The 72,089-nt window shown below is 40.3% G+C and overlaps 2 protein-coding genes and 1 long non-coding RNA gene across 3 annotated transcripts; 1 reads left to right on the forward strand and 2 right to left on the reverse strand.

Annotated features, from left to right (window-relative positions):
* Positions 1–6,276: 6,276 nt before the first annotated feature.
* On the reverse strand, positions 6,277–8,552 carry LOC137277171 (lysM and putative peptidoglycan-binding domain-containing protein 3-like). The gene is made up of 2 exons (XM_067808844.1): positions 8,091–8,552; positions 6,277–7,088 (listed from the first exon to the last, which is right to left on the reverse strand). Exons 1-2 carry the CDS (start codon positions 8,394–8,396, stop codon positions 6,522–6,524), a joined length of 873 nt encoding a protein of 290 aa, XP_067664945.1. The 5' UTR covers positions 8,397–8,552; the 3' UTR covers positions 6,277–6,521.
* Positions 8,553–19,746: 11,194 nt separating this feature from the next.
* Positions 19,747–22,110, forward strand: LOC137278675 (uncharacterized). Its single transcript, XR_010956669.1, has 3 exons — positions 19,747–19,967; positions 20,690–20,810; positions 21,980–22,110. It is a non-coding gene; the product is annotated as an uncharacterized lncRNA (long non-coding RNA).
* LOC137278671 (serine/threonine-protein kinase RIO2-like) lies at positions 21,759–39,383 on the reverse strand. The gene is made up of 10 exons (XM_067811178.1): positions 39,069–39,383; positions 33,813–33,957; positions 32,738–32,851; positions 32,329–32,383; positions 31,938–32,058; positions 30,442–30,530; positions 30,002–30,193; positions 29,609–29,701; positions 29,188–29,260; positions 21,759–23,674 (listed from the first exon to the last, which is right to left on the reverse strand). Exons 1-10 carry the CDS (start codon positions 39,132–39,134, stop codon positions 23,015–23,017), a joined length of 1,608 nt encoding a protein of 535 aa, XP_067667279.1. The 5' UTR covers positions 39,135–39,383; the 3' UTR covers positions 21,759–23,014.
* Between the last annotated feature and the right edge of the window lie 32,706 nt (positions 39,384–72,089).

A 72,089-nucleotide genomic window follows, 5' to 3' on the forward strand; every position in this document is an offset into this window, starting at 1 on the left:
GGGATACCTGGCCCTGCTGAGTTGCTAAACACAACACTGACATCACTGTACAGATTGGGATACCTGGTCCTGTTGAGTTGCTCAACACAACATTGACATCACTGTACAGATCAGGATCCCTGACCCTGGTGAGTTGCTCAACACAACACTGACATCACTGTACAGATCGGGATACCTGGCCCTGCTGAGTTGCTCAACACAACACTGACATCACTGTACAGATCAGAATCCCTGACCCTGCTGAGTTGCTCACCAAAACACTGACATCACTGTACAGATCGGGATACCTGGTCCTGTTGAGTTGCTAAACCCAACACTGACATCACTGTACAGATCGGGATACCTGGTCCTGTTGAGTTGCTCAACACAACATTGACATCACTGTACAGATCAGGATCCCTGACCCTGCTGAGTTGCTCACAACACTGACATCACTGTACAGATCGGGATACCTGGTCCTGTTGAGTTGCTCAACACAACATTGACATCACTGTACAGATCAGGATCCCTGACCCTGGTGAGTTGCTCACCACAACATTGACATCACTGTACAGATCGGGATACCTGGTCCTGTTGAGTTGCTCAACACAACATTGACATCACTGTACAGATCAGGATCCCTGACCCTGGTGAGTTGCTCACCACAACATTGACATCACTGTACAGATCGGGATACCTGGTCCTGTTGAGTTGCTCAACACAACATTGACATCACTGTACAGATCGGGATACCTGGCCCTGCTGAGTTGCTCAACACAACACTGACATCACTGTACAGATCGGGATACCTGGCCCTGTTCAGTTGCTCAACACAACACTGACTTCACTGTACAGATTGGGATACCTGGCCCTGCTGAGTTGCTAAACACAACATTGACATCACTGTACAGATTGGGATACCTGACCCTGGTGAGTTGCTCAACACAACATTGACATCACTGTACAGATCAGGATCCCTGACCCTGGTGAGTTGCTCAACACAACATTGACATCACTGTACAGATTGGGATACCTGGTCCTGTTGAGTTGCTCACCACAACATTGACATCACTGTACAGATCGGGATACCTGGTCCTGTTGAGTTGCTCAACACAACATTGACATCACTGTACACATCGGGATACCTGGCCCTGCTGAGTTGCTCAACACAACACTGACATCACTGTACAGATCGGGATACCTGACCCTGGTGAGTTGCTCAACACAACACTGACATCACTGTACAGATCAGGATCCCTGACCCTGGTGAGTTGCTCAACACAACACTGACATCACTGTACAGATCGGGATACCTGGCCCTGCTGAGTTGCTCAACACAACACTGACATCACTGTACAGATCGGGATCCCTGACCCTGGTGAGTTGCTCAACACAACACTGACATCACTGTACAGATCGGGATACCTGACCCTGGTGAGTTGCTCAACACAACACTGACATCACTGTACAGATCAGGATCCCTGACCCTGGTGAGTTGCTCAACACAACACTGACATCACTGTACAGATCGGGATACCTGGCCCTGCTGAGTTGCTCAACACAACACTGACATCACTGTACAGATCAGGATCCCTGACCCTGGTGAGTTGCTCAACACAACACTGACATCACTGTACAGATCGGGATACCTGACCCTGGTGAGTTGCTCAACACAACACTGACATCACTGTACAGATCAGGATCCCTGACCCAGGTGAGTTGCTCAACACAACACTGACATCACTGTACAGATCAGGATCCCTGACCCTGGTGAGTTGCTCAACACAACACTGACATCACTGTACAGATCGGGATACCTGACCCTGGTGAGTTGCTCAACACAACACTGACATCACTGTACAGATCAGGATGCCTGACCCTGGTGAGTTGCTCAACACAACACTGACATCACTGTACAGATCAGGATCCCTGACCCTGGTGAGTTGCTCAACACAACACTGACATCACTGTACAGATCAGGATCCCTGACCCTGGTGAGTTGCTCAACACAACACTGACATCACTGTACAGATCAGGATCCCTGACCCTGGTGAGTTGCTCAACACAACACTGACATCACTGTACAGATCGGGATACCTGACCGTGCTGAGTTGCTCAACACAACACTGACATCACTGTACAGATCAGGATCCCTGACCCTGGTGAGTTGCTCAACACAACACTGACATCACTGTACAGATCAGGATCCCTGACCCTGGTGAGTTGCTCAACACAACACTGACATCACTGTACAGATCAGGATCCCTGACCGTGGTGAGTTGCTCAACACAACACTGACATCACTGTACAGATCAGGATCCCTGACCCTGGTGAGTTGCTCAACACAACACTGACATCACTGTACAGATCGGGATCCCTGACCCTGGTGAGTTGCTCAACACAACACTGACATCACTGTACAGATCAGGATCCCTGACCCTGGTGAGTTGCTCAACACAACACTGACATCACTGTACAGATCGGGATACCTGACCCTGGTGAGTTGCTCAACACAACACTGACATCACTGTACAGATCAGGATGCCTGACCCTGGTGAGTTGCTCAACACAACACTGACATCACTGTACAGATCAGGATCCCTGACCGTGGTGAGTTGCTCAACACAACACTGACATCACTGTACAGATCAGGATCCCTGACCGTGGTGAGTTGCTCAACACAACACTGACATCACTGTACAGATCAGGATCCCTGACCCTGGTGAGTTGCTCAACACAACACTGACATCACTGTACAGATCAGGATCCCTGACCCTGGTGAGTTGCTCAACACAACACTGACATCACTGTACAGATCAGGATCCCTGACCGTGGTGAGTTGCTCAACACAACACTGACATCACTGTACAGATCAGGATCCCTGACCGTGGTGAGTTGCTCAACACAACACTGACATCACTGTACAGATCGGGATCCCTGACCGTGGTGAGTTGCTCAACACAACACTGACATCACTGTACAGATCGGGATCCCTGACCGTGGTGAGTTGCTCAACACAACACTGACATCACTGTACAGATCGGGATCCCTGACCCTGGTGAGTTGCTCAACACAACACTGACATCACTGTACAGATCAGGATCCCTGACCCTGGTGAGTTGCTCAACACAACACTGACATCACTGTACAGATCGGGATCCCTGACCGTGGTGAGTTGCTCACCACAACACTGACATCACTGTACAGATCAGAATCCCTGACCCTGCTGAGTTGCTCAACACAACACTGACATCACTGTACAGATCGGGATCCCTGACCGTGGTGAGTTGCTCACCACAACATTGACATCACTGTACAGATCAGGGGCAACATGCATTATTTGTTGTTTAACTGTGTAAAGCCGGAAACATTTTCAATTAAAGCACTTTCTTGATGAAATGTTATGAAAAGACAGATGCACCTTTCCTGGGATGTCAATGTGAGGTAAACATGATGTATGTTATACAGCTTACAATGCAGAAATAGTAAAACCTGTAAAATAGCACTGTCATTGTGATCATTAAACTCATCTTTCTGCATTTTTGTAAATCACTGAAATGGCAATACCAAAAACAGCCTCCCCTACAAAACGCATTCACAGTAATGCAGACATCAGATCATCATCTAACAGTTTCTAATGGACAAAAGGTAAACTAAAATGGACTAAAATGCTCCTAGTATAGATTAGTTTGAAACCAATGCATGGTTAAGCATGAAAATGCTATTAGTAAAGATTCATTTACAGGAATAACATGGTGGAACACGAAATGAGCAAGCCCTTGGTGTTAGTACATGAAGTTAACACAGTTAACAACACTGAAAGAAACCAGGTGCAGAATTCGGAATGGCGGCTACAGTCACAGACTGGTCAAACATATTCAGCACAGCTGTCATTGCCATTTACTTTATCTGCCCTTGACATTTCCCAGTAAGTATTCTTGACAAGATGGCTCTCCCCTGAGAAGCAGTGAGTGTGGGAAGCTGAGCATGGACAGACAGGGACTATATACAGGAGATGATGAAGACGCGGAATGTGCTACAGCCATGGTGTGGATGTATCAGCTAGGTTTACCAGGTTCAACCCAACTTGCTTGCCACCCAAATATTTACACAATTCTTCACCAACTATGAAATATTCCAAACAAGTCATGCTAAACAATTCTAGTCTACTTGTTACCAGTCTCAAAAATAACTTTCAGCATCATTTTAGAATGACTTTGATCTGAAATATGCCTACTTCACGAATGAAAGAATTGGTTTTAATGTTGTTTTGAAGAGTATTTACGTCGTCATATCACAGCAAACCTGCCTTACAAGGCAGGCAAACACAATGTAATGCAGGTCCCAGACATTTCACATAAAGTTGTGAATCTCACAAGTGCTAGTTTCGTGCTGACAGATCAGTAATGGAGACCGTGTGATCTGAATCTGTGATCAGAGGTGGACTTGTACCTCTAAGGTATGCAACTCTTCATGGCAAACTGTCACACCTCAGATGGCTGGTCTGTCTGTGTCCACAGGAAACAGATTGGGTCTGATCACCAATGCTGAAAGATGTCTACTCCAGGATGGGGCGAGTGATTCAAGGCACTGACTGCTTTACAGAGCTATCAAGCATTTCAATGATGTATACATTATCAAGAAACAAGAATTATAAAAAACACCTATATACGGACTTCTGAAGAGGAGGGCCTTACTTTTGATGGCATCAATGCCATGTTCAGTCTTCTGATAACATGCACATAACAAACTGATAATCCTTCAGTTAAAATATGAGGGCAATTGTGGGTCTGTAATCTAGATTATGTGGTAATGTACTGAATGTAAGGATCCCTTTATGCTTTAATTGTACAATAATGACAAGGACACCAAGACGCTCATTCATAATCACTGTCACTTCATCAGTATCGCTATTAGTGACATTCCCATCACGTTAAAATACTCCCGCACAAACTGAAATGAACCACATACACAGGCCTGTTTTCTTCAGTAATAGATATGAAACTCTCACCATCTTATTTGACAACAATATATAGGGCACACATGTACATGATATACAGCAGAGGTTTCAGAACCACTAACTTTGTGAAAACCTAGCATGAATTAACGACCAAGTCATCAATAATTCATTACATTTTTTACCTTTGTCTCAGAAGACTGTAAAGTACTAGGCAACTTGTGATTAGATCCTATAGACATATGTATAAAAACAGACAGCTAGAAGTAAAGAGTTGCTTCAAGTAAAAGTCTCAGAAGCAAGGTCAGACAACAATAGATGCAGATGATGACATGTGGATGTGGATGTGGAGGAACAGGAACAGGATGCACCAACTGGGGGGCCACCACTGGCACCAACAAGCATGTCAAATTACAGCAGTTTCTTGGGAGATGATGACTTCTTTGAGAGGCATTTAAAAGTTGGTGCAGTAAGGAAGGATGACAATATATGGATGAGAGCAACCTCTTGGTGTAGGTTCTAATCACTTGCTTGATAACAGTGTTGGAACCAACACCGAAACATCACTCTCATACCAATAAAGAAGTTGTTCATCCATATATTGTCATCCTTCCTTGGGAGAAGATGCTCCCACAACTAACAGGTCTTGATGTAAACTCATTCTACTTCTGTCAAGGAATAATGAATCTTGGACATTTGTTGGTTTCACATTAATCTAAGACTTGCTGTGCGCATGCGCTGAGCCTGTAATAAATATCTCCTGGCTAACTTATGCTTTGGTCGTACATTTACAGCTAGTGTTAAGACACTGTAAAGAAAACGAACAACCAAACCAAATATATAGTTTTATGTCTATTACAACTTATTTTCGTACTTGTATGCACCAAGGACAGGGAGTAGTGAAATATATAGCTTAATTTATGTCATTAAGTTCTTGTTTAACCACATCTCACCACCACCGTTCTTCCCCCACATCCCCTTGTCACAACTAACATAACACACATTTCTGATGCAGCTACAACCAAAATAGGACATCAATAAATCATATGCAAATCTATGTATTTAGTCAGCTATGAACAGTTGTCACTCGTAAATAATCGTTATTTTATCATTTTGTTTTGAGTGTATTTACACTATCGGTAAACGTACGACCAAAGCGGAACTTAGTCAGTAGATATTTTCACACGCTCTGTGCATGCACACAGCGAGTCTGAAATTAATGTGAAACCATCGAATAGAAAGGATAAAATCAGGAATAATTTACTTTCTGCAGCTAACAAAGACTGTAACTTATAAATTCACAAAAGCCCAGCAAGGTACGCATTATCAGAAATGGATGCTACAATATTCAGCATTTATCATTCACACAGTTTTGGTAGCATCATGTAACACAAGCAAATATTCATTGAGGGAAGACTCTCAAAACATTCTCAACAAAAATGTCCTGTTGAAATATGATTGTTTGTCATTATTTTTTCACAAAAGCTGACATGTTTTGAATACTCCTACCTTTGCCTGGGAATGTTCAACATTGCTCAACAAACTGCTAAGAACCACTCATCCATTCCCTGACAACCCAGCATTTTCACCAATGAAAACCTACAAAATGATACACAGTTCCCAGTACGATAGGAATCACAATACAGAGAACAATCACAGTTGTTATGATAGCGCGGAATGACATTCCACAGTCTGTTCCATCGTACATCTGTGATTTCTTTCTTTCAAGAGGGTAGAACGTTTTGTTTGTTAGCACTGATATGACTTCATCAAGAGAGTTGCGATCGCCTCGTGACTGTTTCATTTTAGACAAGTCTTTATCCATGTTTTTTAGAAAATTCTCAGCTTCTCTGCTTTGAGAGTTTATATTATCTCGTATACTCAAAGTCCGGATGATTTTCATCTGTGTGTCGGGGTCACTGAGGTCGTGGGAGGACTCGGGGTCTTCATAGTTGTCCACCAGGGGGCCAGTTTCCTCTGTGAAACTTGTACTGTTGAGTTCAGCAGAAATCTTTCCTCTAGAGCTTTTCTTCTTCTCTTCTTCAATAACTTCTGACAACAGTCCAAATCTCTTGATAGGCACTTTTATTTTCCTCAGAGCATAGAAGTCTTGATCCCGAATCAGATTATTGATTCTCTTCAACTCCGACACCTGGCAACACGAAAATATGATACATGATGCATATGGATGACAGTACAATTTGATAGATGAAACATTAACAGCTTGTGCCTAAGCTGCTGCCTTACTAGTGAGTGCCGCAATCCTCACCTTTTCCCAATCCAACCATCTACTTAATCTAATAAATTGTTGTCAGTTATTTGTGTGTAGTTTGTGCATGCAATTCTGCATCATCTTATTGATGAACCAAGCAAAATATTTTTGCAGATATTCTATAAAATGAAAAAAACAACATCGAGACTTGAGAGGCATTTAGAAGTTGGTATTCTAATATATGACAACATGTTATGGATGTCAACTTCTTTATTGTTTTCACGACGTTTCTGGGGTATTCCTTGCCCCTTTGTCAGGTGGATGCTAGTTAACAATTTAGCAGGATATGTATACTAGTAATGTACATGATGCCAGAGTGATGATTTGAAGCATGTATATACAATTAAAACATAGCATGGGAGATGCCTTGATAAGTCATCGGTGGACGACCTTATTTTTAATCAAGCTCAAGAGTGGTAGTACACCTGATGGATGAAGAAGTTGATAGATGCGTATGTTTGAGAGTCTCTTCATTTAAAAACAACAAGCATTCATACAAAAAGAACTGTTTGTATTATTTTTTCAGCCGGTATCTGTAAGTTCCGCAAGAATAGGAAACACCAGTATATAAGTGATAGACTGACAGAGCATTTGTTTCATGGTGGAGCAGCTTATTGAGGGAAGTGATGCAGGTCTCTGACATTTACAAAGGTCATGAATCAAATGAATGGTGCTGACAAATCAACAAATACAAAACTTGTGAACTTCAATTCACACCACTATAGATTTCAGGCTTGCCCAAGTGACACTAGTCACTATTCAGACACTAGTTGCCTCTTGGACAACTGTGCCACCTTGTCCTCTCTTCAAATAAACTGCACCACTTGACACGAAAGGTACGAATTAATCTCCTGTTTGAAAACAGACCATACTGACACTCACTGGACAAGAATACTGGAGGGCAATTTTCTGCAGCGTGTCGCCTTCAGCGAGCTCCTTGTCGAAGAATGAAGGTTCGCTTTCCGTAACCATTTCACGAGAAGGTTGTGACATTCCACGCCTCGATCTGATTTCGGACATTTCCAATTCATACTCCTCCTCCTCATCGTCCTGAAAGACTGCGTCGTTCCCAAACACATAAACTCTTGAAGACTTGACATTTTGAATCTGGCCGGATGAGAACTGGATGTCAGTTTTCTTTGACAGCAGTGAATCCCGGCTGGCCCCCCTCGTGTACCCTTTACTCATAACAATGATTTTTTTCTTCCACAACAAACATCCAAGGACCAGACATGCTCCCCATGTATTCACTGACAGGTAATTTAACCTATAACCTTAGTCATTGCAATCAGTCAACAACTTGACAGAAGTATCGTCTCCACGTAGAGGAACTGCATGGCAAACAGGAAATAGGTCTGCGCATGTAAAAGGGTTAAAGAACGACAACTCTGACTAAACCATATGATCTGAAAGATCTTGTGAAAACAAAGTTAAATGTCTGGTGAAATCAATATTAAATCATTATTTTCATTATATCTAAAGCATGTGGTACTTGAATTCAGTCATTCGTTTTATTGCATTATTGTTTTACACGATAATTGTCAAGTTTATCGACTGGAATTCATTTACCAAAATTACGAATCGGCGTCTTGATTTACAGGTAAAGTGAAGTTCACACCTCACTTCCGGTTTACAGTACCAAAGTAAGCGACAGCAACTGGAATTTTCAGTTAGAAATTGCTAAACCGAGATGGTGTGCGTTCCCTGTATCGTGATTCCATTTGTACTGTGGGTTTTCCACAAATATATTCGACCAGTTCTTATCAAAATATGGAATCCCTTCGGTATACTGGGTAAAGAAGACACACAAACTGACAAATCGGCACAAGGTGAAAAACAAAAGGTAAGTTTTTCCCTCTGTGGTTGTAACAGCTCGAAGCATAATCTACCCTTGATTACACGATGCCATTTAGAAAGTGGTAAAATGGGAAATCTATAGCTGAACGGGCTAGGCGGCTGACTTTGTGTGCTGGCGATTAGGTGCCTGAGGTGCGGGTTCGAATCCCGGAAGGGACTCAACCAAATAAGTACTAGAATTTGTACTTCACTAAGAAAGTGAAATCCCAAATATGACATGTTGCATAATCTACACCTGTAAATTTAGGGCGCAGGACAATTCCCACCCGGACAATTCCCACCCGGACAAATGCCACCTGGACAATTCCAACCCTGTTATTTTCACCATAATCCCCCCCATACCACATGAAGTGTTTACTTTGTGCAATACTCACTTTGATATAATATAAACTTGATGAAATTTTAACATCAAATGTTTATAAAACCAGTTTATCTGAGCTTGGGTGCTACTTTAGTACAATATAGATATTCTGAGATGGTGCCAAAAGAAGACCTATGTATCAAAATAACATTGAGAAATGTGTATTGTGAGCAAGTGCGTGGCAGATCAAGTGTTTATAAAACCAGTGTATTTGAAACAGTATCGTGACTGCCATCAGCGCCTGCAGTCAAGTGCCACAGACTACCTCCACAGACGGTGTCTAGACTTCTTACGAAGTGTTGCCCACAATATTAGAATGTAGAGAACTTGAGGTCACGCTACATGCAAACATGGCAATATCATGCAAACATAATACCAGTATGTCAAGAAGAAGGCAATATTTCATGTTTGTTTTATATGGAGTATTGTTATATGGTACATATGTTGAAATAAATAAATGTTGAAACTGAACTATGTTCTTCATGCTACTTCTATTTTGGGGTGGGAATTGTCTGGGTGGGAATTGTCCTAGGTGGGAATTGTCCGGGTGGCATTTGTCCGAGTGGCAATTGGCCGGGTGGGAATTGTTCGGGTGGGAATTGTCCAAGAACCATAAATTTCCTTTGGGAAATAACATTCTGCATTTATAGACGATAATCAGCCTCTCGCCAGTGATCAAGTGCTTTGAAATGAAAGAAAATATGGAAGATTTAGGGACTATGGTCTATTCTGGGACAGACTATAGTTGTACCATCCCGTCGCATATATACTGATGACTCGAAGATTCACTACATCCTAATAGTACTGTTGAAATTCAATTGAGCTTTGTTTGTAGAGGTGAAAACTCAACCCTCTTAGAGATTCACAAAAGAGAGACCAATCATATCAACTATGTACACTGTGATGAGCTTGATGCATGCTATTTATAGCCCTCCTGTTCATGGTCACTTGACCTTCATAGAGAGCCTCACTCTGGGATAGAAATATGGCGCTTTCATAAAGCTGCTTGTACGTGACCTTGCAAGACTGTTGACTTAAGAAAGAAAACATTACATGGTGTCAGAGGTAGAGATGAACGCACAAACATGAATTTCAGTGGAGTATCTGCACCTCGTGTGAACTGGGAGTCGGGAAACATCTATGAAAACTGGCAACGTTTTCAACAGCACGTTGACCTCATGTTCACCGGACCTCTCAGCAGCAGGGACGAAACAGCAAAGAGAAGTTTCTTGCTAATTTGGGTGAATCTTAAGGGCAGAGACATTTTTAACATACTAAATATCAGTGATAAAGACAAGGAACAGTTGGAGAAAGTATATGAAGCGTATGACAAGTATGCCAACATCAAACATGATTTATGCTCGATTCCTATTTCTGTTAAGAAATCAACAGCCCAGCAAAACACTGTATGACTTCATTGTGAATTGTGAATACGGAAACCAAACTGATGATCAAGTAAGACTAAGAGATAGAATTGTGTTAGGAACGAACTCACATCGGGTTAGAGAAAAACTGATCACTGAAGGTAATAAACTAACACATCAGTGATCGAAATAGCAAAGACACACAAACTGGCACAGGTCTAAATTAAATCATCGAGGGCGAGAATAAGTCCACCAACAGTATTGGGATGGGCATGATGAATGAAAGAAAGAAATCCATTGCACAGCAATGACAGAGGTCATTTCGGAAGAATCAAGGTCAAGCTGAGATGAATAAAACGCCTAACAGCGAGTACACCCAACCTTATACATGCGGAAGTTATAGCAATAGGTCACATGCTTCCTCAAGTCAGTGCCCAGCAAACATGCATCAGTGTAAGAAATGTTGCAAATGGGGACATTTTGAAAAGGTCTGTTATGCAAAAGCATTACATATACTCGATCATGATGATCATGATCATGAAAGTGAAGACCAATACACTTACATTGCACAGAATCGGAACCTTGCTGCAGCCTTCTGTGATGAGCTGTACATAGATTCCATGGATGCTACAGATAAAGAAGTCAAATATGACGGTCAAGCATTTGTGAAGCTAAAAACTCAGCCAACAAGATGCCACAAGTGATGTAACCTTCAAAATTGATACAGGGGCAGTGATGAATATCATTCCAGAAAAGCTTCACCGAAGTAAGGAAATAAACAAGACCACAGCCTTAGAACCAGTACACACCAATCTTCTTGCATATGGTGGAATCAGAATACAAGGCCAGCGTGGGAAAGTAACACTGGATTGCACACACAAGAACATGACATCAACTGAAGAGTTCAACATACTGGACACTGAGGGCCCTCCAATAATAGGTCTACTGACATGTTTGAGACTACACATACTCCAACTTCTCTGCACTGTTGACAAACAAGTTGAAGTAATGGATGAATATGCAGATGTATTTGAAGAATGGAGAACATTGGTGTCCTTATCAAAGTTGATGAGCCAACCCCCAGGGTAAATGCGATGATAGTGGTTGAGAAGCCGAAATCGAACAAGGTCCGAATATAGTCTTGATCCCAAAGAACTTAATAACGCAGTACTCAGGGAACACCACAGAATTCCAAACCTTGATGATGTCATATCCAAACATGCGGGCAGCAAATATTTCAGTAAGCTGGATGCCCGCAGTGGATACTGGCAGATAAAACTAACAGAACAAAGCTCAATGTTGACTACCTTTAACACACCCTATGGCAGATACAGGTTCACCAGAATGACCTTCGGACTACATTCAGCACAAGATACCAAAAACAAATTGATGAAACATATGAAGGCCTTGATGGTGTTGACGCCAATGCAGACGACATCCTCATCTATGGGCGGAGAACATAATACTTGCCTCACAGCAGCATTACAACAATCATGTGAGAGGGGAGTGAAATTAAATAAAGATAAGTGTGTCATTGGAGTGAATGAGGTCACTTATTTCGGACACAAATTCACAAGTCAAGGCCTTATGCCAGATCCAGTGAAAGTCAGTGCCAATGTCAAAATGGATCCCCTGTCCAACAAAGAGGAACTGCTTACTATCCTCGGAATGGCAAACTACCTAGCCAAATTTGTACCCAACTTGTTCGACATCACAGTACCACTAAGGATGTTAACGGATGGAGACGCATTGTGGCATTGGGATGTAACACAGGACCAAGCCTTCAGTCATCTCAAGAACATGTTATCATGTGAACCAGGACCAGTACCACTTCAACCCAGAAAAACAAGCCACTCTACAAGTGGATGCCTCAAAATATGGCCTAGGCTGTGTCATGCTTCAGGAAGATAGACCTGTTGCATACACCTCGAGAACACTAATGGTGACTGAACAAAATTATGCTCCAAACGAAAGCTGTTAGCAATATACTTTGGAGTGGAAAGAAACCACCAATTTCTCTATGGCAGGCAATTTACTCAATCAACTCAATCAATCATGAAGAAACCACTGGCCATGACTCTACCATGACTTCAACGAATATTAAATGGTAAAATTCAAGCAAGGCAAACAAATGCACAAGTGCTGATGCACTGTCACGTCACCTACTGAAAGAGACTGCATCAGACATGGAAGATCTGGACATACAAATACACAACATCCTGAGCCTGACAACAGGCTTACAGAACTCAAGAAGCAAACAAGTGAAGACAGACAAATGATGGCACTCACACAGATCATCAAGACTGGATGGCCAAACGACAAGCCCAGCTGCCCCCAAATTGTCGCCGATTTCTGGCCAGTACATGATGAGCTGTCGTATGGAGAAAGCATAATCCTTCACGGGGACAAGATTGTGATACCCAGCACAATGAGGAAAGAAATGCTCTTCAAAGTACACACCTGACACATGGGCATGGAGAAAACTGAACGTTGTGCACGAGATGTATTATATTGACCTGTGATGTGCTCCCAGGTAGACAACCTAGTCTCATCCTGTGGAATCTGTCAAAAAAACCAAATGTCACACCCTAAAGAACCACCCAATCCTCATGAAATACCATCACGGCCATGGTGGATGATAGGCACAGATCTATTCCAACTAGAAGGCTGCGACTACATCACAGCAGTGGATTACTACAGCAGATTGTTTGAAGTCACAAGTCTCCAGGACACAAAATCTTATACAGTGATCCAAAAGCTGAAGAGTTTCTTTGCTCATCATGGCATCCCAGAGATAGTCAAATAAGACAACGGCCCCCAGTACAGCTCTGACGAAATCAAGAATTTCTCTAAAGCCTGGAACTTACACCTTGTCACCAGCAGCCCAGGTTACCCAACATCCAATGGCCTGGTAGAGAAGACTGCTAAAAGACTATTTTCCAAGTCTAAACAAGATAAACAGGGCCCATACCTAGCACTGCTGGAATATAGGAACATTACAATTGACAACACAGCATCACCAGCACAAATGAGCATGAGTCGCCGCCTCAGGTCTATACTACCAACGACCCACATGCAGCTACAGTCCCAGACCATCAATTGCTTGGATGCTCAAGAGAAACTACTCAACATACAGCGGAAACAAAAACTCTTTTATGATCAGAAGGCACAAGCTCTTGCACCTCTTAAAGGACATGATGTTGTCTGCATGCAAACCCCATCAGGCACGTGGCAACCAGCCAGAATACTTCAAGAGATGGACACCCCAAGATCATATCTGGCCCAAACACAAGATGACAAGTTCTACTGCCGAAACCTCTCAGACACCTCTCTAATCCCATCAAGAGATGGATGTTCACAGAAGAGGGTGAGGCCAATCACCCGATACAGCCAGATCAACAACAGCTGCAACAACACAACAACGCTTGTACTAACACAGCTGACTCAGCTCATGCTTCCCATAATGAAAGGCAACCCAGCACATTTACTGCAGACCTGTTTTCAAGACATTAAGATACAATGACTGAGAGACTCTAAAAGCTCAATCAAAATGTGAATCCATGAACTGTAAAAATGTTAATCTCATAACTGCACAGTGTAAGTGCAGCATTATTAAGTTGTATACTCTGTTCAAGTTACAAACATGACAAAAGCGGACTATGACATGAAATCAGTTGAACTGTAATGATAACAAGATGCGTTTTATTACTCGTCAAAAGAAGAGAGATGTAATGAGCTTAATGCATGCTATTTATAGCCCTCCTCTACATGGTCACATGACCTTCATAGAGAGTCTCGCTCTGGGATAGAAATAAGGTGCTTTCGTAATGTGACATGTACGTGACCTTGCAAGACTGTACACAGAGGAAATAAAACATTATATACACCAAATAATGTTAATTTCTCTGAAACGTGCGCTATATTATTAATGCATTCCTGATTATTTGTCTGTGATAAGTGTTAAAGAGAACTGACTTTGAATTTGATTAGGGTGACCCTGGCACCTAAAGGGGCCCACTAAAAGGTGGCAGGCACGATTAGAATTCTTTTCCGCTTCATTACACTTAGGTCACATAGTATGAAGTGTCGCTTTCACCTCTTTCACATTTACATAACTGATCATCAACTTTACTTATTGTTAACATGAATTTGTTTTATATTTCAACTATAACTTCTTAAGTGGGATTTCTAGTCTTCCATCAAGAAATACTTGTAACACCAATTGTTTTAAGTGAAACATGTGGTATGTTCTTGTTTCAGTCACAAACAGAGCAAAATGGAGTTTTTAAACCGCATGAAAATGGTATACCGAATGGCATTTCAAATGGAGGGGTGACAGTTGGTGGTTCCAGTAAGAAGGACGACTGAAAGAGTTCCCAAGATGACCTATATATACTGAGACAATTACTAAAAGAATGAGCAAGAGGAAATAGAGAGAAGACATGATGGTTTCCTAACAAAAGTCTCATTGTTAAACAGACTTTTTAACATGCAAAGGTCAGACTAGTCCAAACTCCAAGAAACTAATCTCTCTTGCTCCAATGTGATCATACTTTCATTGTTAATATTGACACAATTAGTTGTGCTGCTTGTTCATTGACAGCATCTTTTATTTTAGGAATCCACTGTTTATTTTAAGTTTGACACTTTACTTGTGTTCAGAATCACATGTATCTTAATATCCAAGATGGTAATTGTAACCATTGCATTTCCATCTTTCACTTGTGTATGTATTTGGATGTGGTTAACATGGAAAGTGGGTTGTATTTCAAAAATGGTTACCTGTATACATAGTACACTGCTGGTATGACCTGTTTTTTTAGGTACAAGAACGTGAAATATGAAACAATTTTATGCCACTCCCATGTTTTGATGTGATATTTTGATTATCTATTATGACATTGTAGGTGTACTTCTGAAAGGGTAACCATGGTAATTGTTGTCAGTTTTATTGCTTTAAGTTTTAACCATTTTATCATAATTATCCCAGTTACATATGTGAACCATATTGTTCTTATAGTCCAATAAATGTTGCTGGTGTGTGAAGACTGGGTTCTAATTCCCATGTCTCTTGCATTGTCTATTGCAGAGCCAGTAGAAGCTTCAGACTTGGTTTGCCTATGACCAAAATGATGGCTGTGATACAGAAAATGTCTGAACCGAGTTTCAATATTACTTTTTTTTTGCGATATTCATAATCATGTCAATAAAGATTGTAAAATAGAACTGTGTGAAGAATACTTGTCTTTCTTTGTAACAAAACAAGCCACACATTTGTTGGTATGGGGCAGAAATCCATAAATATTTTTTTTTGCCATGATGGACAGAGGATTGTGTTGTTTGTTTAATGCAGTTCTTGGCAATACATTAGCTGTATGGGGGAGATCTATGAAGAATCATGTCTGGACCAGTTAGTACAGTGATTCATAATATGATCGATAATCCATGTCGTGACATGCTGTCAATCAGGTCAGTGAGAATGACCACCCGTGCACCAGAAGTTGCCTGAAGAAGAATTGTAAAGGCCCCTTTGGATGTCATAGAAAGTATTGAAGAACAAAACTGTAATTGTATTATTTTGCTTTTATTAAAGGAATATGATTGAGTATGATACAGGGAAAGTATTTGGTCCTCTTCCATCTGTACACGTTTTCACTAGCTCTTGGAAATCTCTTCTTTCTCATGTTTTCTGATCATTACTGTGATCATGTTGGACTGTAATAAAATCCAGGTAGTTTCGCTTGTACATGTAATATCTGAGGGACAATAGAGATCTTTAATTACTAGAAACATCCTGAGAAAGGTTTGTAGCAGTGTGTATTCTCTCTGTATCAACAATTGTTGCTATCTGACGCATGTCTGCCCGAGATCCATCATCACCATTAAGATCCTGACTTTCACTGAGCAACCGGTCAATAGATACATGGTCAAGTCTTCCTCTTGTGAAGCACTACATGCTGTTATCTCCAGTTCTTACCCTTGTCTTGCCTAAACAGTCCACCTGTGGGATAAGCCTTTCAGTAACGAGGCCAGACAAACAACATCCATGCCATATGGATACCAAAGATGCAATGTTATGATCAACCAAACTGATGGGCTCATCCATATGTTCCACTCTGTAACCTTTCATAACAAGAACGGGGTGGTGATGTATCTAACTGAATTCCGAGAACATGACATTCTTGAAACAATTGACCTGTCTTCCCAAGCCTTTTCACACAACACCAGCAACAACCTACTCGTCATCTGGACAGCATATTCCATATGGAAAACCGACTCGTAACTTTTTCCTTCCCTCGCTGACAGGATTCCCCTTCCTAACACTTAATAACATTACTCCCTGTTATGCCTCAAGAATGGGAAATGCCTCGATAAGTCATCGGCAAATGACCTTATTTTTAATCAAGCTCAAGAGTGGTAGTACACCTGATGGATCAAGAAGTTGATAGATGCATATGTTTGAGTCTCTTCATTTAAAAACAACAAGCATTCATACAAAAGGAACTGTTTGTATTATTTTTTCAGCCGGTATCTGTAAGTTCCGCAAGAATAGGAAAAGCCAGTATATATAGTCTGGTTCATAATTATTGAGAATTTTTCTTCTTACTTTGAGCTATCCTAACACCTCAACTGATTCACTGATACTTAAAACTAAGTAATGGTATAAGGGAGGTAACTCATCTTGGCCTACTGAGTATAGTACAATTAGAGTTACCTCCCCTGAATTTGTAGCAGACGTCATTTTCCTCAGCACTGTCAACAATGTCTGCTGAAGATAAAAGAAGGTTGATTTTTTAGTTGTGTAATCAAGGAATTGATGATGTAAATACACTGGCAGAGAGAACAGGAACTCCTCTTTCTACTGTGTATAGGATTAGGAGGAATTTCAAAGAGGGAAAGGATTTTGGGCATCAGAAAGGAGCAGGGAGACCCAGAAAATTGGACTTCTCAGATCGCGTCCGGCTGGGAATTTTAGCGTCTAAAAAGCAAAGGGCAAGCATCTCCAACATCAGGTATGAAATGATAGAAAGGGGATCCACAGTTGAATCAAAATCTACAGTTAGAAGAAATTTGATTGATCTTGGATGGGAGAAAAAGACTGGAATTCTTTCTCCTCTCATGAAACAAGAACATAAAGACAGGCGTGTTGAGTGGTGTTTGGCACATGAAAACTTTGACTGGGAAAATGTCATTTTTACTGATGAAAGCTCAATATGGGCATATCCCAATAATGTGAAAATATTGACAAAGTCTGCGTCAGCACCGTTGTATCGACGACCTAAATACAGCCCAAAGTTTCATGTATGGGGAGGGATATCCTTATTAGGAACGACCCCGCTGTGTGTGTTTGAGGGAAATCTGACAAGTCAACGCTACACTAACATATTAGATAATTTTCTGCTTCCAAGAGCACATGTGTTTTATGGAAATGAATGGATTTTGCAGCAAGATAATGATCCTAAACACACCGCAAAACATGCCAAGCAGTGGTTTCAGGAGAAAAATGTGACTGCATTACCATTTCCTGCATATAGTCCTGACTTAAATCCCATTGAGAACATTTGGGGGATGATGAAGGAATGTGTGAATCAAAAGGGGTTGACAAAAATTGAAGACATGAAGAGAGAAGTGGTCCGATACTGGGACAGCATAACTCACGAGACACTAACCTCTCTGATAGGAAGTATGCCTACCCGTCTTAGACTGTGCCGTGAAGCTCAAGGAGACTTGATAAAATATTAAATTGTTACCTACACAACATGAAAAGGTCAGTTCACTTTCACAATACATTCAATTTTATCTGATTTGTTCTAGTTTAATAATATGAAATGCTTTAGCTATTCTCAATAATTTTGAACCATACTGTATGTGATAGACTGACAGAGCATTTGTTTCATAGTGGGTCAGCTTATTGAGGGAAGTGATGCAGGTCTCTGACATTTACAAAGGTCATGAGTCCAATGAATGGTGCTGACAAACCAACAAATACAAAACTTGTGAACTTCAATTCACACCACTACAGATTTCAGGCTTGCCCAAGTGACACTAGTCACTATTCAGCAACTAGTTGTCTCTTGGACAACTGTGCCACCTTGTCCTCTCTTCGAATAAACTGCACCACTTGACACGGAAGGTACGAACTAATCTCCTGTTTGAAAACAGACCATACTGACACTCACTGGACATGAATACTGGAGGGCAATTTTCTTCAGCGAGCTCCTTGTCCAAGAATGGAGGTTCGCTTTCTGTAACTATTTCCAGTTCAATACGGGAGTAGTGGAGTAGTGCACTTTACCGGGCGCATTTTTTCCGGTTTTTTGTGGGATGGATATATTCGCACCAAAGGTAAGTCAACCCTAACCTTTCCTCAATGAGCTTACGGATCGGGTGGGGTGGGGTGGGGTGACGGGGTGGGGTGATCCCCAAGGTCTAGGGATACAGCAGCGCGCTCAGCTAAGCTGCACTACAGCCTTGAAATAAATCTGGCCGGATGAGAACTGGATGTCAGTTTTCTTTGACAGCAGTGAATCCCGGCTGGCCCCACTCGTGTACCCTCTGCTCATAACAACGATTTTTTTCTACCACAATAAACTTCCAAGGACCAGACATGTATTCAGTAAAACCTAGAACCTTAGCCATTGCAATCAGTCAACAACTTGACAGGAGTTTCGTCTCCGCGTGAAGAACTGCATGGCAAACAGGAAATAAGGCTACAAGGTTAAAGAACGACAACTCGGACTAAACCCTATTATCGGAAAGATCTTATGTGAAAAGAAAGAGAAATGTCTGGCGAAATCAATATTAAATTACTACTTTCATTATATTTAAGGCATGTGGTACTTGAATCCAGTCATTCGTTTTATTGCATTATCGTTTTACACGATAATTGTCAAGTTTATCGATTGGAATTCATTTACCAAATTTACGAATCGGTGTCTTGGTTTACAGGAAGTGCACACTTCACTTCCTGATTACAGTTCCGAAGAAGCGACAGCTGCTGGGAGAAAGTCAGCCGAGATGGTGTGTTGCGGTGGTCTCTGTATCGTGATTCCATTTGTACTGTGGGTTTTTCAAAAATATATTCGACCAGTTCTTATCAAAATATGGAATCCATTCGGTATACTGGGTATAGAAGACACACGAACTGACAGATCGGCACAAGATGAAAAACAAAAGGTAAGTTTTTCCTTCTTTGGTTGTACCAGCTCGAAGCATACTCTACCCTTGTAAATTTCATTTGGGAAATAACATTCTGCATTTATATACGATAATCAACCTTTTGCCAATGGTTAACATCAAGTGCTTTGAAATAAATGAAAGTATGGAAGATTTAGGGACTGCAGTCTATACCTGGACAGGCTATAGTACCATCCCAACAAAATCCGTCCCATATACTGATGATTCGATGATTCAATACATCCTGATAATACTGTTGAAATTCAATTAAAATTCTTTTGCATTTCATTACACTTAGGTCACTTAGTATGAAGTGTCGACAGAGGAAATAAAACATTATATACACCAAATAATGTTAATTTCTCTGAAACGTGCGTTATAGTAGGAATGCATTCCTGATTATTGGTCTGTGATAAGTGTTATAGAGAACTGGCTATGAATTTAATTAGGGTGACCCTGGCACCTAACAGGGCCCACTAAAAGGTGGCAGGCACGATTAGAATTCTTTTGCACTTCATTACACTTAGGTCACATAGTATGAAGTGTCACTTTCACCTCTTTCACATTTTCATAACTGATCATCAACTTTACTTAATGTTAACATGAATTTGTTTTATATTTCAACTATTACTTCTTAAGTGGGATTTGTAGTCTTCCGTCAAGAAATCCTTGTAACACCAATTATTTTATGTGAAACATGTGGTATGTTCTAGTTGTTTCAGTCACAAACAGAGCAAAATGGAGTTTTTAAACTGCATGAAAATGGTATACCGAATGGCATTTCAAATGGAGGGGTGACAGTTGGTGGTTCCAGTAAGAAGGACGACTGAAAGAGTTCCCAAGGTGACCTATATATACTGAGACAATTACTAAAAGAATGAGCAAGAGGAAATAGAGAGAAGACATGATGGTTTCCTAACAAAAGTCTCATTGTTAAACAGACTTTTTAACATGCAAAGGTCAGACTAGTCCAAACTCCAAGAAACTAATCTCTCTTGCTCCAATGTGATCATACTTTCATTCTTAATATTGACACAATTAGTTGTGCTGCTTGTTCATTGACAGTATCTTCTATTTAGGGATTCCACTGTTTATTGTATGTTTGATACTTTACTTGTGTTCAGAACCACATGTATCTTAATATCCAAGATGGTAATTGTAACCATTGCATTTCCATCCTTCACTTGTATTTGGATGTATTTGGATGTGGTTAACATGGAAAGTGTGTTGTATTTCAAAAATGGTTACACAGTATACAGGTAAGACCTGTGTTTTTGGGTATAAGAACATGAAATATGAAACAATTTCATGCCACTCCCATGTTTCGCTGTTTTGATGTGATATTTTGATTATCTATTATGGCATTTTAGGTGTACTTTCGGAAGGGAAACCATGGTACTGTTGTCAGTTTTATTGCTTCAAGTTTTAACCATTTTATCATAATTATCCCAGTTACATATGTGCACCATAGAGTTGTGACGATTAATCGATACGCAAGTTATCGCGATTCAAGAGCTGCACGATACGATACACCGATACTACGAAAACACCGTCTCCCCTTCTATTTAGATTTTCGTGGAAAATATTACCATGGACATGCTCCGACTGAGATAATTTTCACAAATTTAAAAAAGTCAGATGTGCCAATGTTGATCCCTGCTGTTACATTTTTTTGGGAAAACGCTACTTCACTGACACATGCTAAACATTTTTAATAAAATGTCTTTCATGATGACGTGTTTTATTTCTCTTGGGAGAGTACCTTCCCTGAAATGATAACATAACAGCACATTATTTCCAGTACTTTTATTTTTCTGTATACAAGGACAAAATATCGTGATACGTATCGTAATGTATGTATCAGACTATCAGTATCGTGATACGTATCGCATCATGGCATGGGTGTATCGTCACTACTCTAGTGAACCATATTGTTCTTATAGTCCAATAAATGTTGCTGGTGTGTGAAGACTGGGTTCTAATTCCAATGTCTCTTGCATTGTCTGTTGCAGAGCCAGTAGGAGCTTCAGACTTGGTTTGCCTATGACCAACATGATGGCTGTGATACAGAAAATGTCTTAACTGAGTTTCAATATTACTTTTGTTTTGCCATATTCATGTCAGTAAAGATTGTAAAATAGAACTGTGTGAAGAATATTTGTCTTTCTTTGTAATAAAACAAGCCACACATTGATTGATATGGGGCAAAAATCCATGAATATTTTTCTTTGCCATGATGGACAGAGGATTGTGTTGTTTGTTTAATGCAGTTTTTGGCAATACATTAGCTGTATGGGGGAGATCTATGAAGAATCATGTCTGGACCAGTTAGTACAGTGATTCATAATATGATCGATAATCCATGTCGTGACAAGCTGTCAATCAGGTCAGTGAGAATGACCACCCGTGCATCAGAAGTTGCCTGAAGAAGAATTGTACAGGGCACCTTTGGATGTCATAGAAAATACTGAAGAATAAAAACTGTAATTGTATTATTTTGCTTTTATTAAAGGAATATGATTGAGTATGATACAGGGAAAGTATTTGGTCCTCTACCATCTGTACAAATGTTTTCACTAGCACTTGGAAATCTCTTCTTTCTCATGTTTTCTGATCATTACTGTGATCATGTTGGACTGTAATAAAATCCAATCCAATCGGCTTGCCTAAACAGTCCACCTGTGGGATAAGCGTCTTTCAGTAACCAGGCCAGACAAACAACATCCATGCCATATGGATACAAAAGACGCAATGTTATAATCAACCAAATTGATGGGCTCATCCAAATGCTCCACTCTGTAACCTTTCATAACAAGCACAGGGGGTGGTGATGAATCTAAATGGACTTCGAGAACATGACATTCTTGAAACAATTGACCAGTCTTCCCAAGCCTTTACACACAACACTGGCAACTAAAAACTTCTTGTCATCTGGTCAGATTGTCCACATGGTCATCATAACTATAGTCCACAGTATCAACTCAAGCACTCATCATCATCATCATCATCATCATCATCGGTACATCTCATGTATGCTCCAATACTGTTCAGTACCACTCAGCTGATAAGCTCTGTTTTACATCATCCTGGTTTTCACGCCTCAGCTTGGTGACGATGGAAGACTCGCCACTCTTCCTTATCCGTCGGGCATTCTGTTTCATCTTTTTCCTCACCATCTGACTTTTAACCTTCCTCTTGATGAGGTCAGGATGTATCGTGGAACTGGCCACACTGACATTATCTCGATCTGACTGCCTCAGGTGGAGGTTTGTGTGTGCCATGCTGTCTTCAGTTCTGAACGGCCGAAATGACCTATTGACCCCTCTCAAATCCTCAAAATCCTCCTCTTCGTCACAGCCACTGTCTGCACTTTCCTGCTGACACAAGGCTGTAGGTTCTGTCCTTGGTTGATCTGTTCCTTCAGACTGGTCACCACTTAACTTTGTTTCTAACATACTGCTGACAATTTCTGCACAGTCCTTTGAAACTGTTGCCTCAGTATTAGCATCATCTGCACACTCATCCTGGTAACACCCTGCCAACCATGCTGAAACTTGGGGATTGGTTTCCATGGCAACAGCACCTTCTTCCTTGACTGGATCTTGAACTTCTGCTTCATCATTCACCTCTTCTGAGTCCTCGTCCACATCAACATCTCGAGCTCTTCCACAATCCGGTCCCCCAAGAATACCCAGGTCATCTGCAGCCTGCAAAAGAAATACCAAACATTAACATAATACTCGTACTTTAACATGACTTTTGCACTAACTGTCCAAACTTCAAAGAAATTCAACATTTCCACCCTTTCTTAGTTTCAAAAATTTATTAAAATCTACATATTTTAGATATTTATATACTTACTTTACCATAGGTCTTATGCACACTACCTCAAGCTTCGCTAAGAGAGATTAAACAGTCGTTGACTCGCCATTCCCTTGAATGGCTGCCTCATGTATCAACGAATTTATAGGCATGGAAGTGACATCTCTGTACCCTTACAAGCACGTGCCATCCAAAAATCACTTTTACTGAATACTTGGTCCTTAGAGCCCCGAGTGGGGAGGAGCGTCCAGCATTGGGAGGGAACTACCGCCCCATGGTAAGGTAAGTATTTAAATATCTGAAATATTAAGATTTTAATAAATTTTTAACTTACCTTACCATAGGTCTTATGCATATGGATTCGACAGAAGGATGGTGGTGTCAGGCTACAAAAGGACCATTCCAAGAAACAAAGTCTACATGCCATATGGGATCCAGAAGCAAGCTACAAGCAGTCACAATCTCATCCTGAAACATGAGACAGCAAGCAACTCAAGGAACCCAAAGGAAAACCAAAACACCTAATACTTGATAGTTATCCATAAGACCAAATGGTAAGTATAAGTAATTACCTAATGGGCGGTTGGCTGAGTGAGTTGCTGGGCAACTACTAACAGGCCAAAAGACCCTCCACATCTTCAACAGCCAAGTCACTCGGATAATGACTGGCAAAGACTGTAGTCAACTTCCAAAAGCAGCCTTCCATTATGGCTGGGACAGTGCAATTCCTGTGTAAAGCCATGGTGGAGTCTAGCGCTCTAATCTCATGCGGATTATTAGCTGAAGGGTGTGGGAGATTATCAGCATCGTAGGCGGACAAAATGGTCTGACGTATCAAAACTGCCACAGTGTTCTTGTTTACTTCCCCTTTAGCAGAAGAAGAAAAAGGGATGAATAACCGTTTTTTAGAGCGCCTCCTGGAAGCCGATCTTATATACAATATAAGATATACAACTTCAGCGCTCTGACTGGACAAAGAACTTCTTCCTCCACGTCATGAGGCCCCAAGATAGAAGAAAGAGGAGGAATAGAGAACGTCCTGTCTGGCTGACCAGGCAGTTGATTCTTAGCAATAAAGTCCCACAATAATCCTAGATGCACACAGCCATGTCGAGATTGCTCGAACTGAATACGTGTGAGATCCAGAGCATGAAGTTTGCTTACTCTTGCCGCCGTGGCCAAAGCTAAGAGAAAAACTGTCTTTCTGGAAAGGTCCTCAAAGGAGGCCTTGTCCAAAGGCTTATAGGGGGAACCTCTAAGATGCCGTAGAACAATATTTGTCACAAGCTGGAGGGCGGAACTTCACTTTCAGCTTGAAAACCTTCAGCATAGCAATGAGTTTTGGCATCTTGGAAACTTGCAGGTCACATTTCACTGCCAGAACTGAATTCAAGGCCGATAGGTATGTCATAATAGTTCTGCTTTTAAGGCGTCTGGACTTCTGAAGATAGAGAAGAAACTCAGCTATCATCTGAAGAGAAACTTTTATTGGACCTATTGACTTCAGACGACAGAACTTCTCAAAAGAAAACCATTTGTCGTCATACAAGGATCTAGTCGATATACGGTAAGCCAAAGCTATGACTTTAGCTACACGCGTAGAATAGCCCTTTGCCTTCAAAGCTGTCTGGAGATGAACCAGCTGTGAAGATGAAACCGATGAGGGTCGGGGTGCAACTGATGGCTGTGAGGATAGCATAGAAGTTGTGGCCAATCCGGTAAGGGCAGCAGATTTTCTCTGGTGAGACTTTGCAGATCTGGGTCACTTGGTTGACCACCAGGGAGCGACCAAAAGCAGACGTATCCTACTTGTCCGTTTGAGTTTGGATACGACTGCTGGAAGAAGAATTGAAGGCGTGAAGGCATAGGCGTCCAGCCCATGAGAGAGATGTTGCATTGACTGCTCAAGTTTCCAGCTATGGGATGGGAGACACGAATAGAGGCAACTGCCGATTGAGACTGGTTGTGAATAGGTCCATGGGGGGGCGACCGTGAAAGAGGCATAACAACTGAAAGGTTTCCGAATGGAGCATCCATTCCATCGGGGATGGCTTGCCAGGTCTTGCCATAGTGTCTGTGAGGACATTCCTCGCTGAGCCCTTGCTGTGATGTTGTTGTCGTCCAGATGTCTGGTGAACTGAAACATCTGGTCCAATAGCTGCTGTGACCTAGTTGTGCCCTGATTGCGAATCATCCACACCATGGTGGATCTTTCTGATGAAACCAACAGAGTGGAATTCCTCAGAAGGGACGTCCAATGATGTACCACTAGGATCACTTCTTGAAATTCTAGGTTGTCTCTTTCTTCGCCTGACCACAGCCCTGAGCCTTGAAGAGATGCGTTGACAAACAACTTGTGGTTGTGAGGGCGGTTGGCTAAAGAGACTCCAATGCAGACATTCGACTCGACTGTCCACCAGCGGAGAAAAAAATGGAGATGTAACGGCAGAAGAATTCTGACCTGCAGATCGTCCTCTTGAATGTGAGGAACCAGAAACTGTTGAAGCGTCCCCTGAGTGTCACGTGATGGGCTGACATGAGAGAACCTAACAGGGACTGCCACTCTGGAAGGGTCAAGGGATGAGCAAGGCCTCAACTTGCAAACTTGAGAAACTTCGACCACCAATCCTGAGGGATTCTGACAAGATTAGAGTGTGTCAGAAACAACCCCCCCCCTCCCCGCCATAAATGTCAACTCCTGTGATGGGACTAGATGCGACTTCTCCACATTGAACATCCACCCCAGTTGCTTTAGAAGACAATCAGTAATGTCCAGCTGTTTGTGTAGCAACTGAGGGTCCAGGTTCAGGAGGGAGTTGTCTATGTACAGGTCGAAGTCTATACCCCTCAGATGTAGAAATTGGGAAATCCGGGAAGTAATCCGAGTAAAAAGCCAGGGGCCGTGAAAATTCCAAATGGGAGGACCCTCCATTGATAATTAGAACTGCCGAACACAAACCTCAAAAACTTCCTGTGACGATGGTATATTAGTATGTGGGGGTATGCTTCCTGGAGGTCCAGACTGGCTAGCCACCTTCCGGGCTACTTTGGCCCAAATCTGCTCCAGCGATATCATTCGGAAATGAAGTTTTGGAAGATAAAGTTAGTTGAATGCAGCCATGTTGTGGATCATGCTCATCTTGTCCGAGTCTTTCTTGGGTACTAAAAGGATGGGTGAGTACAACCCGGGGGACTGATGGGGATCTTGCACTGTCTCTATCTTGAATGTTTTACGGTGATTGGTAGCTTGTATCTGGTCCTCAGGATGTTGGTAACAAAGGGGTCCTCTAGGATTTTCCAACTGGGCCAGAAGATCCCTAGTCTCCTGCCTACAGTCCCAGTCATGGGAGTCCGAACCTTCAACGGCCAGAGTAAGGGCAGGTGTCACGAGAGGCTCACAGGCATGCTCCTGTTGTCGTCTGTGACAATCAGCATCACTTTTCCCCCATCCACGGCCTCTAGTAAAGGAAATCCGTATGGCCTCTCTCCTTGGGACATAACGGCATTGCCTCTAGTCACTCGCTTTCCACGTAAAGCAAAACCAAGAACTTCAAACGTGGAAAGAGACACTTCAGTGTTGGTGAGCTCTGCGTGCTGCTGATACACTTCTGGGATTCTGTTGTCAAATAATAATCTAGATGTAAAGGGAGCCCTTAACAGTTGGCGATGAATTCCTCCTGCCAGGAACAAGGTTCTGGGAATCCGGAACGGCGTAAAGTCAAAGTCATGGCCAACGCCGCTTGCAGGTGGATGAGTAAATCGTGAAGCCTGCCATTGAAAAAGCGTTGAAAAATGTTGAATCCTGGAAACATTTTCTTCAGTCAGATCCCATGCCCTCGCTGACGTGGCTGAAGCAAGTACGGATATAGGCTTCAACATCCGCTTTAACTCTGTGTCAATGGCCACCAACCAGGAATCTTGATTCGAGTACGATGACTAAGGTGAACCTGATCAATGCTTCAATGACACGTAGGATTGAGCAACAACTTGGAGGAGTCGACGTCTTCCCCCTGAGTAAGCGATCTTGAACGTAATCCCTCCGATGGGTGCCGGTACTCCTCCCTAGAGATAGTGTGAGAGACACGAGGTATTCTGTAGGATGAACTCAATGTGGGCATCAGCTCAGGCGCCAGTGTAGGTATTGGCGCTGGTGTGCAGGACGGTGTCGGCATCAGTGTCAGGGTTGGTAACAGAGTCGGCGCTGGAATGGTAGGGGGCACTGGCAAAGTGGAGTCTGAGACCAATGTAGGCATTGGCGTTGGATCAACGCTCGGTATTAGCAAGGAACGTAGCAGTTTCTGCACCTCCAGATGAGAGGGCGCATCAGGCCTTGACAAGTCTACGAGGGCATCGCCTAGCTGATGGTCCGGCGACTGCAGCACTGGCGCTGCTGACTCCTGCGAGATCTCTAAGGCTGACATTGAAGGAGGGCGTTGATCTGGTGTATCAACCACTGATGATCGCAATTCCAAAAGTGATGCTGGAGAGGACATCTTACTACGATGCTGTGTGAAGCGTTTCCTCTTGACAGCTAAGGTCTTGAAATCTGACAAGAGCACACAGTGATGGCAACGCTGGTCCAAGGTGCAAGCAACCGTTGCACAATCGGGAAACCAGGGGTGCGGATCCTTGGCCGATTTCAGGACTTTACAAATGGTGCAAAACTGGCGAGTCATGCACAATCACTGTAACATGCAAAAAGGGAAGAACGTAAATATATTACATTGACAAAAACACCTGACACAAAAAGTGTAGCAAACACCCCTGCAAGTACAATAGGCACACCCTAATATGCTAAACAGTTGAGCCAGACAAACAAGATGGCTGCCCCCACAATGCGAGCGAAACGTGACACAAAGACAACAAAATATACCAGCCATAATGAAAAAAAACATGGCTGAAATATGGAGTACAAAGGAGAAGAAAGACAACAAAAAAACAAACTCCCCAAATACAACCAAGAAAACGGCATGTGAAACACCCACAATCGCAATGAAAAACACAAGGTAGCCAGGTAAGTGAAGAAACTTGATCTTTACACATAAAAACAGGGAATAAAAAACATACCTACCGATGAAAAAGTGACAAATTTTAATCACAAATGATATGTGGTCTGAAAATATGCAAACCAACAACACGTCCAAACTCGAGAACGGTTGAAGTAAAAGTGATTTTTGGATGGCCCGCACTCGCATGGGTACAGATCACGTCACTTCCATGCCTATGTAATTGTTGATACATGAGGTAGCCATTCAAGGGAATGGCGAATCAACGACTGTTTGATCTCTTTTAATGAAGCTTGAGGTAATATGCATAAGACCTATGGTAAGGTGAGTTAAAAATTTATTTCCTATTTTTGTTAAGCTGTTTTGAGCTGATCCTTCTCCTCCTTCAGTACCTCGTCAAATGAAGCTGCCATTTCTTTTGTGAAGCCACTAGCTGATACTTCTACATCTAAATTGTCTTCCCGCCTGAAACAAAGGACATAATTGTACCATAGAGTGACATAACTCAAGAATCATCAGAGATGCAGGTCTGATACTTCTGGTTGCCAGGCAACACTTACTGAGCATGAGACAAAGTTAAAGGTAAGCTGTTGTTTGAGCAAACAAACAAATTACAACAGTATATCATAAAATCTTCACACACAAAAATTTGAAGATGCCAGAACACACTGAACTTGTGCATTCTTCAAAGTCAAGTTATTTGATACTCAATGACTACTTGTAATAAATGGCTACCATGTCTCAGATGACGGAGTCATTTCACCCTTAACATGACAGACGATACACGAGTAACTTCCATGTAATGGTACTTACTTGACATCTTTAAACGTTGGGTAAAGTTCGCTTTCATAACTGAATCTTTTGAAGAAGAAGTCTCGGATGCACTGAACATCGCGATTAAAATACCTGAAAGTGGAACACAGAAGACATACAGCATTGGACCCCTCCAAGAAGGCATGTCTACATGTCACACGTACCAGACTTGCCATAATATGTCCCTGGTGTTCAGAGTTCCGCAACATTTCAGCTATATGGCAGCCTATGGTGTTCAGAAAATAGGGTTAGATTTCTTTTCAAACTAGATCAATTGTTGGAAAACAAACTTAGTTTAAACATTGAATCAACTCAACACTTTTGATAAGAGGTACATGCAAATTACAAACTTTCTGGACCAGTGTTTCCTGATAGATACTTCAATAATCTCACCATTCAGCATTTGGATGGTTGATGGATACCATCTGTGGGAAGTCGATCATAGTGACTCGGTCCTCACTGTCTACCATCAAGTTAAACTCATTGAAGTCCCCATGTATGACACCACAGTTGCCGAGTCTAACAATAAGTTCCATACAGTCACTGTAGACTGTGGCGGGGTCTCGGAGCTGGTGGACCTGACACCTGGAGGAAAGGGCAGTGCAGCAGGGGACCAATCACTTTGATGACTTAATCACATGTACTACCACACAAGATGCATTTCGGCATACTTTTTTGCACATGTCACTTCGGAAAAAATAAACTACGACAAACTAAGTACATCTTGTATTTTCAAAAATACTTGTGATTTTTACTTGAATAAACAAGCTCTAAAATCATGACATTTAAGCCTCACAGGGCTTAATAGACATACATATCAATAATAATCTTACATGGGGTGAGCGGCCAACAGCTCCATCACAACTGCATGGCGGTTGAAGTCCACAGGCTTCGGTACAGGAAATCCCCTATCAAACAGAGCCTGAGGAATAGAGGAATTGTGTGAGTAGAAGGTTCACCATCTCCGCAGCTTTCTATTCGACACATGTAGTCTACGGAGAGACTACAGAGAGAGAGAGAGAGAGAGAGAGAGATAAGTTATATGCCGCACTCAGCAATATTCCGGCTATATGGTTGCAACCCTGTAAATAATTTAGTGATCAACAGCATGAACATAAATCTATGCAACTGGGATATGATCACATGTCAACCAAGTCTTCGAGCCTGACCATCACATCCTGTAAGTTGTTTCTAATGACAAGCATGCCTTACTGAAGACCAATTCTAACAGTAATCTTCACAGGTATTGCCAACCAATCAAATACAACTGTGAAGTTGTAAGAGCCCAAGTCCATGTATGATGTTTGTGTGTCAACACTACAACTGTCTCACACTGAAGAAACCTATGGAGCACGCAACACAATGTCATGGCAGATTTCGAACAACAGATGGTCTGTCCAGAATCATTACTGTTTTATGGCCCATTAAGCATGTAAAGCATGCAATGGTGTGACTAACTAACTTGAACCAGGCCATCGCTACAACTGCACATCCCATACACATTGTGTGCACATACAGAATCACACACTGTTTAAATTTACTACGAGAAGTTTGATTTTAACATAAACTTGTCCAAAGGCTATGGAAAACCTTTTTCTCTCATCGTCTGTGGTTGCTTGAATGACACAAAAATGTGCACTATTTACATCTAAAAATGGCATTGTGTAATCATATATCTATATCTTCTGTCAATTGTATTCACTTCTAGCACAACTGAAGCACAGAGGACTATATCTGATTACAGCCCCTAATTCTTCGAGTCAAGTCGTGGATGGATGCACGACTGTGATGTACTCCTTACCTTCATGTAGGCCAACTCCTTCATGGCTGCCAGTCTGGACAGACACAACAGTGATGTACTCCTTACCTTCATGTAGGCCAACTCCTTCATGGCTGCCAGTCTGGACAGATACAGCTGTGATGTACTCCTTACCTTCATGTAGGCCAACTCCTGCATGGCTGCCAGTCTGGACAGATACAACTGTGATGTACTCCTTACCTTCATGTAGGCCAACTCCTTCATGGCTGCCAGTCTGAACAGACACAACTGTGATGTACTCCTTACCTTCATGTAGGCCAACTCCTTCATGGCTGCCAGTCTGGACAGACACAACTGTGATGTACTCCCTACCTTCATGTAGGCCAACTCCTTCATGGCTGCCAGTCTGGACAGATACAACTGTGATGTACTCCTTACCTTCATGTAGGCCAACTCCTTCATGGCTGCCAGTCTGGACAGACACAACTGTGATGTACTCCCTACCTTCATTTAGGCCAACTCCTTCATGGCTGCCAGTCTGGACAGATACAACTGTGAAGTACTCTTTACCTTCATGTAGGCAAACTCCTTCATGGCTGCCAGTCTGGACAGATACAACCACGATGTGAACTTTCGATGTTTGTGATAATCGCGTTTATTTTTCAGTTGTCGGAAAGATGTTCTCCCAAGTCTGTAAGAAACCAATTCTTCTTAGAGTCCATTCTGTCATTGATAAAGGAATTAAGTGGATTTTGTCAACATTCCAAAATGAAAGCCATGCTCATAAGATCTCCGCAAAGCAATTTACCACAGGGCTGAGAATTAACTAACTACTATTAAACTGGATGTTTGTATTTGTTTGACAGTTTTATACTTGAGATCTATTTCTGGAAATGGAAGATCTTTACTCTTGGTACCTTAATGATACTGATACATAACAATGTGAGTATTGAGCTCTCACCTGTGAAACTTCAAAGCCATCTGTCCTTCTTCATGATCAGCCACAATGTAGACATCTGACAATATAACAGTTCCCACTGAACATCTTGTGTATTGTGTATCGAAGTACTGATCATTGATTTACATCAGGTATCAAGAAAAAGCTTAACACTGCACTCCCCTGATAGTGGAGCGGACAAAGCTCAGAAATACTGCGATAAGGCATAAAAGAAGCTCACCCATAAAAACATGTAACATATTCATGTTCTAACTTTTAAGTGCCTTTCAAAGACAACACTTGGCATCAAAAATGCCTTTGTTTTATATGCAAGCTACCTGTGAATATGGTTTCTTGACTTGGCTTATTAACAAACAATCAATGAGTTATTGATAAATAAAGCAAAGTTAGAGTTTCAACAGCTTGGTGCTACCTGATTCTTTTCCAACACCGATTTGATTGCCAAGAGAAAAGACTATGTTCCGACTTGCAAGAGCTTTTAGAGCTAGGTAGTCATAGCCCGAGTTGGTCAGTCTGTAGCCTTCAACTGAAATGTAACAACTTGATTAATATCTAAAAGTACCACAGATCCAGATGAGGCATGCCCTTGTGTATTTTACTCACAAACATCACATTTACTCAATTAATCACAATTATGGGAGTACAAAAAACACATAAGAATCACTCCAAACCCAATAGGTCTATAATACCTTGCATACTTTACTCAATTAACCAAACGGGCTTGTGTATGATAGCTTGTTGTGGTGCACAAACTCTACACCAGTGTTAGCAAATGTTAAGCGATGCCTATACATACATGTATATTATTATAGCTGTAGTCACTGTCCAGAGTTTACTGTAGTAGTCACATGACTGCCAACTATTTGTCAATACAAGAATTACTAACAACTTAGGCCTATTGAGAAGCATTTATATCTATACATTAAAAAGTGTTAATTACCCCATAAGAAACTCAAGTACTCAATTCTTCAAACTTGTGTGAGTACATGTACACAAAAATTACAATTACTCATACATAAACAGACATGGGAGTAAATACCAAATTCCTTGAAAACGTATCTGGAGCTATGAGTACCCGATGAATCATTGGCCTCTTTGAGGAACTCATGAACCGAAGTATAGCAATACCACTGAACATAACAAAACATCTGTCTCCAGCATTTTCAGGTGATCATATACTTTGAGCTGGAAGTAAAGACACTTGAGTTGCTTGTCCAGTCTGAACAACATCTCATGGAGCTTCTTCTGTCATTGTTGTGTCGATCCAGTCATCACAGTCCATGGTGTCAATCTACCAATTCATAATTTGACACCTTTTCTGCAATTACATTTTCTTCAGGAAACGTTCTGATAGGCACAACTACTATTCAGTGGATATTCAAACAGTCACAATAGAGCGTGAACATTCACGTGTCATTCTTCAGGTATCATTTCTACTTGGGACCTAAGCATGTTAACCATATTTTTCTTTTCAATGACAAACTTACAGCGCTTCCCTCCCCTTTCATATGCCACCAACTTGTGTTTGGAAAGTTCTCGCAGGACCTTGTGACATCCTCCCCCATGGAGACGGGCGATGGATGCTATGAGGGGGGATGGCACCATCTCATGATTCTTCATCCCCATCTCAACCTGTGGTAAACAATAACATTGTACGTTGATTTCTTGAAGTTGTGTTTTAGGCTTTACCTGTATACACAATAGTTCGAGGGTTTACCTGTATACACAATAGCTTGAGGCTCTACCTGTATACACAATAGTTCGAGGCTTACCTGTATAGACAATAGTTCGAGGCTTTACCTGTATATACAATAGTTTGGTCAAGGAAGCCAATGATGGTCAACAAGTATGTAAAATATGGTCCATTCATACCTTGACAAATAATGGAAATTAGGATTACTGTTTTCGCAACTGGATTTCACACATATTTCATAACAACTGGGACCAACTTCAGCAAGTTTAATCCTGAGGAATCTTTAGAATGCAACACAACAAGACAATCTCTTCCTCAGAACGAATGTCATGAAGGCAAGGCACTTGCTTTAGCTAGAATCTATTAGACCTGTAGTCACAACTGTTGAAATGTTATCCTTACAATTCACTGACTCGGGACAAATGTCTAAGAAGTGTCTGGAAAAGGTCGAATGGGACATAGATATTTACTGAGGGTAGGGTTAGGCATGGTGTCTCATCACAGGTAACAGTGGTCACAAAATATCTGTAGGGGGGTGAGGAATGATATAACATGTCTGACTGAAAACAGTAAAGCATGTGATTCAGTGTATGTATGAATATCATGCACCCAACATGTTATATTAAAACACTGGATGATACACAGTGACTCATTTAATCCTCATCACATGATCTAGCCTGTACATATTTGCTGAAACTACAATATGAACCAGTTTTGAGTGTCACAGCTCTGTCTTTGTATTCCAATATTAACTGGGGTGTTTTGTACCCTTACAGTTAAACAGCATAAGTACATATTTGTAGTACTGTACCTAAGTAATAAGGACTCTTCAGCTTTATTCAAGCCTGTCATCCATTAACTACATTCAACTCTAGTGTATGTCCACCCAACAAGAAACAGACTAATGATTACCACACTGAGCACACTCATGTGGTCACTACACAAACAACACAGGCAATTTGTGGCTACCGTTATACCCACCCATGGGAGGTAACTCTTGTCACCTCAAATATCAACCTGAAAACTTCTCCAAACAATCTCCCAGTGGGTCATTTCTATGCTTTTTTTTTGTAACAAAAGGAATGATTGGTCAGTTATTTTTAGCTAGGCAATAACAAGAAGGAATATAAGTGTGGAAGTGCACAAGTTTGTATCTGAGAAACCTGTGATGAAACTGTTGACTTTGAAACAATAAAATTTTCGGAAGTGTGAAGTAAATTAACTGCTTGCCGCACCTGCTTGAAAATTGTAACAGTAATAGCCCATTACCCCTTTCTACAATCACGTAGCAAAAATATACAATAAGTGCACGTGTTGCAGTTGACAAAATCATGAAAAATACCACCCTCCCTACCCTCTTGATTGGGGACACTTTCACCATTTTGTGATGATTGGGCCCATGGCATTCTTAAATGTTAAATTTAGGGACATGCAAAACTTGCAGGGTTTTTGACTTGTACATAACTACAGGACCCATATCCCCTTCTCAGCAGAAGACTGGTTCTGATTAAAAGAATTAATTTTACAATACAAGTGACATTGTTTAAATGAAAGTGAATGTTTTTTTGTTAGTAACTAACAATCAAATAAGTAATTAATATGGTAAATACTAACAGTAACAAAGATACAATGTGTCTAACATGCATAGATTTTAAGCAACAATAACAACCTGATAATAACCTGTGTTATACTGATTAGGTCATGACTTGTGGCATTCAGTCCATAAGGTATATATTACATTATTTTAGAAATAAGGTCAAACCTGACCTTCCACAAATTCCTCTGTAAGCACACATAATTCCAAACTTACATGAAAGTCAGAAGAAACAAATATTTTTCAAAGTTCCATTGGCATTTGCAGATTGGTATATTGGGAGCATGAAATTGGCTATACATAGTTTTGTCACATTTTTTACTCATTTTCTGGTAATTTTGCTATCTCTTTATGTTTTGTTATCATATTTTAGAGTGTATAAAGCATGAATCTAGTCTTATTTTGACTCCTATATTTTGAAGACTAATATTAAATGGAGATGTTTGAACTTGGCTCATTATTGAATTGAACACTTAAAATGAATTTAAATTTGATTGATTTTCACATGAATTCACATCAGACCTTCAAAGCACTGTATCCTTATATATTCCCAAATTAACATGAAACTCTGAAAAAGTAAATGATGATCATTATTTTCAGTGATATTTGCAAATCGTCCAACTAAATACATCGAGTTGATGTAGATATTTCCAACTCATTTTTTGGCAATATTTCTTCTTGTTTATGTAGTCCCTTCATATTGGCAAGTACATAAAGCATGCTTTGTCTCTGTCATTTTTTAACAATGGTGGACCAAAACCGGATCAACGAGAAAGTGGGTCATATCATTTTGATCCTATGTTAGATGTTTTTTAGGTTCGTTTACACAATGATGCTAACTTCCATGATGAAATGATTTTCATGTTTGGGCTAAAATAGAGTTTACCAGCCACAGCACCCAGAATGATCCTTAGGGTTAGGGTTTGGGGTTTGGGTCAGGTACTTTTTACAGGCCCCCCTAAGTAATTGAAGGAATTACAGCAAATTTGAAGGAATTGCATCTCAAATGGATACAAACGCAGCCCACTCGCGAAACAATTGCAGCGATATCGGTAGTTTAGCAGTAATAACAGAAACACATCGGCCCTATCGGAAGCAATGTCGGTAATACTGGAAACACGCTTGGCCATCTTCGGAGATTTTTCGGTCGCGAGCGGAAACTCACGCAGCAAAACATGGCGTCGTTGGAAGAAACACCTGTCTCTGTGAGTTGTGTTTTTAGTTCCCACTATTACATTTTTATACCTATCCATCTTTGACAACCCGTGTTGAATGCGTTTAGGTATGAGGTGTTGTCGGGACAATAGCTTATGTTTTTAGGAAAAGATTGCCACTGCAGAACAGTGTCACAAGTCATGCCCCTGGAGATTGTTTACACCTGAACATCGAAGTCGTGCCGCTGATTACGAACATCATGAACGTGCGCCATGAAGAAGTTTATGAGCCATAATTTTTCTTTCTATGAAGTGCAATTGACAAATTTAAACACATTTTACAAAAAAAATGATGTTATATCTAGCGCACGTTCATAATCATCGGCACGACTTCGATGTTCAGATGTTAACAACCTCCAGGGGCATGACTTGTGACACTCTTCTAGAGTGACTATCTTTTCCTATAAACATAAGCTATTGCCCCGACAAACACCTCATACCTAAACGCATTCAACACGGGTTGTCAAAGATGGATAGGTATAAAAATGTAATAGTAGAAACTAAAAACACAACTCAACGAGACGGGTGTTTCTTCCAACGACGCCATGTTTTGCTGCATGAGTTTCCGCTCGTGACCGAAAAATCTCCAAAGATGGCCGAGCGTGTTTCCAGTATTACCGCCATTGCTTCCGATAGGGCCGATGTGTTTCCATTATTACCGCTAAACTACCGATATCGCTGCAATTGTTTCGCGAGTGGGCTGCGTTTGTTTCCATTTGAGATGCAATTCCTTCAAATTTGCTGTAATTCCTTCAATTACTTAGGGGGGCCTGTTTTACGATCCCAGGGATTAGGTTTAGGCACCTGATACGATGCTTAGGGTTAAGGTTTGGCATCTTTACGATCTTGGGGTTAGGTCTAGGGCTTAGGGTTAGGGTCAAGTACCCTCGAGGGAGCGCTAATTAATTAGTCTGAAAAAGTGTGCCTGGTAAAGTGCAGTACTTCACTTATTTGCATAATAGAGACATTGGAGACCATATCCTGAAATGTCTGTGAAAAATAACAAGAAGTGCATTACGGTACATTGTAATTTCCCAACAACAAACAAGACCTGTTTCGCCATTTCTAAATTTTCATGCTATTCACCAAATTTGGTGATAAAACTATTGTGTTCCAAATATTTATATATTAGAGAAATTTTAAAAAGAGAATATATTTTAAAAACAGAAATTTGAAAGAACAAAACTCGCTCTCATTGTGAAGGTTGACAGATGTCAGGATGCTAAGATGAACTGGCGGAATGGTTGAACCTGTCAAAGTTGACATTTTGAGTAGTTGAAGATGAAAAGTGAGAGTTATGTTTTGAGACGGAAATTTAGGTCAATTCAAAGGTTAGTGATTGAGTGTTGGCATTATGGATATGTTTAGACAAAATAGAACCTGCACAGAACTGTAATGTCATCAATTCACAACACAGCCAGGATGATTTTCAATCAATTCTCATTTATGAAATTTCATATCAACAAACTAATGGTCACGTGACATCACCCCGGCGTGTCTGGGTTTTTCTTCCAAGGGGATACATTTATGTTTGTTACGTCTACAATGTAAAATACTTAGTTATTTTAACTTGCATAACCAATCGCTTTTGTGATATGTCAATGTGTGAAAAACAATGGGAGTACAAGTCAAGCTGTCCGCGCAGGCGCCACAGCCAGGTGGTGGCGATAAATGGTATGCAGTACAATTTGTACACAGGAACCCGATATCGCACTGTAGGTTAAACATGGACCATAGATATACACTCATGTCATATATATTACTATATTAGGCTAGAGTGCAGTTTACCGGGCGCGCGACCCGGGACTGCTGAGCGCTCGCTAATGAGCGCGCTATAGTGATCTACCGAACTGTCTCACTTTACCTCGCTGATGTATCCTTAGGGTTAGGGACCCCCCTTCTAGATCCTTAGGGTTAGGGACCCCCCTTCTAGATCCTTAGGGTTAGGGACCCCCTTCTAGATCCTTAGGGTTAGGGACCCCCCCTTCTAGATCCTTAGGGTTAGGGACCCCCCTTCTAGATCCTTAGTGTAAAGTGCACTACTCCCCTATATTAATGTATATGACATGAGTGTATATCTATGGTCTATGTTTAACCTACAGTGCGATATCGGGTTCCTGTGAATTTGTAACTACCAATCATGATTATCATGCACACCATCATCATGCAAATCACCACAAACACTGTGTAGACAGGTAGATGTAGTTCTGTCGGCAGATTATTAGGTACATAAAATACTCACTGCTGTTAGAACTCTAAAGTCTTCTTTTGTCAAATATCGGAGAAGTGCAACGTTGAGTTTGCCCATGTTTTGGTTGTGAAATATGTCAATCCATCCACACGTGTTAGTACCGGAAGTGATAGGCACAGCGTGTAAAGCTAACCGGAAAAAATAACAAAAATTTATTACACCAGACGGTGACACATGGATTTTAAATACACATTAAAATCGTGTGTTCATTGTTGATTTATAGCTTTGGACAATAATTTCACAGAATGATGGTATCTCACGCAGACTACTTTGAGTAGCGTCTAACAGAAGGCAACACTAGTAGATAACTTTCCAAGTAGTTCAAAATAAAGCGTGCGTAAAATCGTCCCGGAGATGCCATTACATGAACGTTCGAATGATGTTAAAGCGTCAGGATAAACCATCGACCACCCGACAACACAACATTTGTCAAGTTCATGTAGCTTCCATATAAACTTTCTCTTCCCTGAGGCATTACATTTGTGGATCTCATAGATTAAAATATGCGATATTTACGAATGTTAGTTGCTTTATAATGAGGAACACTCGAGTATATATTTGATATTAACCTATTTTATACTCGGAACGAAGACATGCAATGTATATATATGCACAAATATAGACAGCCCGGTATATACACTTTGCTTTTCAGGCCCCGTTGTTTTTGTTCACTGGATGCACGATAACTAAATTTCCCAAGAACGTGTGGATATGGGATATTATAGATTCTCTGTCCTTTGCACAACGTTTCTGGGAGTACTCTAATATTTTAAAATGTAATAAACTTAATAATGTTAACTTTTTCATGATAGTTATTTCGTGATCCAAACAGCCCTCTGTAGCTGTCTGCACATTTACCGTCATAAGCATATAAAATTGCTTATGAAAAATGTAAAAGAAAATTGAAAAGATTGTGAAGAACACGTCGTCGGTTTGTTTTGTCTGTATACTCTACAAAAGGCGATGTGTGTCCCTTCGGTAAACTCACGTTTGACCACAAACAGTTGTCAGAAAGTTAATATTATGAAACTCCTACAAGTAGGAGTCTGGTTGAGTGTACAGGGGAACACTGAACTGAAACCTCCAACTAGCAATGAACCAGCCCAATGTAGAAACACAAAATCTGAAAAAAAAAATAATAATAAATAAAATAAAAAAATTGAAAAGTAAAAATAAATACATAAATTGATGATTGTATTTGAAATGCGTATTAATGATGTATTATATATGGCGGCTACGTTGACTGCCGTGGATGATATGCTCAGTACCCAGTGCAGATGAACATAACAGTGCAGGTGATCAGTAGTGAAAGATAATTTACATCAGCATCCCCGCTAGTGGTAGGAAAGTATTATATATGCAAGTAATGTCTGTCTCGCATATATAATACTCCGTGTTATATTTCCTGGATTTACTACTTGTAGATCAACACAGGAAACCTTTGTTAGGAAAAACTGATGCAGAGACAGGTACTTTTTGTTAAGGGATTCGATAAAATATTTCTGATAAAATGCAATGTTCGACACATCTATTGATACCAGTGTCATTTCTCTGAGATTGTATGACACAATAGTGAACTGCAGTTTTTCGTTTTTTAAGTTTAGATTTGCAATTTAGCTATTTCTTTAGGGTTGATTTATGCAGGTAGTAAGTTAAATTGAATAAGGATAAGCTCGTTTGTGAGGGTAACATGTTGATACAATATGGTCTGTTGCAATACTCTTGTACAAGTGTATATAGTATTTAGAATCACCACCATAAAATAACTTCCAAATAATGAAAAAAGTGGCTTGACTGACATCCCGAAATCCGCATTCTACAATATCCGTTTCCCGATGGCAAATCCTTTCACATCCATGTATCGACATGGATATACTGAAATTTGTACCAAATTTGAAATGTTTAAACATTTTAAGATTTTGTTGCGTATGGTATTTCCTGATCTGAGCTGAAGGGCGACGTGCATGTTCGTACTCGACAAAGAGTGACAAACTGGTATCACAAACATTAATGTAGGCTACCCAATGGTCAATAACCATTTGGAAACATAATCTACATTTAGTGATATGAACATGTGTTTTCAGGTATCCACGATTCGTATCTGTTTATCCGTTTAAACCGATGTAAATACAAACGGGCTATAGAGTTAAGCGTCGCTTCTCACCAGCTTCCGACTCTCACTGTCCACGTGACCTCCAGATCAGCTGGGACAAGTGACAGGAAATGGAAACCGCCACTGCAGGAAACTTAGATCACTGACTCCCGAAATAACTTTTAGCCGTCCGTGATCCATCCAACCTGTATGTAACTCAACCCTGAATAATAAGCTGCATGTAACTTGTTCGAATCCGGTATTATTTTCAAATGCTAAATCACGTTATCTTTATCCGGGGACAGGGGCATCACGTCTAAGGCGCGCAATTCGCTGTATATGCATGGGATACCTTGAGCACGCCCGTAAGATTTTGGTGTTTCACATGGTGCCGTCCTCCTACATCGATCTGACGTGCCGACATAAGTGGAATACTGTTAAATGCGAAACTGTACTAAGCTCAACCACTCCAACCTGCCAACCTTCACTATTTTGTATGTTAAAATCCATCGACCATATATATATTCTATAAGTCACAGGCGGATCCAGATGGGGCTAGAAGAGAGCGGGAGATGGGGGAGAGTTTGAGAGCTAAGAGATGATGTATGATTATTGAAACTCGGGGGGAAAATGAAGCGTAAGTTGAATATGTAACATATTCGGGCTTTCACGGCGGACAGTAATAGGAAATAACCTAATTTGAACGAGTGTGCATTGTATACCAGTGTTTAATTTCTAAGTTGAAACAAAAAAAAACGGAAGTATGAGCGTACGAGAATCTGGTGTGAAACCAACACACAACAAAGACATGTTATATAGTTCATAATTGTATTCTGATATGACCTAAATGTACAAATCCATACTTCTTCCAACAAATGGCACGGATTATAATGGAACAGCAATATTCAGTGAGAGTATGACATGAGGGAAGTGATGCTGATTTTGTGTTGGTTTTCAGAAGTTTCTGTTCCGGATGGCCGTATAGCTGAAATGACATGAAAAACTGCCCTTGAACTCTCTGTTACACACTTGGTCAGACTAAGCAGGAATACTCCGTCTGCTCGAGACGCCTCCATACGAGGTTTTACTCCCCGTCTAGCATCTAGCCCATCACTGTCCTCCTATCAATCTCATACAACTCTATCACTGCTTTACAGTGTATTTCACAGTCAAATTCCACAAACAGGTAATTGGAGATTCCACAGGGACACCAATGAACCGACTCCCATCGCATGTACAATGCAGGTGTGTGTCAGCAGTGCTAAACCACAATGCACGGAGTATCCACCTATTTTCCTTCTCGAGTCACCCCCGATGTTTATTATGCATGTCTGCTGAAACACAAACTTACGTGATCAGAAACATTTGAAACAATTACTCCCATTCACTGAAAAGCAATGGAAAGCGTTTGACTAGCGGTATCGATTTGCAACTATCAAGGAGTTGAGTCCCATGGGTGGAGGTAATTTTCTTGTCTCGGACAAACACGCTCCTCATTGCCAAGATGCGTGTTGAGGTTATTTTACATCTGAAACAGCAAACTGTCTCCGCTGACTGCGGCCGATGTGTTAGGATGTCCGTTAACGATGTAAATCACGCTCAGTCCGTCAACAACAGACGGGGAGGGTGTGTAATCTGCTCGTGTCTGCATATGGCGCCTGCAGGGTGACAGCCACTCGGTTGTGTATAGTCATGGCTCTTTGCTTTGTAACAAGATACGCTTTTCCACGCGCTGCCTCTTTGATGATGCGATTGTTTACAACATTTTCTTCGTACGAAACACCATACTTTGATTTAAGAAAGCGAATATTAATACAGTTTTATTACAGCAGTCCACTTTTTGTTTTGTCCTCACTGAAAGCAGTTTTATGTTTATTATCATTTTGGAGTGCTGATTGAAAGAGACGCTGTTGTATGTTGATGCTAAATCCTTGCCATTCATTGGTTGTCTCCCTTTGACCAGAGCGCTGTCAACGAACTTTGAACAGAACACATTGAATCGCATATATTATCAACCGCTGGTGTCCTTAATTTGATACCATTAATCTGTGCCGTACTATTCAGTAATGAATGTGAATGCGGGCTACTTAAACAATGTTCCAACAACGAGCAGAAACGAAGCGTAGGTTTACATTCACCAGCGAGCGAACGCTTTGACCACTATGCTACCCAGCAGTCTCACTCAGAAGCCAAGATGAATTCTTTTTGTATACAATGATGCCTTGAGCACTAGAGGAAGGACTGAATCTAACGAAGTGGCATGTTTCTTTGGCATCTGTGGATCACATAAACTCTCGCGCGTCAGTCACTTTTATTGTCATAAAGGTACATTTTGCAAATGATCCGCGATGTCCTGTATAGAACAAATATAACGCTTCACTATTCACAAAATACTCTTGGGTTGTTTTCAGTGTGTATCTAGGTTTGTTGGGTTAATGGGTGGAAAAGAAACAGGGAAATTATTCCTAACGTATAGAACCTCTTTTCTCATTAAAAGAGATACTTTGAGTGTCTTCAGCGAATGGATATTCACACTACATGTATATATCATGTTTGGGCGATGTATATTCTTTCGCAAGAAGATTTTGACAGAAGACGTCCGGTGGGTGTGTCCACTGCATTTAACAGGTCCTCATTGCATGACGACCAGTACTGTGAAAGTACTGAGTTCAACACGCGTTGTCAGTGTTGTTTATCTACTTCAGATAGCTGTTAGTACCAGAGTGAAGGGGAATTGTCAGCCGTAAAGAAGATTTGGCAAAGGAAGTACGTGCTGAAACAGTAAAATAGCCTATTTTACTTGAGGAATGAATACACAGAGAAGAGGGCTGAGTGTACCGGTGATGTAGCCAACACCAATTAACCCAGTCAAAACATCGCTCACGTCGTCATGTTACTCGTCCTAGGCCTGGGTTTACATGGATGTTGCTGTGCAGGGGACATCACGCCATCACACATCACGAGTCCTCACTTATTCACTTCAGAAACTTGATGGTGTTCGCTGTTTCTACCAGGATTATCAATACATGCCCTTGAAGTAGGGTTTATGCGTTTGGACAAAAGACATGGGTGATATGGCACTAGTATGATGATGTGGGGTGGGATGTGTGTGCCAGTCACAATGAACATTATAATCAACACCCACACACCTGTCATGACATGGGTATTTGTAATTGGTTAGCTGGCCATGGTATAACGCGTATCGTACAGAATGTCATATGAGACCAACACTACACTCAGGGGGTATTTGTGTTTGGAGTAATCTGAGGAATTTTCCTTATATGTAACCCATCCCTATAGGCAAATCAAAAGTGGAACTATTTCAGAGTGTTCCTATAAAAGAGCAGGAACGGGAGGGAGAAGGATCTCTTATGGATTTCAGTGTTCCCGTCAACGTTTTAGTCTTAGGTGTTATTCCCAAGGACATGCGTTTGAAAGAGAGCGGACATTTCCGATGCCAAGATTTATTTTGACTGTTTCCAGGGGTGGTCAAACGACCAGGGACATTGGAGCATGCACGTGATTTAAGCATATTCCTTATTTGGAGATATGTGTTTTGTCATGGCTGCATTTGAACTGGTGAGATCTGATAAGTTAGCATGTGTAGAGCCCAATTGTTGTTTCTCCCGCTGTGATATTGCATGAATATGTGCTAAATGACTGCGATGATGTTTAACAGATTCAAACGTCATTCCCTCCCTCAATCCCTCACTCACAAGGAACAGGGGATTCAACATAGGCGAAAACGTCTGTGTCACCATCTAATCGGTGACCGTGTGTTTGGTCAGTGTTAAACTTCAGGGACCTGTATCGTATCCAACGTTGGCGTGACGTCATGTGACTACATGGCTCTCTTCCCACATCACTCACTCACCTCTACAAAGTCGACGACGTACAACCGACGTACTTGTACATTGTACACGATAAAATGCTGGTTGAGTCCCTCAGACTTCTAAAGTACATTATAACCACCCATAGACGGATGCATATCTCCCCCTTTTAACGTAAGATTCTATTCATATTATCCCCGTTTTACCAAATGTAAATAAAAAACGCTACATAAAACACTGACTAACGAGAAATATTTCAACGGCAACGATAAACCTAGCTAAAAACAGATCGTTAAAAAAGCGTTTAGCAATGCCGAGTACCGCGTTGAAGCAGAGCGGCACCTCTGTAGTCACTACTAGTCGATCAAAAATTGCGACTTTTCCAGCTCTAGATTCAGGCGTAATGCCAAGCACAGGCAAACACGCACATGGTGAAAAAACTTGCAACGATTGATTGATGTCCCAAGGAGCGTTAATTTGGCATTAAATAAATTTTATTTGGTTTTGTAAAGATTTGAACTACATTGGATCGCATTTGAATACCATAAGAAAGCGTATTTATGTTTAGACTCGAGTTTTGCAATGGCCCGTGATTAATGTAAGGCCACTGGGGAGCGATTGTGCCCATTTAGAAGTAAAATGTGCTTTATTGCATTGTGTAAAGCCTGTTCCTATCCAAATTCACACCATAGAAAAATATTCTATCGTCTTTTGGGGGAATTAGTTTTGCATAATGGGCATCGCACTGGCGCGTACCTGTCACGAAACCAGTCGGTGTTTTTTCATCTGGAATTCGATGAGTTGTGAGATCACATTTGACAAAGTACATCAGATTATTTGATAAAAAAGACTACACTTTGTCAAACTAACATTGCAGTCACAAAGCTCCCAGATTCCTTTGTTTTGTTTTTAGCAACTTTAGATTAATACATTTGTACTCTGAAACAGCGACCTACTGTTTGAAGTGCGTTCTGTTGTAACAAAACATGCGTTTGACGTGACATCGTTACAAACTTGGTTATTAAAGTATTTTAGAGCAACTGGGAAACTATCCACGTAAACAGCATTTCACGGCTGTATATATCCAAGCATATGCGATGACGCAGTCATCACGTGGTTTTGTGTGTGATGATAATCCTTGAGAAGATGACGTACTGATTGACGGAAGTGTTTTTTTCATGAACTGAAACACTTATCCTTTGCTTTATCCTAAACTTGAAGCACCGTTGTGTGATACTGTATAGTGTGACGCGTCTGGTGCTTCTTCTCAGTGGCGGCAAATCGATTGAGGCTCTCGTACAATAATGGTGATAGCTGGTATTTGGAGTTATCTCCCATCGCTGAGCGTGTTCAAATTCCAAAATCGACGCTCTAACGGAAAAGATGCACTAGTGTCAGGAGCTTGTTAAAGGTTGTTGATTCACAGCACGATTACAGACACTTCTTTGATTTCACAGCCCATATCCGTTAGCACCAATTCCTTGGTTAGCGTTCGGGTCTCTGAAAAACTTGCTAGTTAAACGTGAAAGATGTTTAATTTTCTGCTCGAAATATAGCCAAGAGGAGACGAGGGGAGGTTGTTCAGATCTGTAACGTATATCAACGTCTCTAACACCCCAACATATTGACTCCATTCAGGATTTACTTACACCAAGAAACAAACTTATGCACGTCGGTAAAACATGTCTGTCATACGATAATCTTTCTGCATGTATTCAAACATTTAACTTTCTTCAAACAAGTTGGAATAGTTTCAAAAAACTGGAGCCGTCTGTTTGGAAAACAAGTTAACAAGGAATCTCACAGCGGAGAGGTCGTCACGATGACGCGACTTTGCCACCCTCTGAGTAGATAGAAGCTGACTTCAGTCATCGTATTTGTATAATATTCATTACAAACACAATCATATTACAATGTAAGCTCACACAGCGCATACGCGGAAGGTCGGCACAACATCAAAGGAGCCGTTTATTGTACTTAGTGGGGAGCGTATAAACATCTCCATGGTGATTATTGAGGATAGTCATGTAGAAGGTCTACTCCCATTTGTGTGAAATCTCAATTGTGAGATTCCCAGTTGTGAGACATAACGTAATTAGCAAAGAAAACACACCTTGCTCTCCTATCTGATAAAACAGATTAACCTTAGCTATTTAGGTTTTAGCTAGTTAATTATCGTTAAGCTATGTAAGTGATTTTTGCAGGTGACAGACATTTTATTCTATAAAATTATATTAAAACATTGAACAAAGTCCAGTTTTGTAACTTTACGGTTATTGGGAAAGAAACTGATGTCTGGGGGCATTTAGTGCTGCACAGTATAGTAACATGTGGGGCTCATCACTGACAGATCATGTACATCTGTTACACTTATATTTTCAGTTCTGTAACAACTTCCTGATTCAATGGGCAACCTATGGTTTGATGTGCCCACCCCACTCAGTGTTAGTAAACACGGATGGGCCTGTTACTGAAGTATCAGCTGGCGGGTGGCTACATATGAGGAGAAAAACTGGACTGGTCCAACAAAGTTTTTAACACATGACCGCTGTGATACAGTTCACTGTGGCGTAAAACAGTATTCACATATCCATGGGCTTGACTGATGTTGCTCATTCTTGTGTACATATTGTGAGGTTGTGACGTTGATATACGTCTGTTGTGTCGGATAAGAAGCAGTTAAGTCACATGACCACAAAACTTATGTTCACATGTAATTGCCATTTTTAAGACTACGTTTTCTTCAAAATAGACGTAAACACTGACGGATTCGTGAAAAGACGCCAGTGTAAATGGATGAATATCAATTTTAATTAGGAGAGCCTCAAGGACAGTCAATTTTGAGAATAACGTGAATGAATGCCAGCCATCATGGCATACAACACCACCCACTTATATCCAGTACATATCATCACTCAGATAGGGTTCTATCAAGTTAGGACTCGAGAAGTTAGAATATTGGCCTTCACTAACCCTTGCTTGAGGAAGACAAGAATCAGACTCGCTGACTTGCTTGACGCGTCATCGTTCCCAATTGCGCATGCTGTTGATCACTTGATTGTCTGGTGCAGACTCGATTATTTCCATATATAGCTGGAATATTGTTGAGTGTGACGTAAAACTAAATATTTCAAGGATAGTTTGGTAAACAGTTTCTTGTTATTTTAGGACAAATATTCTGTAAAAGCCTCACAGAGTTGGTATGATGTTTTGATTATGATCAGCGTTTCATTGAGCATTTTATGTTTATTAGTTTTCGAGTTAGATTGTAATTCATTGGTCCGCTTTTGAGCCAAACGGACTACAATTAATATCCCTTGATAAATGAGAATAAAGACTCATAAATGAACAAAACGCGACGCACAACGATTTTGTTTTAGAATCTGAGAAATTCGTATTATATGCCATCAGACATTTGAGAGGTACAACAACTGTATGGTGTACTGAGGTGGTGTATCAGTAACGTGGTGTAGTTCATGTCATCTGTTAGTGATGGTTGTATACAACTATAGTGGTTTAACATAATTACAACAAACAACATGTTTGGCTTTAAGAAACACGCGTTAGCAGTTTGTGACGACCCCTAACAGCATCACGAGACGTAGGCAGGTGTGAGTCGATTTCACTGGCAGATATGTCAGTTTGGTCCCTGATATTACGATAGACTCTCCACCGTGACACCTGTATCACTCGCATCTCAACTCATATCAAATATGACTCTAGAGTTCTATCTATCAATTTCAAATCTAGGGAGTGATAAACGACGGCTGTGAAATGAAAAGCTTGGGTAAACCATTTGGTTGAGACGGATGTGTGATGTGGCAATCAGGTGATCATGTCACTCGCGGACAGGTAGACACAACCAGTATAACAATATACACATGTTTGTCATAACAGACGCTGAGGGGGATCTCCATCAGGCTGTGTATGTCGAGGGGGGTATGTCCCATCACTGGGCCCAGCAACTCAGACATCGTTCTACAGTAAATGAGCTTGAGCGGCTTCGTCAAAAGACGCCGCGTCGTGCAGGTAAATGCCGTGACGAAGGTCAGTATTAGCCCGGGGCCTTCAATGGTGGGGTTTCACCGTTATGGCAATTAGAGTATGGGTTCTGAGGCTTACACATTCACACACTGTCATACCGGAATGTACTGCAACATAGTTTTGATGAACACGCATCTTTAGTTCTGGCGTCCGAGACACGCGTACTCTCACTGATGGACAAGGGGCGGCCCAGAGTGATCACTGCTCCATTCGTAAACAACATTAAACGCACTGTTACTTTCAAATCAGATATGGTTCAAACCGATTATACATTACATTACACTCTAAAAGTAAAGGACACATAAATTTCACAATGCGGGGCATAAGTAATGGTTTTCTAAATGAAAACACGGCTGATTTCAAGGATGTATGCAAGAAAGACGGGTGTGGTATTCGAGTAGGGCAATCTGAGCGAAATATACCGGGACGTTTTTGTTCGATAAGTCAAAGTGAATGAGTACCACCAGAGATAACCTACAATCTTCATAGAGTCTCCCTCGTACCACCAATATCACGAAGAGCTGTATCGAACTAGGCAAACCAATATTTTTAGCCATGTCTTTTCAAGAAGGCATTGGACCAAGCAGATGACTCAGTACAACATCTCCATCCCAATATGTTCGTTGTTCTATGGCAAGGATGGACTAGACGAGGACAAACACAGGGCTGCTGTACAGTTGACAGGAGAGACAGCTTTCGAAGCCAAGTCCAGTTCTCTTGATTCTGCAAGAACCTTCAGACATCAATTTCTTTTTGGTCTTAATAAGCATCGTCACTCTGTGTTCACCTGGTGACACACTTATATAATCTAAGAAATAATATTCGTATTGCATCGAAATTATAAGCATTACTTTTGACACTGACGACCCAGGTTGAATGTAGACGTCGCTTGTGATTCTTAAACTGTATTTACACAACGATGTCTACTCACGTTATCATGCATAGTTTAACATACAACCTTTCATGTATGTTTTTCGTTTATTGTCAGTTTTCATATGTACAGTGTTTTGTATGCAGCGATATCTATACTTTATTTTACATCGTTATTTACATCACGCTATACGAACGTTGTGCACAGATCGTCATTTACACATACCGTACACACATCGATGTTTACGTGTTGGTAATGGAACTTTTGTTACATACTAATATCGCTCTCCATGCAAAACACTGTTTATGCTTTGACACGTGTACATGGATATTTTGTGTTATAAAAATATATCGTTATTAAGAAATCTGTGTTTATGCTAAAGTTTGAATGCTATGTGCTAAAATGTGTTTACGTTTTATTTATTATTTTTCTCATAGTGCTAATTGCTTATTGATTACTCTCGATAGACTTTTAAAATCTTACACGTGGTCGGAAAATTGCAATTAGGTTCAAGTCAACTCTGAATGACTTATGTACAAATATACAACATGTTATAAATATACAACATGTTATACATATACATGTTACATTTGCAATTACACTTTTTTCAAGTTAAGTCCTAATTCTAGCACGTTTTGGGAGTTGTGTTCAGCTATCAAATGACTCACTTTGCGACTGTGGGTTGGGATGGGACCCAGCTCCAAACATGTATAATACCTGTACATCCTTTATCCGTATGTATCACAATTTGTATATGGCATTGTAATATTCGGAACCAATAAAAAAGATGAAGAACAAATAGATGAAAACATAATCAAAACAAAGGCATCCTCACACCTAAACAGGTCGTATTTTAGATAGAGCAAATTCAAACATAGCATTTGTTATTTTTAACAACAGTTTCTAAAGAAAATTGTGTATACCTAAAGGTATACGCTTGAAATGGTCAAAATGTCACCATTATTATGCGACACCAAAATTATTGCATCTCAAATCTTGCACCAACAGATCCCATACAACATCGCGATACTTAGCAAGAGGGTGCGTGCCTGCGTGCGTGCGTGCGCACGTAGGTTTACAATGAACGTTCATGTAGGTTGCTCTGGCGCTTCTTCCCGCACTAAACAATCATTTACAGGAATCGTTACCATGTACCAGTACAGCCACTCACACAATAATGTCGCAGTTGGAGTGTTAACGCCATGTGACTTTGCGCGCGGCTGTAATAGGCGCTCACCTTTGTCCCTTTGTTCTTATCGCAAGCACACACTATCGACCTGACAGTTAAAAATCAAATTAAAACCGTATTATAAAAATTAGACAAGAAAGATTTATCCACCCAAGACAGAATAACTTGTTTTCTGCAATTCCCAGTATTAAATGTTTTACAAAAGCTTGCTTCCCAGCCATTCCCGCAGATCAGGTTGACAAATATTGGATATATTCAAAGTGACTTGTCAGGAGAAAAACACACATAAGCCAAACCTTGTCAACAAGAGCGAGGCATTAGTGACCGAACGCCGCGGCAATGAAACGCGAGCTGTCGTTGAGTAATGACAAAGGGACTGTTGATTTCAAACACCAGCCCGTCCTCCTCGTAGCCCTCCAGACCCCGGCCGCTCTGGTAGATACGAGTTAACTTTATTTGAATTTCCCAGTATAATTTAAAAAATATTACTTTTTGTCTTGAAAGCCTGAAAATCTAATAAGACTTCCTTTGCAAGCTGATGATATGGGAAAAAGTGAGCTGTTTGTAAGCGAGTGGTCCCCCGAGTTCTATCACTCACTGGCCACCGTGTACACGGATCGGACGCCACGGCCCAATTTTCCCCATCCTCTTATTTACCGATTGTGACATAGCGTTGTTCTACATAGCGGCTTTGTTTACGCCTTCGTTTCCCACAACAATAGCAGATGAAATTAGATTTCTCCGGCAGCGTTCCTCGCGCCGGTGCCACGAGCGACATATAGCCATCGATCACCCTAGCCTGATAGCCCCTCTGTGATTTCTAAACAGTTTATAAATTCTGGACAATCTAATTGACGGTCGTGTAAGGGCGCGATGCCGTAATGAAACCCTAATTAATGGGGTACTGAAGGTGGAAAAACTTAATAAACTTTCCCGAATAATCCAATTAACATTGGTTAATATTTCACCACCGTCCCTCACGCGCGAAATGGCGCGAAACTTTGATCGAGTTTGATATAGTGATTTGTGCAAGTTGGCCGCGGCCTGCCACCTCTACTGCGCGCAGCGTCGACCGTAGCCTTAATGAGAAATAACACCCCGGCCGAGGCGACGCACTCATATCCCTCCGCTCGACATATTCTCTACCTTCTATAAAACACTTCTCCAATTTTTACGCATGTTTCAGCCGTGCATGAAAACGGAACATGGATGCGAAAATTACTCGACTTTGCTCAGCACCTTGCGACGGAAGGTTTTTTTCTACGGGTCTGATTTTTTGTTGTTCGCCTCCCGTTATTGGAAGTCTGTGATAGCAGGTCAAGTCTCAGGTCAAATAGATTGAATATCTTACGGCGACTATCCATCATCTATGAGCATTATACGATTATCCCGTGCAGCGTTTTCATCCAGAATAATTATCAGACATAACGGAATTGGCAATAATCGTTGGAGGTCGTGCTACGTGTGCTTTTTACAAGTATGTCCTCTTTTTCTGTCCTTAATGCAATAAGACTGTCTGTCGACAAAATTATATCTTTGAAATTTGAATATTCTTCAAATCATGTGTTTCTTTAATTTGATTGTCTCAATTCTGTTCAGGGCGGAGAAATTTCTAATGAAAATAGGCAATCTTTTTTGTAATTGTAACGCTGGACCGAATTCTGTTACAGGATTGGTAGGAATTGTGTACACTGAGGTTCCACACTGTGATTGTACGTGCCACTCGGAAATAGAAGTGAAGATTGGAAGTGAGAGCTACGTGGCGATTCTGACGGAGATCGTGAGTGACACCTGATTAACGGGGGAAGGGGAGGGTGCACGGACGGCAGCGTTCAGGTGGAAGACACGATGCTCTTGAAACATACCTCGCTTATGAAAACATAACGTGTCTTATTGTATGCGCTGTGAGGAATCATTGCTATACCCACCTTCATTATCATCATTATTATTATCATCATCATTAAATGTTCTAATAAATGATCTCATTACAGTAACTATAAAACGTCTTTTACATGCACGCTCGCACCTGCGTAAGTACATCTACGCATGCAGTAAATGTACTGACAGGAGTAAACGTATCTACTTTATGTTCAAGTGGATATTGAGCCAATAGCAGTGCATCTGACTTGCAAGACACACACACATCAAGATTTGACGAATTTTGGTCATTTAATCTTCTGACACAAAATGAATAGATTGTTGATTTTAAATGCAGCTCCGCAGTGCTTGTTGCTGCAGGAATTACATAGGACTGGACTTAGACCTGGTCAAGAACCTGGTGAAGTGGCACTGTGCAAGGCACCTTTCATGATTAGTGGATAGAGTATTTGGAATGACTAATTAAACGTTTGCTGAACAGCGACCTGATTCATTTCGATATCAAAAAAGGTAAACCGCTTTGTCGTAAAAATTTGAAGGAGCTTATGATGAGTCGCAAAAATTAGAACATGCCCTATTTCACTCGCATGCTACGAGTCATTTACTGTACCTCGTACCATGTAAATGCGTCTTTAGCATTTCACCATTTCGATGATATTTCCTGTTTTATGGCGTCATTTTTCCAGTAATATATTCAGTGTAATGGTGTAGTGGATAAGGAGTCTGTCTTGCGTACCAAAGACCCGGGTTTGATACCTGCTGAGTTACCCGGCTGGAACATTTGTGTGATGTGCAGGAACTATGTACCTACGTCCACAGTGTCCACCAAACTATAAAATGGTTGTGCTGACAATTTGAGACACGTGCTCATTGAGCACCAAACAGGCACAAACAGGCAAAAAGATATCGGAATTTTGTAACAGTGTCTAATGAAAGGGGTAGTAAGGTTGCACCTATTTTGGTGTATGCATCGGAAACGTGGGATGGTAAATATCATGACTGTCTTGAAAAGGTGCAAACATCAAACGTTTCCTGTGTGTTGGGAAATACGCTTCGGATAAGGCAATGTTAGGCGAATTTGGTCGTACCAATATGTTTGTTTTAAGTAGACACAGCTGTACAATACTGGAATAAATTGGTCAGAATGGGTGCAAACATACCCTCATCAATGTTATAGAATGTTGAAAATATGAATGATAGAGGTAAAACGAACTGGGTTTCTGATATCCATCTGTTACTGTTTGCATGTGGGTATTCACACGTATGGTTATGTCAAAATGTTGGAGATGAAAAATTGTTTTCGTATCTGTTCAAGCAAAGGTTAGTGGATATTTATAGGCAAGGCAATGTGTAATCTTCACATTTTGTGAGTAATTAAAGTCTTGTAAAATTCGGAGTTTACCCCGAAGCTTATATTAGATACCTTCTTCATGATAAAATATTACTGAAGGTATTTTGTAAATTCCGATTTTCTCTACATAACGTGAATGTGAATGTAACCAGACGAAATGAGGATGTTGAAAGGCAGAACACTTTATGTAACCATTGTAACAGCGGGCAAGTCCGGTCACGTAAGTGAGCATTGTTTGACGCCGTGGACATTGGTTGTTTGCTTGTTGTGTAACGTCGCACTCAGCAATATTCCATCTATATGACTGCGATCCAGTGATCAACAGCATGAACATCTATCTCTACAACTGGGATACGATGACATGTGTCAACAGTCATTGAGCCCGATCACCCCTTCGTCGCCTTTTGGATGACATGGATTGCTGAAGACCCATCCCAGACCGGATCTTCAAGAGTCCAATGCCGTGAATATAATAACTGAAACATCTTGGTGGACGAACCTGGCTTCAGCACATGTTTGAGACCTACATGGGTTACTGGAGACATACACGGGTTACTGGAGACATACACGGGTTACTGTAGATAGGCACGGGTTACTGGAGACATACATGGGTTACTGGAGACATACACGGGTTACTGGAGACATACACGGGTTACTGGAGAAATATACGGGTTACTGTAGATAGGCACGGCTTACTGGAGACATACATGGACTACTGGAGACAGACGCGGGTTACTGGAGACATACATGGGCTACTGGAGACATACACGGGTTACTGTAGATAGACACAGGTTACTGGAGACATACATGGACTACTGGAGACATACATGGGTTACTAGAGACAGACACGATTTACTGGAGATATACTCGAGACACAGGTTACTGAAGAAATCAACTGCCCGAAATTCCATCGGTATTTAAAAACATGATTCTATTCACCCTCAGCACGTTGTTTGTTTTCAGACGGTACGGTGATCATATTCATACGAAAACAATAAATAGAAGTTTTCATGTTTCAGTATTTTCATTTGATATAATACACAATATTTAACTGGAAGACCAGGCCATGTTACTTTGTAAAATGAACAAAACATGACAAAGGTCTCGTCCCGCAGTGTGGCACGTGCGTCTGTGGAAACTAGGGACTGCAGCAAGGATAACTCACCGACTGGGTTCTGTGTTATGCTTTATGAAACTAGTTCACTTAAAACATTGCTCTCTCAGGTATCTTTCATCATTATGATAGCTCTGTATTTTTCAAATTAATCTAAAGTTTATTAACATAATCAAATTTCTGAAATGCGCACATTAGAATATCATCTGGAATTTCGTCAGTATTGACCTGATTGTCGCTTAGGGACAAAGACCACCTCTGCGCGTCACGTGACCACAAAGCTGAGCGTGGTGTTGTGCGAGGAAGTTGTTTTGCTTCTTGTGCATTGTGTAAGCTTTGACAGAAACACTTGATTGTGTACACGAAACATCTCAAAACCTCGACACTCTTGTTTGGGCCTATTGTCTGTAATTATGGGACAAAGAGCTTTGATCGAGCAATTACCAGCTCTTTCGGTACAGACAACGTTTCTCGGAGTCACTAATGAAGTTTGAGTACGACAGAAAGGTATCTATGAAGTTTTAAAACAAACCCCTTCAACACGCATGCTTCGACAAGATGCACTTGACCAGTGCCGTGGAGAAGTAACCATTGTTCCACATGCCAACTTGTAATCACAAGGGTCAATTAACGCCTAAATTAATAATTTGTAAATAAAATTATAACATGTCACTTAAACGTCAATCTTCCTCCTTGCGACCGGAAAACCATTAACCTTGAAACGATCAATAACCTTCACTTTCCCTAGTCATCTGGAACAAAATCTGAGTTTTGTAGGATCACAACTGTGAAGCATCAAGTTGATGTAGAATAACACTAAACACGAAAATGATATTTACTTTCTGCAGAAGTGTCCTCAGTGAATTCTAATTCTAGAACACACTACACGTAGAATTACATGCACTTGATCTCATTTATATCTGGATGAAGCCCTCTTGGTCAAACAAAACACCTTGTGCACTGAATGACGTTTGATTATTGCTGAAGACGAGTCTTGAAACTGTCCCTACGCACATGTTAACAGAACATCTTGCCGATCCAAGGACTTGGAGTGACCGAATCGTAGTTTGGTGCCGGTTGCCTTCGTATGTAATCTTGTAATGTTTGTTCTAGAAGAAATCGGATTGCTGAGGTTGTGAGAAGTACTAAAAGCATCTTAGTGCATGTCACGTGTATTGATCTTACTTATAGCCTGCCACATGTACTACCACATCTTAGTGACGAACTCTGATGTATGCTGTTTATCTCAGTGATAGCCTGTCACATGTACTACCACATCTTAGTGACGAACTCTGATGTATGCTGTCTTATCTCAGTGATAGCCTGTCACATGTACTACCATATCTTAGAGACGAACTCTGATGTATGCTGTCTTATCTCAGGGATAGCCTGCCACATGTACTACCATATCTTAGAGACGAACTCTGATGTATGCTGTCTTTTCTCAGTGATAGCCTGTCACATGTACTACCATATCTTAGTGACGAACTCTGATGTATGCTGTCTTATCTCAGCGATAGCCTGTCACATGTACTACCACATCTTAGTGACGAACTCTGATGTATGCTGTCTTATCTCAGTGATAGCCTGTCACATGTACTACCATATCTTAGTGACGAACTCTGATGTATGCTGTCTTTTCTCAGTGATAGCCTGCCACATGTACTACCACATCTTAGTGACGAACTCTGATGTATGCTGTCTTATCTCAGTGATAGCCTGTCACATGTACTACCATATCTTAGTGACGAACTCTGATGTATGCTGTCTTTTCTCAGTGATAGCCTGTCACATGTACTACCATATCTTAGTGACGAACTCTGATGTATGCTGTCTTTTCTCAGTGATAGCCTGTCACATGTACTACCACATCTTAGTGACGAACTCTGATGTATGCTGTCTTATCTCAGTGATAGCCTGTCACATGTACTACCATATCTTAGTGACGAACTCTGATGTATGCTGTCTTATCTCAGTGATAGCCTGTCACATGTACTACCACATCTTAGTGACGAACTCTGATGTATGCTGTCTTATCTCAGTGATAGCCTGTCACATGTACTACCATATCTTAGTGACGAACTCTGATGTATGCTGTCTTTTCTCAGTGATAGCCTGTCACATGTACTACCATATCTTAGTGACGAACTCTGATGTATGCTGTTTATCTCAGTGATAGCCTGTCACATGTACTACCATATCTTAGTGACGAACTCTGATGTATGCTGTCTTATCTCAGTGATAGCCTGTCACATGTACTAACCTTAAAGATATTCTGCCAAGTGTGCAGCCTCATCTTAGTGATATCCTGTCACGTGTTCTGCCTCATCTTAGTATTATCCTGTCATGTGTACTCTTTCATCTCTCTCTGTTAGCCTGTGGCTTGTAAGTACCAGTGACGACAGTACTATCTCATCTGAGCGATACTGTATCCTATTAGTGATCGACTGCCAAACGTTTGTGTTTGCTGCCACTATCGTTGATTATACCAACATCTGTATATGTATCATTTCTAGGGATGCATGAATTAAAGAATGAAGCGTCTTCTCTGGTTTGTCTTGTGGGATAGTTGTGTAGTAGGTTAAAGATTCTTGTCTTTTGACGTAAGTATACTGAGGTCATTTCTTCAAAGATCCTCGATCAAAGATATTTTGCTCTATTTAGCCTCGTGGTTTATTCATGTTTTAAGTTTTTGGTTAAATTAATGATTTTAATTTCCCAACGACACGCCATATCAGCCAGCACATGGTCGAACCCTTTGCAGATTGAGAACCTTCGGTAGTTGTGTTCAGTGGCGCTATATAGCCTAAGCTATAATTAACCCAGCATCCTCTCTTATGCAATTTTCTGTCTGCGCTGGTCTTCGTTTGCAGACACTCTGGGATGAAAGCTTCATCAAAATTCTTTGGGAATGAAATTGTCAGAATCTTTGAAGCTGCTGTTTGTCTGGTCTTCAAGCGTGTTTTAGCTTATTTAGCTTGAAATCGCCAGAACACTGTCTCAATAACGAAATACAGGCGACAGGTCTTGTTGATGGTCACTGCCCTAGAGAAATCAGCCTATCTCCGCGACCTAGAAAAAACCTCTTTGATCTCGGGAGAACACTCCCGTAATCCTTCCTTCCAGTCATCTTTTTTCTCCCGGATAACATTAACAGAAACACCAAGTGAATTGGGTAAAAACTAATTATCAAATATCTCAATTCCCAAGCCTTTTCTCACATGTAAACTTTGTTAGCGTTCATACAGTAAAATGTACACTCATACGGACTCTCCACGGTGGCTTAAAGAAGATGGTGCAGACCACTCGGGTTGAATACGTTCATATTACTGCAGACAACACCATGGATACTAGTATTGGTATAATAGGGTTTACTATACTCCACCTCGTGTATTGTATGGCACATGAGTGTTGGATGTGCTTATGTGATATAAATACTACGGGAAATAAATCTAAATATATATAAATTTCCTAATTATATTGGAGCCCATTTGCATGTTAACAAGACGTAAACAGGTTCTTTAAGAGGCATTTAAGGCGATGAATGTCAACACAATGCGTTATGGCTACTTCATGTGAGATAACATATTTAGCCAGTATGGTAAATTTTGAAATGCGTATTTTCTTATCATTAAATGTATATTCGGTACAATTTAGGTATCTTTGAATTTTCCAAGACTTACAGAGTGAAGGTGGTTTGTACACATATACTCAACGAAAATCAGTCGGTATCGAAAGTATATCCTGACATACATACACATGTATGATCCTATGAAAATAGAAGGGCATACACCGTAACTTCTAGAGTGTAATCACAAAAGCTACACCTACAACAGGCAGGGTATATGGGTATCAGCTTATAGCGTGTGAATGTACAGGGACACTAACGGGTCTGGGGATGAGAGGGGTGTTGTGGTATTGTGGTAACACGTGTTGTAGTTTGCCAAAACTCCTTTGTGTCATGTTGTGTCATATCACTGGACCGTTTCTCGATCATGGCCATGTTGATCATCATCATCTTGATATTGCTGCGATATTGCAAAAAGCGGCGTAAAACCATACTCACTCTCCTTCATCATGTTTCGAGGTGAAACCCCGTACAGACTAAGTTACAGACAACTAATGGTTTTCTCATAAAACATAATCACTATTGTTCTTAACTGTATTGCATAAAATATAAACATTGCCTTGTATCGAAAATGTTCAATGTTTATAGGTAAATTATCTTTCTGTAGAAGTGACATGTACATACTATTAGTATTTCTTGATTAATTTAGCACAGATCTGCATAGATCAAATAAACAAATAAAACTCATTTTCAGACATAGATAATTACATACTTGCAGATTTATTCTTCTCTTGTTTTTCATTATGTCGACCTGTTTCTATTATGTGTTCTTCGTCAACAGGGTTTTAGTATCCTATATTAATTCATTATGCAATGTCATTATTACTTGTTCTCGTCACGATATGGCTGCAATATTGCCGATGTGACGATAAATATTAACTCACTCACTCACTCTATTATGTGAGCAGGGGCCCTAGAGCAGGTGTAATGATGGCATGACTTCAGACCAACCGTCAGGTGGAGGTGAGGGCAAGTCAAGGTAGCGTTCAATGGATCATGGTGGAGGTGAGTTGGCCCTGACGTACGCTCTGCGTCCTCACAAGGCCACACAACGGTGTTATAGGAACAAGTCATGTGTTTCTAGGACAACAGTTTGTTTCAGGATCCTTTGGCTATGTAATGCAAACACACGCCTTAGTTAATGTTGGTACTGCAAGGTGGATATGGCGCAAAAACATTTTGTTTAAAGTATGGACGCAAACAGAATGACGATGGTGATGATGATGATGGTGATGACGACGACGGTCATCATCATCATCATCATCATCATCATCACCATCATCATCATCATCACTATCATCATCATCATCATCATCATCATCATCATCACTATCATCATCATCATCATCACTATCATCATCATCATCATCATCATCATCATCATCACTATCATCATCATCATCATCACCATCATCATCATCATCATCATCACCATCATCATCATCATCACTATCATCATCATCATCATCACCATCATCATCATCATCATCATCATCATCACTATCATCATCATCATCATCATCACTATCATCATCATCATCATCATCACTATCATCATCATCATCATCATCATCACCATCATCATCATCATCACTATCATCATCATCATCATCATCACCATCATCATCATCATCATCATCATCACTATCATCATCATCATCATCATCATCATCATCACTATCATCATCATCATCATCACTATCATCATCATCATCATCATCATCACCATCATCATCACTATCATCACTATCATCATCATCATCACCATCATCATCATCATCACTATCATCATCATCATCATCATCACCATCACCACCACCACCACCATCATCATCATCATCATCATCATCACCACCATCATCACCATCATCATCATCATCATCATCATCATCATCATCACCATCATCATCATCATCATCATCATCATCATCACTATCATCATCATCATCACCATCATCATCATCATCATCATCATCATCACCATCACCATCACCATCATCATCATCATCACTATCATCATCATCATCACCATCATCATCATCATCACCATCATCATCACCATCATCATCATCATCACCATCATCATCACTATCATCATCATCACCATCACCATCATCATCATCATCATCATCATCATCATCACCATCATCATCATCATCATCATCATCATCACCATCATCATCATCATCATCATCATCATCATGTTGTCAGCAGAAGCAGCACCATTAACAACATCATCAATGTTCTCTTTTTACATAATGGTAGCTTCATAAAAGCTAAATCTATGGCACCTTTTCAAAGGCATATACTCATCAATAGAAGACGCACATGAATGTTTATGTTTTAAGTCAGAAAAAGGGAATTTGACTATTTATACTGTGGCATTTACCATTTTTGTACTTCTGAACTGTTGGTTTTCGCTGCAGTCCGGGCTATGGCTCTGTGTGGCTATATTGTAGTCTGTGGTGAGATTCTCGCGAGAGAGCCCAATTCATTGCGGGCCTGTCATGCTGCTCGTGATTTACGGCGTTTGAGAGCAAATTTCTGATTGTATATAAGGTTGTTAGTCATATTTTGTCACCTTATTCTGGCGAAGTCCATGTTTTATAGCGTCTGTAAAGTGATTCCACTCCCAAGGTGGTGCCTGAAAATGGACGAGCTATCGAAAAGATCATTATAGTCACGTCGTAGCGTTTAATCAGTCATCATTACCCCTTCAGCACTGCCGAACACCACACCTCAATTCGCCGATAACTTTAATAACATTTCATTTAAGACTTTCTTATGCCAGCCTATTCAATAGAAATCTCAGTCCACCTATCATTTACATCCCCCGGGCCTTGGGTGGGCCCTGGTTTGAGGAGGTTGGAAGGCTGGGGCCGCTCACGAGCAGAAGGCGATATGGGCACGAGGACAGTGACACGCAAATCGAGATCCGATATAAGGGGAGATAACTCGTGTTTATAGAGCTCGATGGTTAAATGTGATCAAACTTAAGATACCAACAGCCTATCATTAAGCCGTCAGTTCAAGTCGTTTTGCGACCATTTCCGCCAGTCAAGTATAAACTTGACCTGAGGTTATTAGAAGGAAAGACGGTTCACATAAACCTCTCGCCATTGTCCGGGGATTTGTATACAGCCCACAATATATACGTTGAACAAATCATGGAGGGCTCATTAAACCTCAATACAATAATATGAGGAGTACTAGTCGCGGCCTCACGGTGTTTATTCGCCAATGTTGTTACATTCATACAAAGAAATCCAACTTGGGCTGTGTCCCAGTCATTAAGTTGTCTCGCGAAGTTCTAAATCCACTTGACACGACTTACCGCACTCTTTGGTTGAGCTAACCATTGGTTCTTAGCGTGTCACATCAAAATAAGTCGTATGGAAACTAGCTTCGATCGTGTTACTGATTTAGTAATTACATTACATTGAACCGATAGGCGGTCCGGACACTGATCATTGTAGTGATATGAATGCTAATTGTTTGTGTTTTATTCTGTTTATAGTGTATATACATTATTCTGACATACAGATATACATACAGTCAGTGTGGCAGGCGATGTGGTTGTGTATGGTGTATCATATGTCACTTAATCAGCATGCAATATTCCTACCCTCATCGGTTACATGTTGATAACGACCCTGTCCTTGCACTGAGTTTATGTTGTGACCATGACGAAAATAGTGGTCAGTAATGTGTACTGTTCTTTGTGACGTGTTATTACCAATATATAATTGTACAAATTAATTTGGCATGGCCTTAGAACGGGAATATACAGTGTAGTTAACGCTCAACTGACAATGAAAATATGGAATTCATGGAGCGTTGAATTTACCGCTTTGATACAAGAATTAACGCAAACACCTATGTTTATCAGATGAACCACCTCAATGAGAACAATGACATGACAGCTACACGACTGATGCAAGCAGATCGTCTTTAGAAATACACAAAGGCGTGATTCAACAACGACCATAATTTTAAATTGATATTAACAAAATAAATCAATTTAGTCTGCTTCAAGTTTTAAAATAGATTCTCAATTACGTCGTTTCACAATTGAATTAAACGTTGACAAAAAGTAAATAGAAGTTATTTAACTGTTGGTAGTAAAATGTCACTTAAATAATTTGCATAGTCTCCAGAACGTGATTACAAATTTGCATAGACACAGATGTTATCATTAGTTTTGTATCGTTGTATTATCAAGTTCACAACCAGATGACGACTACACCTTAGTTTTTCTGAAAATCGTGTAACGCAACAACGCGTCTCCGCTGTGCTGATGTAAGACGTACCCATTTGGCTTGGTTTAAATGATTACCTTTCTAGTACAATGAGAGAGGAAATCTTCTGTACAAAAGAATACAGTCCAGTTGCAAGGAAAGGGACAAAGGAATCATGGCCAACAGCCTACACAGAAGTAAATAGATGACTATGAATCAACATTCATATCGCGTGTGTCTTGTTGATGAAATATCTTTTGTAGGGAAAACGTATGACGAACCATTCTTACACGGGACATCTGAGTATCATTTGTAAACTTGACATGAAGAAATAGCAAAATAAAATCAGGGCTGGTTTCTTAAGAAGTTATTTGCCATTTGTTTTCTTTGATAAGAAATATGTGTTCTACATTAGTGTAAGTGAAGAAACCTTTCGAATCATGGTCCTGGAAGTGGAGGAATGGTTTTGTGTCCAGCAATAAGTGTATATTGGTGGGGTTAAATTCACACTTCAGGTGTTTTTTTTACGTCAAAGGTACTACTGAATATTTTTATGAACTGTTTAAAATTAACATATTGTGCTGCACGTGTATTTACGGTCTAAATGTAAAATGTATCATTCAGGTAATTCTAACGATAACGGGAATTAGGGCAATGGGCCTATGAAGAAACTATTAGTACTATTCTGTATCGAAAATTGGATGCTATGTATGTAAGTTGATCATTACAAGACAGGCTAGGTTTAGACATGTATTCTGCTTTATATGTTCGTTCCTCAAATAAATGATGATAACCATTAAGATAAAGGTATCAACATTTTCTCCAACAGCGCATACTGTGCTCATCATGATTGAAGAACATGCCTTATTGCTGCAGGTGATCGAAGTGACGTAAAATCCCCGCGCGCAAACCCTCTTGTAGCCCTCTCTGGCCCCTCTGGTGACAGCTGGTCCAAGTTTTTGTCGTTGCCTTAAGACTCCATTGAAATGACTGCCACTAAAGACTATTCTCAAATAATTTCAATTTCGAGTTGGGGATACGGACTAAACCATGTTAAAGTCTGTATATCGAATCTCACGTCAATGACAATGAAGCTAAGTTCACATGTAGGCAAACAGTTTGCTGTATGTACTGAATCTTGTAATACTGACCGCCCAGCAGTACCAGCGTAGTAAATGATATACAAACAAATATGTTTTAGCGTTTGTATTATGTGTATTTGTATTAACAAAATATACATAAATGACAAACAGAATAATTATTCCTAAAAGTTCTTAAACTGTACCTAAATTTGAGCAGTACACAAATATGAAAAAAACAGAGAAAATAAAGATAGGGGCAGGTTAAGCTATATAAGAAGGATTAATACTTTCTTTCCTGAAATGTGGGAAACTTGACATAAACGTGTCCTTTCAAACAGCAGTTAGGAAAACTGTATCTAGTAAGGATATACAAGCACCAGTTTTTGAAATAGTCTCCACTATGGATATAAAATTTGAACATGGTCTTCATCAACCATATAAGCAAAGTATAAACGTGTTAAACACATACACTTGTTGGCAAGTCTAGACGAAAGGTACCTTCAGTCTGTCCGTGTGATAAAAGCAATCAGCTGGTTCCAGCGGGGTACGTAGACACCTAAAACCACAGGCCCGGTCGGGTCTTCCATGTATAGAACAGCCACTATCCATGTATTGCTTCAGTGTAGTTGTATAACGCATCCGTCCATGTTCCAGATCAAAACGGATTTGTTAAAAAATCCAAACATTACAAACGATACGAGGGCGAAAATGGACGCAGGTTATAAAACCATTGATATGATGCATGTTATGTACGTATGTGAACAAAAAACGAACATCACAAGCACAAACAAAAAACGAACATCACAAGCACAAACAAAAAACGAACATCACAAGCACAAACAAAAAACGAACATCACAAGCACAAACAAAGTAACAAAATATTAATCTTCATTTAAATATAGACACTGATCCAGATATTTTTGACCAATGAAATAATATAATTTAATTAGGATTAAAAATAAATTTCAGTTTTAAATCTTGATGATTTTAATTAATCAAATTAAGAAGCCAAGGTATGTAATATGTCGGCTGAAAAAAATTAGAAATTAATTCAAAACTCTGCTACATCAGTGATTATATAGTTACATCGAAAATATACATGACATTAAAATGTAGTCTGTACTATACACTGGGTAATAGAATATACTTTGGTTTATTTTGGTAAATAAGTTTTCGTTAGTGTGATGAGTCGAGCACTGACATAGTCGCCCTGGAGTCGCAGTCTTTCTTCAGTCTCAAACAACTGAACCTATGAAAGTATTTGTTGAAATTTCTTTTCTTATCGTATAATACATAACATTTCTACAATTGCGTTTGTAATATGATATAGCAACTCATTGATGTCAGCATAGAGTAGAATCTGTACAAGATGTATGTCGTTGTGTGCCGCATCACTTTTACACTTCGTTTATTTTCTTGCATATGCATATACTTGTATTTTATTTGCTCATGTATTATAATCCTCATTTGATTGTATAACCAGGTCCTTTTAGTAGATCCATGTCTTTGATTTGCTCGCATGTCTAGTAACTGTTTACTTGTTTATCCATATCCTATTGTTTCTACATACAGTCTCCATGTGTATGTCCTTTCTTCGTGATTGAATGTGTCAGCTGTATACACGTCCGTCTTTAACAATGTTTCAAGTGAATATATCACAAGCAGAATGGAGTAACACACAGTGAAATAGATTTGTGTCTGTACGAATAAACCATAGAACGCCGGCCGGGCTAAACAAGTATACTTCCATGTTTGAAGTGAAACTAAAAACAGGAACGAGAAATGGTTATACCAGGTTTCGAATGGGAAATGTAAAAGTGTTTATATCGCTTTTAAAGGAAAGATTGTTTGATAGTTAGAGCCAATAATAGCATAATACTTTTTCACATCTAAATAAAATTAATGTCAGACATATTGTCAATTTAAGACATTGCAGCATGTTGAAAAACATCTTTCCTTAGACATCCCATGGTATTAAAAAACATGTTTTAAGCTAGTTCAGATGTAATAACTTGCGAGTGAAACAGGGAGGAATACACAATACTGTAATAGCCTCCGTTGATACTTGATGATTTGTCAGCATTATAAAGATGCAAGAATTCAATGTTTTTACCATATCTATATTAGAAATATTTTTGTGTAAGTCTTGTGTCCTGTGAAGATATAAATGTTTGATATGGATTGCTAATTTCCGAAAAAAGGCTGGTATGAATAGGAGAAAGATTTATTTCAGTCCATATTTTGAATGATACGATTCATATGTTAGCCATAGAAGGATACACTATGTCTATACACTCTGCGGAAGGGTGTTTGGTATAGTACGAACGTTCATTGCTATTGTATGATTGGTAATGGTTTGCCAACATCAATCACGCAATGAGGAAATGTATTGTGATGTGGGCAATCACCCCATAAATGGAATAAAAAATGTCTGTCTGTCTGTCCGAATACAGATTATCCGACACAACTTTAATTGTGATTTGCATTTCAAGTCAGTCGTATTTCGGAAATTCCCTTGCTGTATTTATGTCTCTCGCGTGGAGCTAAGGAACCTGGGAAGGCATTTCATACGAGAGTGTTTCTGTGTTTTAAAAACGATTCATTCACAGCCAGGGAAGTTTGTCAGTCCGTCTGATACTGCCTTGAAAGCCGCTGTGATCAAAGGACGCATTTTTTGACAAAAATGGTTACTCGGCAAACTGCATACTTCACTTCATAAATTAAAAAATAAAAGAAAACGTTTTGAAAACTATAAAAAACGCCTAAAAATATTGTTCATGACTTTTGAAAGACGGACATCAATGCTAAGTGTCCATTAGCGACTCTGTATTTGCAAGATTATTTTTATTGACGCAAAACGAGTTAGTCAAATTGGCCTTTTTATCAGAAAGTCAGTACCCCGCTCACGTGCTGGAAAAAACAAAAACACTCCCTGTAGTATTCCGACGTCCTTTCCCAGCGAAATGGGAAGTAGTTTTTAGCAAATGTATTCCCTTCAAGTATTTTAAAAAGAGCCTTTCGTTTCATATTCACTTTTGATCTTTTAGATGGAAAGTTGTTTTTGTCTCTTCATGTCAGATATATTAACGTATATTAATGTAATATTGTTGAAGAACAGTTTACTTTTCTTAAAGAGAAAGACTTAAAGATTACAAACGAAACTAGTGTAGATTCAAATCCTTTGAGCAATGACTTCTTACATGGTAAAATAATTTCGTAAGCACTGAAATGATAAAAATACTGACGTCACCCTTTATAAACCGATATAAACCACCTAATGTCGGGCGTCACCGCCCAGGTCCTGTCACACAAACAGCCCCGGTAACGGAGTCTGTTACAATAAGAAAAACAGAATCATGACATTATATGTTGAACAACGCAAACAGACAATCTTAGCATGTGTTAAAATGAGAGTTATACATTCGACACAGAGGTCGGATAAAACCATCTTTCAAATTCTATTCCAGCTCTCAGCAAAATTAATTAGAGTTAATATTTGTTGCGAGTAACATAATTCATTTAATATATAGTGACTACTTTGACGTGCATGGTAAATGAAAGCCCGTGATGATAAGGAACTCGCTACAAAGAAACACAGTTCGAGTTACGCTGTGAGAAATTAGTTGCTGTAGCTTAGCCCTAAAACAATCGATAGGTGGAAGGATTATTTAGTCCGAAAGTATTAAGTTTTCCCCAAATACACGCTTTGTGAGTATACCTATGACAGCTCATCAGGGACAGCGGGGAGGACATCTGAATGTCCTTTCCTCATCAGCTACATACCTTCTTTGGCTGCGTATTTGCAGGCATGCGCAGAAAGGATTAAGTTTGATTGACGTTGCCACACACAACGTTCCACATGTCACGTGCTCTCAAGACGTCATCAAGCATCCGCCGGTCTGTGTCGCTTACATCAACAACAAAAAATATGTCAGCCAAGGGCTTGTATGTTTGTTATGTAAGATTTGGGAAGAGACTTGGGAACAGATCTCGAAAAAGATGAGAGCTCTTTGCTTTGTTCAACCGGGCCGATAGGCATACAACCCGAGTTTTACAAAATGTTTTAAACCACATAACTGACACGCTCAGTACAAAAAAGTTGGGTGATCTCACGAACAATGACCGCAGCTCGCCTGTGAAGCTATCCCACTACGGTGAATCTCACTCACAATAAGCTTTTCAATTAACTTCAAGTAGACAGTTTACCATAGAGAGGTGGTGTGAATAGATGGTTCAACAGATAAATACGTTTGTGTGTTTCTATATCTTGTCCAAATAGTTGTGTTCATTATGTTGTCAACTCTGTTCTATGGTCTAGCAGTAAGTTCTTTGACGTCGATTGTCACTGTCATTGTTGGCTATTTTTCATAAATAAAGTACTGTATCACACGCTACGCCCGTTAAGACCTGAGCTGCTGTTCGAAGGGTGTGTGAGACAGCTCACTAAATAGACCCCCCTTACCTACCCCGTACAACGTCCGGCTCAATCTCTCGTGACACCCCTGGTGAGAATGGGACTAAGCGCTTTCGATTAGGAATGACACGGATTTTGTATTATCTGTCCCCGGCAATAGAGGAATAATCTGTAATTCTAGACTGGTGGAAATATAAGAAAACGAAGCTAATTCTTTCCTAACGTGAAGCTACACCAAACCGCCTCATGAGGACCACACCGCCTGTTTCTCGGTGGTATTTGTGTGTATGACATGCCATTACGTGGCACCGTGCGACGTCATGAGTGTGGCAAGGCGATGGTCTGGGTCCAGTCGTATATATATATATATATATATATATATATATATATATATATATATATATATATATATATATATATATATATAAATTTTATATATATATATATATATAAATTTTAATCACAAAATATTCGATCATAAATCATATATTATATATTCGATCATAAATCATATATATACCAACAGGAAAATATTTGTCTGTGACAATTGTTGTAAAGCTATGTTTCATTCATGACTGAAAGAGTTACATGAAGTGACTGTGATAATACAAAGTCTTCGATGAAGAAAATTTTAATCACAAAATATTCGATCATAAATCATATATTATATATTCGATCATAAATCATATATATATATATATATATATATATGATTTATGATCGAATATATAATATATGATTTATGATCGAATATATATATATATATATGATTTATGATCGAATATATAATATATGATTTATGATCGAATATTTTGTGATTAAAATTTTCTTCATCGAAGACTTTGTACTATCACAGTCACTTCATGTAACTCTTTCAGTCATGAATGAAACATAGCATTACAACAATTGTCACAGACAAATATTTTCCTGTTGGTTTGATAAGAGACCATATCTGTTCTATGGTCTCTGGTTTGACGTGGATTACTAAACGCATGTATGTACATGAATGAACAGATCATGACTGAAATGAGCACATCTTCATAACTTGCGTCATGGAACCAACTCTAACCATAATGTGTTTTGGACTTCATATGACTGTGATACTGAGTGACATGAATGTAATGCATGGTCTTTCTGTTCCACAAGGATTTAAGAGATCAGTCACCTTCCTCTGCAAAGTATAACGATGAAGTGAAGCCAGTTCACTAATGGACTCCATGGAACGACGTTTGTCAATAGCTCTGGACAAAAATGTAAAGTGAATATTGAGAGGATTTTGTAAAATGTATTAGACGCTTAAATGAAAAGAAGCTCGCAGGGTATTGTCTGAATTACAGCTCAACGTGCAACTGTATATCTAAAAAATACCATGTACAATATCTGAGATGCCCAAAGCGACCTTTAAACATTCTAACCAACATACTTAGCAGCGTGACATAATTAATGCATGACCACTTCAAACACTGATCAACCTAGGACCGACCAGACTCGGGCCCGATCATCTCCATATTGTTGTAGCATCAGCTGGTCATTGGCCATAAACCCCAGCCCCGAGACACGCATTTTCAAAAGCATATATGTTTCTTACGTGCAATGGGATACTCTAAAAACATATGTGGTGTGAGCGCGGGTGTTTTCTGACAATTATTCTGGGCAAAAGGTGAATTTAGCGCGTTCGCCATGTAGGCTAATCTCCGCACGCCAGGTCTGGTCAGTGGAGGGGAGGCGGAAGTCGTAAGGTGGCAAAAAACTCAACTTACGTTAACGTTGAAACGATCCTTCAGACCTGGTACTGTTTCTTTACATAGTTCGGTTACGTTTGCAATTGTTGTTCCTCAACGCAGACTTAGAGATCGGGTTTCGAATCGTTTCCCTCGTCGGGGTCTTGCCAATATTACGTGCGTTTCGCTTTTGTTAAAGTTTCCAGTGATAGCCGTTTAAATATATATTAAGCATATGATTATTAAGACAGGCATTTTTTTATACATAAAAATATAGTAGCAAACAGAGAAATTAAAATCAAGTAGATTACGCTAACATCTAATTTAACGGATGCTTCAAAACAGTTTGTGGAGTTTCTTACGTAGCTATGGGGAATGGCCAGATTCTCTCTTCACAGGTTGTGAAACAACCCCCATACACAACGGTCTCGGAAAATAATGCACATGTTGTGAGAAGACCTTGTTTGACTTTTATACAGAAGTCCCCAAATCTATTTAAAACGGATTGGTGCATTGTTAAACCAGCCTCGGAGATAACAGCACATGGATCGTGTGTCAATTTCATCAGCTTATCGTCGAGTTGGCTTTGCAAGTGGGTGTGGCAAATGACAAGGTAGAGCAGGGCACCTCAACCATCACTGCAGTGATTCATAAACATTGTTATATAATCCGAGCCGTATATGGCTTTCAAAAGGGACTGTCTATGACAATAATGGTGCTTTCTTAGGTTGTATTTACAAAAATGTCTCTTAACTCAACATTATGAAGATACGATAGTATACAACAATCTGTAATGAGCATGTACATGTATGTTCTCTCACGTTTGCAGAGACATTCAGAAACAGACCAGTTCATTTCCACCATATGCCTAGTTCTCAAGACAAGGATGAAATGCAATTATTATCCTAAAATTATATGTTTTGCAAAACACTCCAGACGCAAGGTTAGAAAAAGTGTTATATTTATTGTGCAAAAGACAACTAAACAAGTGGCCCCGCCCAGCCAGTAATGAGACACACAATGTTACTAATTACTGTTATAAAGTAACGACTGGCCTTTTGATCCCGTGATGCCCATATTGCCTCAAGTGGGGCATCACCCGGAAGCTAATCTGTGTCTGCCGTTTCTTCATTGACACGGATAGATTTCTTTGTTTACTCAAGCCGCATCTTTGTGTCAATAAGCTTTGGTCCATGCTCATTCAGAACAATTTGTATCAAATTCTGTCATTACAGAGCTGAACGTCGCCACTTCATTACCGATCATTTGATTGACATTGCCACGCGTTCGTTCCAGCGAAAGGGCAGATGCTGTCAGACTCACTGAACTTCCGGTCACCTGACCCGACTAGCCTCGTTTTCTGCATGGCTTGACAGAAAACATGGCCGTCAAATCCATGTCGTCCAAACTCCGCCGGCGTTAACGTGAGGCCAGTGGCCGCAACTGTTATCATCAGTTTTGCCTTTAGCAGATTTCGAGAGCTATGTAATTTGAACATCGTGTTTTCAAAGCTGTCGTTAGCTATGCAACACCCCACAAATTATCCGCCATCGATTGAGG

Source organism: Haliotis asinina, chromosome 3 (assembly GCF_037392515.1).
Source record: "Haliotis asinina isolate JCU_RB_2024 chromosome 3, JCU_Hal_asi_v2, whole genome shotgun sequence".
NCBI classification, from domain to species: Eukaryota; Metazoa; Mollusca; class Gastropoda; order Lepetellida; family Haliotidae; genus Haliotis; species Haliotis asinina.

Coding starts and splice junctions, on each gene's coding strand:
- LOC137278671 (XM_067811178.1), bottom strand. CDS start 39,134: ATGGGCAAACTCAACGTTGCACTTCTCCGATATTTGACAAAAGAAGAC. Junction 32,852..33,812: donor TGAAAGGGGAGGGAAGCGCT/GTAAGTTTGTCA, acceptor GTTACATTTCAG/TTGAAGGCTACAGACTGACC. Junction 29,261..29,608: donor CCAACGTTTAAAGATGTCAA/GTAAGTACCATT, acceptor CCTTTGTTTCAG/GCGGGAAGACAATTTAGATG.
- LOC137277171 (XM_067808844.1), bottom strand. CDS start 8,396: ATGAGTAAAGGGTACACGAGGGGGGCCAGCCGGGATTCACTGCTGTCA. Junction 7,089..8,090: donor CCCTCCAGTATTCTTGTCCA/GTGAGTGTCAGT, acceptor TCGTGTTGCCAG/GTGTCGGAGTTGAAGAGAAT.